General features: G+C 41.4%; 2 protein-coding genes across 4 annotated transcripts; one reads left to right on the top strand and one right to left on the bottom strand.

Annotated features, from left to right (window-relative positions):
* Positions 1-17,860: 17,860 nt before the first annotated feature.
* On the bottom strand, positions 17,861-22,183 carry LOC308622637 (ADP-ribosylation factor 1-like). 3 transcript variants are annotated; one of them, XM_081244185.1, is made up of 2 exons: positions 22,071-22,177; positions 17,861-19,258 (listed from the first exon to the last, which is right to left on the bottom strand). In XM_081244185.1, the coding sequence occupies exons 1-2, from the start codon at positions 22,073-22,075 to the stop codon at positions 18,622-18,624; spliced, it is 642 nt and encodes a 213-aa protein (XP_081100311.1). In that variant the 5' UTR covers positions 22,076-22,177; the 3' UTR covers positions 17,861-18,621. The 3 variants fall into 3 exon arrangements, 2 of the variants coding, with proteins under 2 accessions (XP_081100311.1, XP_081100312.1); XM_081244186.1 differs by lacking the exon at positions 22,071-22,177 and adding an exon at positions 22,025-22,042; XR_014016667.1 differs by lacking the exon at positions 17,861-19,258 and adding an exon at positions 19,298-19,595 and having other exon boundaries at positions 22,025-22,183.
* Positions 22,184-22,452: 269 nt separating this feature from the next.
* BPGM (bisphosphoglycerate mutase) lies at positions 22,453-59,368 on the top strand. The gene is made up of 3 exons (XM_081244033.1): positions 22,453-22,544; positions 34,581-35,242; positions 52,472-59,368. Exons 2-3 carry the CDS (start codon positions 34,642-34,644, stop codon positions 52,648-52,650), a joined length of 780 nt encoding a protein of 259 aa, XP_081100159.1. The 5' UTR covers positions 22,453-22,544; positions 34,581-34,641; the 3' UTR covers positions 52,651-59,368.
* Positions 59,369-72,089: the final 12,721 nt, after the last annotated feature.

Here is a 72,089-nt window from a genome sequence, read left to right on the forward strand (position 1 = left end):
CAAAGCGAGTGAGGTTAGAGAGAAAAGGGGTCCAAAGCTCTATAGCATTCCAACATTTAGAGGTCAAGGAAATGAGAAGAAATCAGGAAAGGAGACTGAGGAGAGGCTGGTGAAAAAGAGAGTGGAGTCGTGGAAGGCAAGTTTAAAAAGTGCTCCTAGGGCTTCCCTGGTGGCGCAGTGGTTGAGAGTCCGCCTGCCGATGCAGGGGACGCGGGGTCGTGACCCGGTCTGGGAAGATCCCGCGTGCCGTGGAGCGGCTGGGCCCGTGAACCATGGCCGCTGAGCCTGTGCGTCCGGAGCCTGTGCTCCGCAACGGGAGAGGCCACGACAGTGAGAGGCCCGCGTACTGCCAAAAAAAAAAAAAAAAAAAAAAAAAGTGCTCCTAGTAGGAGGAAGAGAGTAACTGTGTCACATGCTGCAGAAGGGCCAACTAAGGTGAGGACTGAGGACTGATGGTTGGATTTAGCAATGTGCAGACCATGGTGACCTAGGCAGGATCAATTTTAGAGGTGTGGTTCAGGATAGGGAGTGAGTTCCAAAGAGAAATCGGCGACAGCCTGTATAGACAACTTTTTCGAACAGTTTTGCTGTGGAGAAACTGAACAGTGGCTGGAGGGAGATGTGGGGCTCAAAAGAGAGGGGTGAGAGAGAGAGAGAGAGAGAGAGAGAGAGAGAGAGTGTGTGTGTGTGTGTGTGTGTGTGTGTGTGTGTGTAAAATGGGAAATGTTGCAGCACATTTGCATGTTGATGGGACTAATCCAGTCAAGAGGGAAAAACTGATGAGGCAGGAAAAAGAGGGAAAACTACAGAAGTGATATCCTTAGTAAATGAGAGGGAATGGGGTCAGTGCACAACTGGAGGGGGCTTCCTTAGGAGCACACGTTCATCGAGGGTAAGAGAGAGAAGGCAGAAGCCACGGCCACGTAGAGTGGGGTAGTGTGTACAAATTCTCTTCTGAATTGCAATATTTTTCACAGAAGCAAGGAAGTCAGCTGCTATTTGAGAACTGTGGAGGAAGAGTTGTTGGAGGATTGAGGAGGGAGAAGAAGGTATGGAATAGTCATTCAGGATTGGGAATAGATGACGGAAATGGAGAGAGATAGATGGCCAAGTAGCACCAAAGGCCCACTTGAGCTTAGTGATCATAGTTTAAAGTGAGAGCAGTCAGCAAGGTTGGGTCTTTCTCCAGCCACGTTCAGCTGTTGCATGCAGGCATGGAGTAGGGGAAATTAGATTTGGCCAAGGTTGAGCAGGCTTTATTTATGACCCCCAACCTGTAATTTTACTCCAGGAAGACATTAGATAGTAATTAGCTAAGAAATAAAATTTTCTGGGCCAAGTCATCCTGAATTCCAAGATTCTTGGGAAGATGCTATAAGCAAAGGGAGAAAAGTGATTTGTGGGAAAGTAAGGCAGAAGTAGCTTTACTCAATCCATTTTGAAAGTTTGAAATTTTGTTGCTCTCCAAAAACTGATCTGGGATTTTGCAGGAAGCAATTGGCTAACCCTTCTACCCTCAATAAATGTTGTGAACTAGCCTTCCTCCCTGAGCCTCTTGGCTCCAGTGGACCCTGCAGCTACCTATTAGCTAAGGGATCAGAACCCAACATTCCATTTAACCGTTAGTGTTGTAAATAATCTGTTCCCATTCACAAGAGGATGAACATATGACAACCACAGACTGTAAAAAGCAAAAAAGGTGCGTTTTAAGTAGCCCCACCTTTCTCTAGAAAAAATTTGTACTCTGGACACTTGGCAGGTAGAGCTCACATCTTTGATGAGCCTCTGGTCGAAGATTCTAGTAAGAAAACTCTGGACAATCTGGACCTTTGTTTTACTTCTCGCCAATGGGAGCTACGGTATTGTGTCTTTCCATCCCAGTATCCAGTTTCTGGACAAGGTCTAACAGCCCAGCTACAAGTGCTCAGAATCCACCGGATGTGGGCAATGAAAGGGGGGACATAGTGAGTTGAATACTGCTCCCCCAAAAGGTATGTCCAAGTTCTAATTCCTGGAACCTGTGAATATGACCTTGCTTGAAAATAGGATCTTTGCAGATGTAATTAAGAATCTTGGGATGAGATCATCCAGGATTTAGGACGGGCCCCAAATCTAATGACTAGTATCCATATAAAGAGAGGGGAGAGGGAGCTTTAAGACACACAGAGACACAGGGAAGGAGGCATTTTGAAGATGGAGGCAGAGGCTGGAGTGCTGCATCTATAAGGGCCAAGGATTGCTGGTAATTACCAGAAGCTAGGGGAGAGGCATGGAACAGATTCTCCCTCAGCGTCTTCAGAAGGAATCAATCCTGCTGACACCTTGATTTTCAGACTTCTGGCGTCCTGAACTGTGAGAGAATAAATTTCTGTTGTTTTAAGCCACACCTATGGTAACTTGTTATGGTAGCCCTAGGAAAACAATACAGGGAGTGAACTCATAGTCTAGTAAAGTGAAGAATACATGGTCAGGAAAACCACAAGGAAGCATTCCTGGGACCATAGAAGGAGGCTGGGATCACCTGAAGTTCTTAAAACCTTGTGGCATTTCCCTTAGATTCCTTCTAGAAGAGTATGGCTCCTCCTCCAGAAATCATGTTTCCGGACAGTCTGGAAAACCTGCAGTTATTTTGAGTCCATTGTCCCATTTCCATGAAAGTGTTTGCAAATATTTTGCTTCCCAGGAAGTCCTACCCTTATGATTTAATCAGCCTGATTCTGCAGTCCTGAAATTTCTGCTTGCAGCAGGGCTGAGCTGAGAAGACCATCCTTGAGGAGGGCAGCCTCCCAGACACTTGTCTCTCCCTGGATTCCTGACTTGTGTCATCTGGAATGAAAAGAAATAACAGCCAGCACTGCACTTTGATGTACTGGTGCTTTTATTCATTCTCTTCTCTGCCTTAAGTGCTCTTACTCCACTTGGGGAGGCCCTGCTCACCCTTTGAGACTTGCCCAAATGCCTTCTGCTCTGTGAAGGCCACCCTGGAACCACGGAATTGTTTTCTTCAACATTCCCACAGAACTTGTGCACTTCTGTTGAAGGACTTATTAAATTTTATTATAGCTTATGTATTTGTCTTACCTGAAACACTCCAGAGGGAGTGTTATTCATGTCTGAATCACCAGCACTTAGTCTAGAAGCTAGCTCAATAGATGTTTTTGGTATAAACTAAGGAAAGCAATATCTTAGAAAACGTACAGTAACCAAACTCAGGAGTTTCCTGAAAACATACAACTGCTTTTATTTAACTTCATCTATTTTGGATTTCAAGCCATTGGAATTTGGCAAAAGGAACAAAGTAACATAGAAATTAGTGTGTCCTCTATGAGTAAAGAGTTCAGTATTTGCTGTTATGGTCAGAGGAGAACTTCTCTCCAGGAGATGAAAAGGGCAATGTCACCCCCAGCACTGCAAGCTTCTTGAACACGAGGGAGGGAGAGTCTTCCTATTTTGGATTAAAATTTAGCAAAGGCCTTCCAGAATTAGCCACCGAAGAAGCACTCTGAGCCATCTTTCCTTTATCTGGTCACTGAAGAAAGCTAAAATGTTTACCACAGATGGTGTTCAAAGTGATGTTATCACTCCATGGTCTATCCAAATGCCTTCTCCCATCGTATTTGGTTTGGAGTTTTACCTGGAGTTTTATATATTTGAAAATATTCAGAATGAATCCTCAGTTGCAAAAGAAAAATGGGCTGTGCTCTAAGCTTATATGTGAATATGCTCCATAGAAAAGATGAAAACATCCAAGTGAACAGAAGCTGAGGGCATAAATAAAAGAGAAGGTTTGGATAGGTAAGTATGTGTGTTCCCATGGGAACATACAGCTGCTGCCAACAAAAACCATGGGAAAAGGCTACAGACTCTTCCTATGATTCAGGCTAAAAACAAATTTGTAAAGAAGTTAAAATACATGTGAATCATTTCCTTTTTCATCCACCACAGTCATTACTATCAAGTCAAAAGCTGTCCTAGCATCATAAGGAAAACCAGCCTGTTGTGACAACTGGAGATGTTTGCACTAAATAATCTCCCCATCAAGAAATCCAACAGCTTCTAATATCCACCACATAACATCGAAATGGCCTTCACCTATTAAGACCCACATGGTCTGGCAGTGCAATCTCTAACCCACTTAAGTCATGACTGCTTCCCCATTTTTTTTTTGTAAGTATTAGCTATTACTGTTTTTCTATCCCAGGCTGACCCCAAAGCAAGGCACTTGAACACTAAGCTATACTGGCTTTCTCCACTGCTCCTTTTACCTAAATACTTCATTCATTCAACAAATAATTTTTTTTTTTTTTTAGTGTTTATTTTTACTTGTTGACAGTTTTTTGCTTTATTTATTTATTTATTTTTGGCTGTGTTGGGTCTTCGTTTCTGTGCGAGGGCTTTCTCTAGTTGTGGCGAGCGGGGGCCACTCTTCATCGCGGTGCGCGGCCTCTCTTGTTGCGGAGCACAGGCTCCAGACGCGCAGGCTCAGTAATTTTGGCTCACGGGCCCAGTCGCTCCGCGGCATGTGGGATCTTCCCAGACCGGGGCACGAACCCGTGTCCCCTGCATCGGCAGGCAGACTCTCAACCACTGCGCCACCAGGGAAGCCCTGCTTCCCCATTTTGATATAGACTACTATAGACTATAGACTACTGCATGTATGATGTTTATTCATAACTCCAAACTTTACTCATACTGTCTCCCAGTGCATTTTCCTTTTTCTTTATTCAAACCAACTTATTCAAGTCCAGTCCCAGTATCATCTGATCTACATGGTTTGTCATGACTGCAAACTATATTGGTATCTCTCTACTCTGAATTTCTATACTGTCCCTTGACAGCTAGAATCCCAAGCTAATGTTTCGTTTGAAATTAACTTATTTATAAACACTCACTGGCTTCACACACTGTGCTGGGAGCATAATGGAGATTTCTTGCAGATCTTCTAGCTGTTTTCTTTGCTGGGCTCCCCATTTTAAACAATTCTTTCCTTCCCAAAGATGACCAAGATAACTAAGGACTTTTTGCTCCTTTTCAATCCTATGCAAGGGAAGCACTTTTTCCCCCTCTCCTTGGGCTAAGAAAGATTAGCAGATACTAAACTGGTGAGAGCTGTTAGAATCTTCAACTTTAACCCCTTCCAAATTGAATAAACCTCAGTTAAAGTACAAATTAGTCACTAATTAAGGAAAGCCTGTGTAGATAAGAAAGTATTCATTTTGGATCCTTTGACCTCTTTTTGGCTCTCCAGATTGTGGAATCACAAACAGGGATATTCAGTGGGATGTGCTGATTCTCAGCCCAGGATTCAGAATGAGAGTTAATTCTTCTGGGATCTGAACCTTGCAAGAAAAAAAAAAAATGGACAAGGCTAGATTCAGGTCTCAAGTCTGGCAATCCCAGTTTAGTCATGAACAGATAATGGAACCTCCATAACAATAACATTTACTTAATATCTGAAACCTCCAAATGCCTCTACTTCTAGGGCAATATCATCTCTGTAATAAGAAACTTTCTAGATGCCAAGAAATTTAGCCTATTTTGAAAAGTCAGTAGTTCACCTGTGATGAATGAGAGGAAAACTGAGACCAAAATTCTCCCTTTAACTGAACAAATTGTAGCCTGCCTTTGAGTGACTTTCCTGTGGTTTACCTGCTGTGGTAGATTATTGTCAAAAATATTTACACCTTCTCCCTTTCACCCCTTGACCTTGGGCTTGGCTGTATGACTTGCTTTGGCAGATGTGACATAAACAGGGGCTTGAAATGTGCTTGAGTGGTTGGGCTTGCCTTTTGTACCTCTGTCTTCACCATAAGAAGAGCATGTCTTAATTAGTCATCCATCTACGGAGGGTGAAGAGCCACTGCCCAGCTGACCTGCAGCTTTGTGAGATTGATTATTATTCTAAGGTACTGAGCTTTGGGATGGTTTGTCACACAGAATTTGGGGGGCCATAGCTAACTGATATACATACCAATAGCTACACAAATGACCAGATTTTCCCCAATTCTGTTTCAGTTCCCAGAAAATACCATTCTTGACCCTAAAAGATGCAAGTATATTTTTCTGTGAGCTTCTAGATCAAATGGCACAGTGTGCTTCAGACAAACATGTCTATTTTTCTTCTTTTTTTTTTTTTCTAAATTTCTGACATCGTTTCCCTCTGAGCATTGGGAGTGCTCAGAGGGAGATGTGATGTCTCTGTTTGCACAGGTACTTATTTGATTCCAGGGTCAGAGAAATGATTGTGATCCCTAAATCTGTCACTGTGTGACAGTCCCTAAATCTGTCAGATTAGGGACAGATCCCTAAATCTGTCAGACTGCTGAAAACGTGAAGGTCGGAGGCTACGTTAGCCAGGGGCTCAACAAGAAATAGAGAGCATACCCAACTTTATTGTGTAGAGGCTCTTCAATAAAGGAACTATTTATAGAGATATAGGCAGAGTTAGAGAAGCCAGCGAGGGTTGTTGAGACTCCCCCAGAGACTAGGGACAGAGGGGGCTGTTGTAATCCCCAGCCTGAACAGCAAGGGAAGTCAACCCTATTTCCAGAGCCTGGTTGACAGCTGGAGTCAAGAGGGGACTGCCCAACCCAACCACAGCTGTAGCTCTGGTGATGAGGCCTCTGATAGAACCACACTGAGGCAGTGAGTGAGTGGGAGGGAATAAACACCCTGGCATCTCTCTCCTCCCACAGTCTGGTCTACTGCTGGTGCCTCGAACTGCTCAGAGGGTGACACAGTTCACAGAGGCCAGCCGCCCAGTACAAAGAACAGAGGAGAACAGAGAATGGATCTGGGGAGGATCAAAGAATAACCAGAATAGATGTTTATTAACGCCTGCCCCAGTTTCCTCTGGAAAGAAAACATGGGTGGGGAAGGGAGGATGAGAAGGTGTTATGTTTACAAGGATACTAGTTACAGAAAGCTTACAAAGTCTTTCATTGTGAACTGATGAGCAAAGAGATGGAGAATTAGAAAATCTGGGACTGGACCAGTAGGTATCTTTGCACTGCACTATGTTGACTCAAGGATTTCTTTGAAAGTATCATGACACAAACCTGTGGCACTAGGAGTATTTTTTCCTTCTTCTTCATACAAACCATAGAGTATATTTAATTCAATTAAACATGAAATTAGAATAAGGTTCAGTCCTTATCAGGTAGCAATTACACTGTTAAAAAAAACAGTGAAATTAATATTAAATTACCTGGAAGACAATTATTTGAAGCAGGCTACGGAACTAAGCTTCAGGCCTGAATCTCTGGATTTGGGATTGGGTTTGAAGAAGAAATATTTTAATGGCTGGGAAGTAAAATTTATCTAGGTGCTAGAAGATTTCTAGCATCTTGGGCCATGGGCCCCTGATGTTGTTTCAATTTTGTGATACTCTTACGATTCTTGACCTATAAAAATATTAAGTGGAGCTGTTTACCAAACTTAACTCATGGCACATCCATAAACCTAAACTTGCCAGAATATTTTAGTTGTCGTTGTGTTCATGTTTTTGAAGGAAGAGTGTGTGGAGGGCAAAGAATGCTGAGGACTCCTGGGTCCACACATACATACATGCGTCAGCCATATCTCTTCCTTCAGCAAAATTATCCTCACTTTCCATTTTTGTTTCCCAAAATGGGCAAAGGTGAGTAAAACCAAAACACCAATACGTTAAGAATGTCTTTTATTATACACAGAAGTATCTTAATATGCTGGGAAATAATATACATTATACGAATTTGCTTTGAGAAAGCAAGTAGCTAACTATCCATCTGAACTCAAATATGTGGGACAGACTTCCTTGGTTTGGGGGTTATTCCTTAAACTCCATCTTTACCTGAGAAGAATTCTCTAACAATAATACTTCAGGGATAACACCAGGTAAACTCGAAGCGAATTCTAGGTCTTTAGGATTGCTGGATGTGAAGTGAAGCATTTAAACTGTTAGAAGATTTATTAACAGTATGTTCATTCTTTATTTATTTGGCTGTGTTGGGTCCTCGTTGCTGCGCGCGGGCTTTCGCTAGTTGCGGCGAGCAGGGGCTACTCTTTCATTGCGGTGCGTGGGCTTCTCATTGCGGTGGCTTCTCTTGATGCAGAGCACGGGCTCTAGGGCACGCGGGCTTCAGTAGTTATGGCTCGCGGGCTCTAGAGTGCAGGCTCAGTAGTTGTGGCGCACGGGCTTAGTTGCTCCGTGGCATGTGGAATCTTCCCGGACCAGGGCTCGAACCCGTGTCTCCTGAATTGGCAGGCAGATTCTTAATCACTGCGTCACCAGGGAAGTCCCAATATGTTCATTCTAATATTATTTTATTAGTTTGCTTGATATTAAACTAGCCTAGAATAGGTTTCTCCAGAACAGACCCTGAGACTAGGATTGAGGCTAGTTTATTTGGAAGATGATCTCCAGAAGCATTGGTAGGGGAGGGGGCAGTGAGCCAGGGAAGGGAAGGTAGCCAGAGAAGGATGTATTCACAAGTATGTTACTACCATGGGGAACTGGGGCTCATTTCTATTGTGCAACCCTGGGAGGTGGTGGAGAGCACACCTGAGAATTGTCCCACCCCAAGGATGAGAAAGATGGAGAATTTAGCTACTAACTCCCATCTGTCAGGGGACTTCCCTAGTGGTCCAGTGGCTAAGACTCTGCACTCCCAATGCAGGGGGCCCGGGTTCTATCCCTGGTCGGGGAACTAGATCCCACATGCCTTAACTAAAAGATCCCACATTCTGCAACTAAGACCCGACACAGCCAAATAAATTATTTTTTTAAAAAAAAGAAAAAACATTCAGAGTGCAGGTAATATCTATGATATTCACATTATTCCAAAGCATCAGAAAAGAAGGCATTTTCCCAATTCATCTTACAGGGTTAGAATAACCTCGGGACCAAAAATCTTGCCAAGAGTCATTCAAAACTGTAGAACAGCCTCTTAAAAAATATAAACTAAAAATTATAAATAAAATATATAACAGGGCCTCCCTGGTGGCGCAGTGGTTGGGAGTCTGCCTGCCGATGCAGGGGACACGGGTTCGTGCCCCGGTCCGGGAGGATCCCATATGCCGCGGAGCGGCTGGGCCCGTGAGCCATGGCCGCTGAGCCTGCGCGTCCGGAGCCTGTGCTCCGCAACGGGAGAGGCCACAACAGTGAGAGGCCCGCGTACCGCAAAAAAAAAAAAAAAAACTGATTCTAATGGCATATTTGTAAACCACAGTGCATCCAAATATGCTTTACTTCAGAAATTAAAAGATAGTTAAATACTAGAATATCTATAAAGTAATCAACCAATGAATTTTATTAATAGAATAGAAGATTAAAAAAAGCAGAAGGTCAGGAGCCAGTCATTATAGCAGAAATCAGAGGCTGAAGAAGCAGCCAGGGGGGTCCAGTCAAAATAGGTGAAGAGGGTTATTCCAAGCAAACAACAGGGACAGTGAGAAAACTAAAGTATACGGATTGAGTCGGTAAATTAGACATTTGGTGATCTTTCCTGTTTTTTTTCTTTTTCCCTTAGGGGTCCTTCAACTACAACAGGAAGATCCTTCCTAGCACAAATAATTCAAGCTGTTTAGTATTCCCCATGAGGCTCCCATTGGTGTGCTACCCATACAGCTGGGATTTTAAAAAAATTAGTAATATCTAATAAAATCACAGATTTCTTTGTGAAGTTGGCTGGTGATGAGAAGTCATATTAGCCCAGAGATTATACCCGTGAGATGTTAAGATCTCTAAGGAGAACTCAGTCGATCAACAGACATTTGGGTTAGATGTCGAGAGTGGGCTTTGGCTACAGGTGGCCCTGAGGAGGAAATCTGCCCTCGTCACTCACTCGGTGACCTTCAGTCATTTACTTCAACTCTCGGAGTCTATATTCCCATCTGTAAAATGGAGATAATGTGATGTATCTCTCAGGGTGGTTATGAGAATTAAATGAGATAATGAAAATGAAGAGGTTAGAACAAAGTCTGGCCCATAGTAAGGCATAGTAGCCCTTATCTTATATTGATTATTATTGTATTTGTTGAAACTGAGGCCAATCGCCAACCCCTTCATTGCACGTGCTTTCTCCTCTGATCACTGGAGAGCACATCAACATTGCCCTTCCCAAGTGAGAAATGCCCTTAAGTTCTGCAGCCTGAGACCTCAGAAATGCTCTGGTTAAGCCACTCTTCGTGAATTTTGTCAGAAGAGCAAACCAACCTTCTTGAAAGGCATTAGCAAAATATCTGCTTTCCTCCTGATATGTTAGTTCAGCAAGGAGTGGGCAGGATATAAGTTAGTGATTGAATATAAAATTATATATAAATATCGATATACACTAGGTTTCTGGCATTAGGAAGCAAGGTAATTTGAGGTATTAACTTTCTTTTATATTTTAGAATAGTACTTCTTTGAAGTACTATTCTATACATATTTTCATTTTTTCCTCAAAATAACACTCTGAAGTACACAGGACAAAGTACATTTTACCTATTTAACTGGTGTGAAAATTGAGGCTCTGGAAAGTTTAGTGACTCATTCAAAGCCAAAGAGATATTTGGTGTCAGAATCTGAACTACCACCCAGATCTTAAGACATCACGTACAGGAATGCTATTTTGTTTCTTTCTTTCCCTCCCTCCGTCCTTCCCTTTTTATTTCCTTCCCTCCCTTCTTTTCTTCCTTTCTTCTTTTCTCTTCTTTCCCTTCCTCCAGCTCCTCCCCCTTTTTCTTCATCATGCAATATTTCACATATACATATGTCTGATCTAAATAAAATGAATGCCCATTGACCTACCATTCAGCTTAAAAAATATGATACTACCAATACTTCTGAAGCCCCATGCATTCCACCCCCTACTGTAATCACTATCCTGGATTTTGTAGTTATCGTTACCTTTTCTTTCCAGTTTTATCATCTTATCACTTACGCATCCCTACAAATATCTATATTGCTTTATTCTGCATATTGAAGAACTTTCTGTAAATGGAATCATACTGTCTGTATTCTTTTTGGCTAATATGCATCTGAGATTCATTCCTGTTGATGTGTATAGCTGTAGCTCATTTTCACTGCTTTAGAATATTCCATTGTATGAATATACTGCACTTTATTCATCTGTTCTCCTACTGATGGGCGTTTGGGTTGTTTTCAGTTATGTGTTATTCTAAACAAAACTGCAAACAACTCCAGTTGCACATGGGCAAGAGTTCTTCCAGTGAAATTACTGACTCATGGAATGTACCTACCTACGCTTTAGTGGCTAATGCCAAATTGTTTTCCAAACTGATTGTACCAATTCCCATAAGCATATGAATTCCAATTAGTCCCCATTTTCATCAACCTGGAATTGTGAGAAATCTTAGCCCATTTCACACTTTGTGCTCAGATCTTGGATTCTAAACACCACTCTCCAATAAAAGGAACCAGAGTTCCTCGGGGAAATAGTTGATTCCAGGGCCAAGGCAGGTAATATATTAGATAAGCCTAGAACATCTTTTGCCAGAAAGTAAGAACATGCTCCAAAAACAAAACAAAACACAGGGGCAAAAGTAACTCCTAAGTGCCAGAGCTGGAACAATTTGAGCAGCAAAACATATAATTATAGTATTAGATTATAATCCATAAATAAATGAGTCCACACTGATAAAAATAATAAATGAAATAAATGGTAGAGATGGGACAACTCTTCCTTATGGTAGAACTTGAATTAATACATGTAAAAGGAAAGAGAAAAATATAAAATCACCATGAAATACCATAATAATAACGGTTGTAGACAAATTGCATCAATAGATGATAAAATTAGTGGGTAAAAGTTTGAGGAGAAATAAAGTTTTATGACTTCAAAAGATCTCCCCCAACATACTTATTAATTACAAAGGGAAAGATGTAATTTTATGGTGGAGAAACTTGGCAGAAACCACGTTAACCAAGTGATCAGGGTTAATACCACCAATAATAAAACATATCAACATCATGAACCCTGTGATATGATGCAGTGAAGAGAACACAATATTTCATGGTGTTCTCACCTAAACCGCAGAACCTGAGTTCAATCATGAAAAAACATTAGGCAAACTCAAATTGAGAGACATTTGGCAAAATCATCTACACTCTTCAAGAATATCAAGGTCATTAGAGTCTGTCATACAGAGTGAAGTTAGTCAGAAAGAGAAAGACAAATACCGTATGCTAACACATATATACGGAATTTAAAAAAAAAATGTCATGAAGAACCTAGGGGCAAAACGGGAATGAAGACGCAGACCTACTTGAGAATGGACTTGAGGATATGGGGAGGGGGAAGGGTGGGCTGTGACAAGGCGAAAGAGAGGCATGGACGTGTATACACTACCAAACGTAAGGTAGATAGATAGTGGGAAGCAGCCGCAGAGCACAGGGAGATCAGCTCGGTGCTTTGTGACCGCCTGGAGGGGTGGGATGGGGAGGGTGGGAGGGAGGGAGATGCATGAGGGAAGGGATGTGGGAACAGATGTATATGTATGACTGATTCACTTTGTTATAAAGCAGAAACTAATTAAAAAAATAAATAAATAAACTTAAAAAAAATGGAAAAAAAAAAAAAAAGAATATCAAGGTCATGAAGCACAAGGAAAGACTGAGGAGCTATTGCAGACCTCAGGGCACCAAGGATAACTAACAACTAAATGCAATGTGAGATCCTAGATAAGATCCTGGAATAGAAAAGGGACATTAGTGGGAGATTAGTGGCAAAATTTGTATAAGGTCTTCAGTCTAGCTAGTAGTACTGTACCAATGTTAATTTCCTGATTCTGATGATTGTAGTATGCTTATGCCAGATGTTAACATTAGGGGAAGCTGGGTGAAGGATACATGAAACTCTGTACTATTCCGGCAACTTTTCTATCAGTCTAAATTTAGTTCAACATAAATTTTTCACCAGTCCAAAGTTGTAAAATTGGTAACTAAGTATGGAAAGAAATAGGTGTCATAAAGGTAGGAAGTAGAATATCAGCAGTATGCCTGATAAAGTTGTTGGATAATGTGGCTCAAGTATGAGGCAAGAATAAGCTTCTTAATACCATCCCCAGACCTAGACAGACTGACTATCCACCCAGATAGGCAGCACTAGACCCTGAGGTCTATCGGGCAAAGGCGGTGGCTTTACCGATAAGATCATTCATGCACTTTCTCTCTGAAACAAGCCAACTGCAGGAATCTGTCCACATGTGTGTTTCTAAAGCCAGTGTTCTTAAGAAAAAAAAAACCAGTTTGAGATATAATTTATATATCATAAAATTTACCCATTTTTAGCATATAATCCAAATGAGTTTCAGCGAGTTTAATACAATTGTGCAACTATCACCACAATCCAGTTTTGGATTCTGGCTGGAAGTCTACTCATTTCTTAACATTGCTCAGACTTTACCTCTTCCATTATGTATCTATAATTCTCACATCCCTGCCAACTCTTCTCACCCCCAGCCCCTCCCCGCCCCACTTAAGAACTCCCCCTCCCCCATCCAACCAAAACACCCTGTGAGTCCTCAATGATTGCACTTGCACATGTATTTGTTGGACCGTGATTCATAGTTCATGAGTTGGTTTCTCTCTTACTGGGCCATGCTCCTGGAGGACAAAGTTCATGTTTCATTTATCTTAATATCTCTTGCTCCTGGCACAGCTTATGGTAGGCATTAATAATATTGTTAATTCTCTTCCTTAATTCAATGAATAACTGGTTACTTTTTGGATTGATTTGCTGGTTGGGACCAGACCTGTGCATTTCTGAAGGTTTTACTTATTTTCTCCTTCTTCCTTTTCCTTTTTTTGTCCTCCTTTCTCACCCACTTTAGAGAAGGCAGAGAACCAACAAAGCATAAAGAAATATATGTGTTTAGGCAAAGAGGAATATATATATATATATATATATATATATATATATAAAAATATAAATATATATTGGATAAAAAATGAAATATTTACCATAATATTTTGTTAAAAGTTGGTCCGTTATTAATATTTTGCCTAATATAACTGACTTTGAATCTGAGAACATAGGTTCTTTCCTAATGGTCCTAAAAATAATTTTCAACAGTAGGGAAGTTTTAGCAAGCTATAGATGCTTGGCCTTTATATAATTGCTTCAAGTTTCGAAGGTGAAGAAATGTAGGTCATTTGGCATTGCAGTTCTCTGTTTCAGCTGTCACTGAATAATCATGGATCACAGCAACCCGAGTTTCAGCCCATCATCTCTCCAAGAACCATCAGGTGTTAGAGCCTCTGCCATTACTCGTAAGTCTAATAATAGTCTACAGAACACCACGTATGAGAATAGCCTTTCTTGCTAATTTTTATATCCTGTGGCTACCGACAGGAGACTTACCTGTTCCTCTTATCTGACCTCACAGAGAGATGATGGCAGAGACTAGTTAGGAGACTCAACTGGCATAAAGAGACCAACACTCCAGTGGCCGGAAGTCACCGATGGTTACCAAACTGGTAACAAATTCTGTATTCTCATTATTCTTTACTTGAAAACTCACTAATAAGTGAAGGCAAACTATTTTCTAAATTTATTTAATAAGGATTCTGTAAGGATTTAAATGGGGAATATAAAGAACTTTGTCTCACTCAAGCTGGATTAACAGTCTATAGGTAAAGTAGCTTCTCTCTTCTAGGTACAAAATAGTACCTAGAAGTAGCTAGAAATGACAGATCTCAAAGCTACCAAAGAACAGTCTGGTAAAAAAATTCTGGGACCTCAGGTAGCCTCCAAAATGTTTATTATACATGGAAAAGATATTTTATATGACAGGGCTTAGTTTAGAAGCTGAAAATGATTTCATCTGTAAACAGATTATCTTTTGTCCGCTGTTGTGATTTTTTTATACTATTTTAGATTTCTTTAATTTATTTTTCCTTCTGTATTTTTTAAACCCCTTAGGCTTCATGTTATCTCAGCTCACTAGCACTTGTGGCCTGGCACCTGTTTTGACTACGTAATCATATGTCTTTCCCTACATAGTGCAGACCCTGAAGCCTTATCTGCTAGGACCAGCCTTGCGCTGCCCTAGGAGGGCCTCCCAGTTGCTTGCTGTATCTGTTTTTCCCAAGAAGAAAACAAGAGAAAATTAACAAGGTTGATTTTACTCTCTACATAAGAAATTATATTGGGCCCTTAATCTATTGTTGAGACTATTGTTAAAGTTAAAATTTACTGAGCTCTTTCCATGTGTTAACTTATTTAAACAATATAGCTCTATGAGGTAGATAACCTTACCATGGCCCATTATACAACAGAAGAAATAAGGCAAGGGTATTAAAAAAAAATTTGCCCAAGATCATATGGTTAGTACTGGACTGGAACCCAGGTGGACTGGCCCTAAAGCCCACACTATTATCCCCTGTGCTACTGAATTTCCTTTGAACCTCCAAATCATGTTTTCCCCCTGCTGGACAACTAATCCCCAGGAACACACTTACATTAGAGATTCAGCCTGGGAATTAGGAAAATTGGGTTTTTATTCTGCGCTTTAACTACCTGGAAAGGAAGAGCATTCTAGGTAGGGAAAATGCTCGTGCCAAGGTCTAATGGCCATAGGGAAGAGGAAAGAAGGCCAGTCCCAGGGGCGGTGGGAAGCTACTGCAGTGTTTCAAGCTGGGGGAAGGAGGGGATTAGCTGTACCATGATCACAAAGATCACCCTGCCTGGCTAAAAGAGAGCAAAAGTGGATTCAGGAAGATTTGTTAGGAAGCTACTGAGAAAATCCATGCAAGAGGTGATGATAGTTTGGGCTAGGGTGCTGGTATAGTATGGGGGGTGGGGCAGGGAAAAAAGGTATCTTCTTGGGACTTCCCTGGTGGTCCAGTGGTTAAGAATCTGCCTTCCAGTGTAGGGGACATGGGTTCGATCCCTGGTTGGGGAACTAAGATCCCACATGCCCGGGACAACTAACTATTGAGACTTTATGCTCTGGAGCCCCTGTGCCACAACTAGAGAGAAGCCTGCGCGCCACAACAAAGATCCCGTGTGCTGCAACTAAGACCCAGCACAGCCAAATAAATAAATAAATAAATACTAAAAAAAAAAAAGAGACAAGGTATCTTCTTGACTGAAACTGATCCTGATTAGATTATATAGAGAGCCTTTAACAAAACATTCCAGAAATTACACTTCCAAATATGTGTTACTGCCTTCAAAGTGTCACATTGGTAGGTTATATACCCATTTTAATGATGCTGCATGGCTCTAAACAATTTTGTAAAGCCTCTTTTAGAAATTCCTTTAGAACCAGGTTATAACCAAACCAGAAAAACAGACTTATTGCTCTCTATATAGTCATACTTTATAAATCCCAAAAGCTAAGGAACTACGTGTAACATTGTTAACTTTATGCAGGCTTTATGAGAACTTCCTTTTATGAGTTTGACCTTCCAAGGCATATAGTGAGGACACTTTAGTAAGAAAACTAGCAAATGTGTGTGTGTGGGGGGAACAAAAGCTAAGTTGTCTGATTATCAAAGAATGAGGATACATTCTTTTGGCAAAGAGGGAGCCAACTTGGGAAATCCAGAGGCAGAAGAAATCCTTGGACAGTCAGGAGGGAATTTTTTTTTTAAGGGAGCAGATAACCAATAAATCTTAGGAGACCGACAACAAATTTCTCACAGAAAAAATAAAAAAGAATGAAGTTATAGCCAGTGGTTTTTAGAAGAAGTAGGAAGCATGGTGGGGAGAGTGCAAATTTCAGAACGAAGTCAAACTCAGACTCTCTAATTAGCTGTGCAGGTTTGCACAGATTGTCTCTGTGCCTTACTTTCCTCATCTGTAAATTGGAGACACATATGCCAGGAGTTTTGTGAGGTTTTATTAATTGAGCCCTGATTTCCAAACCCTCCCTCAATTTCTTTCACCTCAATACCTTTTCTTCAGGTTGAAGAGCAGGAAACTCTGGGGGCAGCAGGGGTGAAGGGGCTACCCTACAGGAGCTTTCAGGCTTCCCTGGCTTCAGCTTTCTTAGCTCTGCAATTCCAGGGCACAGAGAAAAGAATGCCTGGCGACTTTATCAGCCTCTCTGTGGAGAAGGCCAGCAGCCAGTACCTTTGGTTCAACAGACATTCCCAGAGCACCCTGTCATTTAAGGAAAGCAGCAGCCCATTTACGTCCCTGAATCTTTGAAAGAAATGGAAACAACTCAGTGCCCAAGAGTAGGAAACCGGTTGAATTGTGAGACATAATACCCAAAGGCACAGTCACCTGATGGAATTTTAATCGAAGAAGAATATTAAATGATATGAGGAGATGTTCATAATGAATTAAGTATATATTGCCATGAACCAGTATATATACTACAGATTCCTGTCTTTTTAAGATAATTGATTTATAGGAAAAAAAATAGAAGGAAATAAAAATTAACAATAAATTCTAAGTGGTAGGAATGTGGGTGTTTAAAAGTTTTTCTTTTCTAAGCCTTATGCAATAAACATAATATTTTTTAATAGTTAAAAAGAGATTTTATTCTAATAGCTGTAATTACAGTGCTTGTTTGTCGAAATGAAAACTGAAAACAAGTATACAAAACAGTTGATTACTAATTATGTATTGAAAGCAGTAAGAGGTTCCACGACACCAAATAAACCAGTTCTGAGGTTTTCCCCAAGATAAAGTTTAACAGCTCGAGCTTCTTCAGTGTTTATCAAAATACAAAAGAAAAAAGTAGAGGTTATCATTTTTCGATGGCAAATCTGACCCTTGCAGGCTGAGGGAGTGAAAGCACACGTAGACAGGGGCTCCGAGGGGCTGGGGCTCAAGGATGACCACCGCGCTCCTGCTGGTGAGACCCCAGAGAGCCCGGAGCAGACAAGCAAGGGGACTGCAGGGCTCCCGCTCAAACCAGAGTATCCCAACCAAAGTGCCCATGCTGACCCCAGAAAAGGCTGGGGTTCCTCCAAGGGGTCTGAGAGCAGTGGATGCAGCCTCCAGCCCATCTCCTGGGCAGCCATGTAAGCACAGATACAAGCACAAACGCTATGGGGTGTGGGATGACCCAAGACAGAGCAAATCACAGGGACCCTATTGTGACCATGCAAAATGGATCATAGCTGGTTCTGCCCCGTTTCACGTTCCCAACGGGAAACAGACCACTGGTGGACTGGACTCAGGCCATTACTGCAGAACCTACACTAGGCACATTTCTCCCTTCTGTGTGTTCAAGTGTTCTCCTTATCTTGTATTTGTAACTATTTTAAAAAATGCACTGAATTTGGGTTAAAAACCAACCACCAAAATGGATCTCAACACAGATGTAAAGCCCAGAAGAGGAACATCAGGCTTTTCTGACACAGTGACTCCTGGATGACCCGTGTGCCTAAAATCCCTTCTCAGTACTAAACAGTGGGTCGATTTTCTTTTTACAATAAAAAAAGCTGAGTAATATTGCATAGGAGTACCAGAAACTGCCTCATTGGAAACAAAAACTATTTACATTAGATAAAAACCCAGTTGCAGGCTGTGTCTGTACATTTAGAGCATGGTGAAGCACACTGTGACCGACCATGGAGACAGCTTCTAGCACTCACACCCCAGGGGCACGTTTGCCACATGAGAGTAAAGAGAGGGTAGAAAGAGGGAGTGAGAGGGGAGGAGAGAGGAGTACAGCTCACTTCTGGTTCCGGAGCTGATTGGACAGCCAGTCCAGTCCCTCATAGAGCCCGTCCCCGCTGGTGGCACAGGGGGCCTGAATGTACCAGTTCCTGTGGCGCAGAGAGCGCAGACCCAGCTTGTCCGTGATCTCAGCTGCATTCATGGCATTGGGGAGGTCCTGTTTGTTAGCAAACACGAGCAGAACGGCGTCCCTGAGCTCGTCTTCTGCCAGCAGTCTCCTAAACTCCGCTCGAGCCTCATTCACACGCTCTCTGTCATTGCTGTCAACCACGAAGATGAGACCTTGTGTGTTCTGGAAGTAGTGGCGCCACAGAGGCCGGATCTTGTCCTGGCCGCCCACGTCCCACACAGTGAAGCTGATGTTCTTGTATTCCACTGTTTCCACGTTGAAGCCTATAGTGGGAATGGTGGTCACAATTTCACCCAGCTTCAGTTTGTACAGGATGGTGGTCTTTCCCGCAGCATCTAGGCCCACCATGAGAATGCGCATTTCTTTTTTGCCAAAAAGGCCCTTGAAGAGGTTTGCAAAGATATTCCCCATGCTGTAGACTGGTGGGAGCAACACTGGCCAGAGAAACCCTCGGCAGCCGCGGCGCAGCTGCTGCTCGGAGGCAGGCGTTGGTTTCGCTCCCCTAATATTTTTAATATAAAGTATAATACATAAATCTGATATAGCATTTGAAAAACAACTCCACAGGGAGAAATTGACAACTTTGTTCACCCCATGATGCTCCACGTTGTACAGTAGGGAAATTTCATATAGTTCAGACTTCCCAATACCAGAGGCTCCCAGCCCCGCAGTGCATCTGTACTCTCTTTGGCATTCACATCTTGACAGTCACCTCTCTGGGTGGCAGCAAGATAACTAAGGAAATTCCTGTCCTATAATCTCTGCAGGAGGCCAGGTCTCCATTTGAGTAGAGAGCAGGGAAAGGGGAGGAAAGAACAAGGCCCAGACTTTCTTGAGTTCTTAAAACAAGAGTACGTGTAAGTAGTTAAAACACTTTACATTTATCATTACTGTAATTGTTAAGAATAACTACCATTTACTGAACACTTTCCTTGTGCCAGGTACATCCTGCATTATCTCATTTAATTTTCATAATGGCCACTTAGGTATTATCCCTATTTCACAGATAAAGACACAGGCTGAGGTCAGACAACGTGCCTAAGTTCCCAGTGCAAGGAAGTAGCAGACGTAAGGTGCTTCACAGATTGCAAAACTATTTCAAAATGGCCTCAGTTACTCTTTGCACTACTCTGTGAGATGAATATTCTGTTTTAACTTGTAAAACGAAGGGACAGGTGGCTTCAAAGTCTCTTCTAAGGTTCTACATGGCTGATCCCAAAGGGCGTTTCCAGTTTTGGGTTTCAGTAGAGGGGTCGTGTACTGAATAGGTCAATGGTGGGAGCCAAACACTTCGGGCCTGTTACACTAGATTACGGGGAGCAGATTTTAATCTGACCCTGAAAGAAGGTAGCGTGTGGTGGGAGACTAGATACTAGCAGCAAACAACCAGATCATGACGATAAGATTGTCAAGGAGACAATCTGTAAAGGGGATATAGGATCAACTACTTTCTGGAGTTTGCTGGAGGGAAGGAGAGAGCCAAGGCAGAATAGCCTAGGTCTCTGGATGATGTTTTGATGCATGGTGGACCAGCTCAACCCCACCTGCAAAGGCCCTGTGTAAATAGCTGTGAAATTTAGGCCCAGTACGTAGGCTTTCATAAAATTGTATTTTATTCAGGTCCTGAATAAGACAATCTGCTATTAATCCTTAAAGTACTCTATGTGTTAATATTGACTTTTTGAAACACTCACATAACAGAAAGAAAGACAACATGGCTATAATACTTTACTGCATTTTCATTTCTTATTTGGATGAAAGTGGGACTACACCAAAAGTTGTTTGAAGTAGTGAACTGGGACCCTGAGTTATTTTCATGCTATCTATACTGTTTGCTACATCAGAAGTAAATTTTCATGACTGGTCTCAATGGAAATAAATTTTCAAATTAGTAATCTTGACTTAAAAACATATTGCTTTTGTGTGTGTGTGTTAGGGGGGAGCAAGAGGCAGCAGGAGAGGAAGCATTTTCCCCAGAATAATGAATTAGCAACCTTGGATCCTTGCCCAGGCTCTGTCCCCAACCAGCTAAGTAATTCTGAATAAACTTCTTAAATTTCAGATTCCTCACCTGTACAAGGAGATTCTAAAAGGCAGGTGATGTTTGATGTTGTTAATGTTCTATGTGACAAACCAGCATTCCACAGGTATACATAACAGTAAAACAAAATCCAGTGAGCCCCTAAGTCCAGATAAGTATCCCTAAATGCTATAAGACTGACACTTGTCTTTATCCTGTCTTTATCCTCCAGAGTATGGATGGTGGGCACTCTAAGTAGGAAGCTTTGATGTTACACTAGCAGAAAAGGTTTCCCCTCACTTTGTCCTCACCTGGTACAGAGAAAAGGAAGAAGAAGTGGGTAAGAGTATAGGATTTGGAATCTGCGTTCTTGGGAGTCAAGACCGGAAGCCGCCTCCTCCAGTTGCTCTGACCTGACCTCTAGTTAATCCCGTACAAGTTTAATTTGACTGTCCCTAGATGGTACCCATCACCTGCTGGGATCTGTCAGGCCTTGCATTTGTGCTCTCCCAGAAGTAAGGGTCTGTTCTTTGACATCCTAGGAGGAATTGTTATGCTCTAAGAAGGATAAAGGAGATACAGAACTAACTACCAATGCTTGCATCTTAACGAATTCAATACATAATGTATCACAGGGTTAAAAATGTGGAAATTAGCTTTTCAAATTTATGTTTAATTATTCTGAGGACCTGCTTGGCCATCACGTATCTACTGGACTTGTTATGAGGATGAAATAAGAAAAACTCAAAAGAGGATACTAAACACTAGGTAGGACAGCTTTTAGAAATCGAGAAGCAGAATTTCTCATGTGGTCAGGCAAACAAACCAATCCTTATTATTTTCACGCCCACCCAAAGTTTCTGACATTTTATGCTTCAAAGGCTTGTGTGGTAGTTCAATCCTACTTGAAGAAGCTTACAAGGCCCTGTGCCGAGCTTCGAGTATTTTCATAGATTTCTCTTGTTCAGTAACTGTGGCCCCCCAATTTATCATTCTCATTTCACTCCATCCTCTCTACGTCTGTCCTATAAGCTTTTAGTGCCTTCCATGTTCACTGTTCTTCCCCCAACCAAAATAATCTCAGGGGATTGCCTACGGGGAAATCCCTATAAAAGTATCAACACTAGGAGAGAGTGAGGACGAATTACTGCCCATAAATCGGGCACTTTAAAGGCTTTTGCTTTAATCATCGTTCAGGACTTAAAACCATGAGGAAAGCAGGAGCTTTCCTCCGCGAGGAGTGCCCACCTTCATCCGCAGCCTGCAGTTTCCCAAGAGTAAAGGAAGGCATCACCTCATCACTTCCAAGATCCTGTCTACCCTTCTCTACGTTGGCAGGTATTTCCTTCACGACGCCAAACACTTTCTAACACCTCGACCGCTTAAGAGCTCCTGAAGTTTTCCAATTGCCTTGGCGACGCTCCCGGCTTTGTTTTTCTACTTCCCTAGGCAGAAGCCCGCCCACTAGCGTCAAAGCTAGCTCCTCACTGGCCCGAAAGTGTGCTCGTCTCCTCAGCGAGCCATTCAGAGCCTTACTTTCTACGCCGGGGATTTGAAAAACGGAAAAGACCTCGACCTGTTCCTGGGAGTAGGGTGGGGCTGTGAATGAGTGACAGCTTGACCCTCCAATAGTAAGAGCCATAGGACCTGCCCCTTCTGGCTCCGGGGCTAGAAAAGAGAGTCGATGCCGGCAGCAGTGATGAGTCTTGCGAAGTACTGGCTGCTTGGCGGTTCTGAGGAGCGGCTGCTGCTGGTGGCCTTTTCGCAGGTGAGTGGTTTTGTTTTGGAATATTGCTGTTGCGAACGTTTCCATTTCTCAGTGATGTGGTGGTTTATTTTGGCGTGCGGGAGGGCCAGTTCCTTTCCTCCCCGGGTTCAGTCTTTGATGGGAGTCTGGCACTCGCGCGTCCACCCCTCAGGCTCCGACCCTCACTTATCCCCCAGGTCCCGCTCAGCTGTCCCTTTGTCAGAATAAGCCTCTCTGGTCTGACAGCCGAAAGGAGGATTCCGCTTGGTAGAGGTACCTTGACGGCAAGAATAAACAGGAGTTGAAGGGAGTGATGAACTCAACTCCCCTGGACGTCTGAGGCACGGGGTGACAGAGCTCCGTCAATAGTAGGGCTCCGACTGGAAGGGAGCTCGGTGTGTTTTCAGGGCTGTGCCAGTATATTGAGGGCCATGACAGACCTGGCCCTAAAAGTCTCAGTAGACAGAAAAAACTTGAACGTCATGAAAGGAGAAAGGTGAATATCTGCAATGGTTTCATGGAGGGTTCTAGTCTGGAGCTAAATCACAGGTTCTTCGAACCACTACAAATGAAAAAATAAGTGTATTTCTTCTCCTTTTGAAGGGATGGGGGCCGTATTACTGGAGAAGGACAGTAGAAATGTGTAATGGAAGTGAAGTTCACAGTTACGTTTTAAGGATAATTGGTTGTTAGTTAACTTGTAACTCTCATTCCCCTACCACCTCCCTTCCAAATTATGGAGGCTTTATAGCTTGTGAGTGGTACCAGAATGTTAACTGACTGAATGCACACTTTTGGGGAAAAAAATCAAATGCTATCTTTCACCAGTAGCTACTAGAGTTTTCTATAGTGAAAGCAGAACACATGTCATTTTGTCTTTTATTTTAAAACTGTCTTCCCTGAGGCCAGGGGACTAGGTTTGATCCATCCTTGTGTGCCTGTAGCACCTCACACACCACAGATGCTACTCAATTGTGGTGGGGTTGAGAGAAGCATAATTCAAACAAATGGTGTCGTGGAAGGAGCTCTGAGTTGGCAGTCAAGACACCTGGGTTTTAGTCTTGAAGCTATTTGTGTGATCTTGAATCATTTCAGTTTTCTGGCTCTTCATTTTCGCATCTTTAAAAAGTGGATGTCGCATTGGATTATTTCCAAGGTCCATGCCTGTGTTCAAAGTCTGTTTTAAACTAAAGATCCTTAGACGTTTTCCACCACAAGTACATCCGCAAAATCTCATTGCAGTAAATTCCTAACCAGTCTGTTAGCAAATAAAAGTTCCCAGCTACAAGAGTAGTACCTGTTCTTTTGTGTCCATATTTAAACCAAACCAAGTGGATCATTGTAGAAAATGTGGCCGCTGTCCAGAATGAACATTGTACAGAAGTATAATGTGGCGGAAAACGTCATCCTCTATTCCACCACTCAGAGGCAACCCCTGTTGGTGTCCGGGTAGATCTTTCAGTCTCTCTTCCTCTTTTGCCTCCTATGGTTGGTTGAAATTAAGTGGCACGTTTCATTTTAAGTAATGACATCTAAATTCAGCCATGCCTTCATCTTTGTGTGTCTGGTGCCTAGAGCACAGAGGACACGCCAGTGTCTGAACTGTTAGGTCACTTGAACACCCTTGGAATGAAATCTGGTGTGAAGGGATATTTATATGGGGAAATAGGACTAAAAGTATCACTTAATAACAAAACTCTTTAACTGAAACTTGGCCACAAATATGGATAAAATATAGTTTATAAAATGTAAAATAAATGTTAGTCACTGCACTAAAGCATTTGGATTGTAGAATATTGCTTAGTATTTGGTATGCTTCTAGGACTGTATCTTACTGGCAACGCCTCTTTCCTGAAACACACACACAACATTTGGTTGCATTCCTACTTCCACTGTCTAATTTAACCTTTACTCCTTACTGCCACCCTCATTTTGCTTTATTCCCAGCTTTCGCTTCTGCTCATACCATCAGCAAGGCAGGATCACTCTCAAGGGCCTGAGGTCTGTGTCAGTCTTCATGTGTTAGTCAAAGTCGGCTCCATTCAACCCAGAATACCTCACACTCTTTGGTAGACCGCTTCACCATAATCTCATTTAGTCTTCTTCATAGCCCCTTGAGAATAGTAATTAGATAGGAAGGAGGTGTCATGAGTGGGTGTTGTGCACATCGGTGATGCCACGCAGGCTGGAACAGGCCACATGCCCCAGGCACACACATATGTTATTACACATGTGTGTCCCTTTCCTGTGAAGAGGGGTCTACCTGCTATGGTTTGTTACCTTTGTAACAAGTGGTTAATAGGTATAAAGTTGGAGAATGACAGGGTAATAGTGTCTGGAAAACACCTGTAAGTAATAGCGTTTGCTCCTGGTAAAGAGTTGTTCTTATGATGCAAACACAAATGGAACAGTTACCATAAAGCTTTAGGAAAAGTAATAGATTATGGAACAATAGGTACTTTTGGATATAGTCATGTTTGAACTTTTCGTATTGAGCTGGGCTTGGGGAAAGGTATATTTTAAGACCCTAAGGAACTGAGCTCCAGATTTCATTTCCCTTAAGAACTGTTGCTTTTTAATCTATCAGAAACACAGTTAACCTCTCTTTTTCCTATCCTCACATCTAGCCAGCCTATCTTTATAGAGTTAGATCCCTAATGCAGTGGAGGTTAAGAGTTGTTCAAAGGTATGTAGTGAGGATTTGGACCAGGGAAAACATCCAAGTGGTCTAGGGTAGGATTTGAATATTTAATATTTAAGGGTAAGCTTTGGCTCAAAGCAACTCTGGCTCTGCATGCCTTATTTTATATTACTTCAACATTATATCATTGATCACATTTCTTACTCAATTTTGGAAACAGAAAACAAACTAAGTGTTTAGACTGGACTTTATCCTATAATTTTCCCCACCTGTTCATGAGTTGCCATGCTAGAGTCTTAGACATTATTATTTTTCAAACACCTAGGAAAGAAGGAAGCACTGTCCCAGGAGCATTGGTGTGGGAGAGAGGACGAGACTCAGTTACGGTGGGTGAGGGAGAGGTACATGAAATTATATGGTTTAATGAGGAGCAGCAGCAAGATTTTTAGCTCCATTTGTTGATACTACCTAGAGATTCTGGAAGTATTGTGGAAGTAACCTCAGTAAATGCAATGGCCTGATATGTACCAGTCTCCTACCTACCTACCCACCCTCTCCATCCCTACCTTGCCAAAAGGATGCTAATCTTGAAACATAACTCGATTTTACGGTGACATTTATGGAAAGGATATTTTTTACCCTGTCGCCAATTTAGGTGGGAAAAAATGCATATATGTATATATATTTCAAAAGGTCTTTGAAAATATGAGTCACCTGCAAATTGTGTTTTCTTCAAGTCGCCTATTTGTTTCTTTTTTGCCAAGGCAATTCCATAGCACCCATTCCTGAGCAGGTATACATTCACCTGAAGTGTGAAGCATTTATAAAGATGTCTAATAAAAGTAATGCATGTCAAAATGACAGATTATATTTTTGAAGTTGGTTAACAAGATGAATAATTTTTTCCCTCTTCTATCTTGAACCCATTATTAAATAATTCGATGAAGCAAAATAAACTACTCAGACTGATTTAAATGTGCTCAGTACTGTCTTCTGTGAGGGATAAAAACTGTTATGAATGGGATTCCATTATTCAAGGCACTTGCAGTTCTGGCCAAGAATGGAAGCAGGTGATTTAATAATGTTGGGATTATCCCATGACAGGATGCTTAAAGGTTCAAAATGCTGATGTGATTAGTAGATCTGGTAATCCCAGCTAGGCCAGGGTTTGGCAAACTAAGGCCTTCTGACCCACTACCTGATTTTGTACAGCCCACAAACTATGAATGGTTTTTAATGGTTGAAATAAATCAAAATATAACAATATTTCATGTGCATGAAAATTATATGAGATTCTAATTTCTTTGTCCATATGTAAAAGACAAAAAAAAGTTCCAATATGTTTATTGGAACACAGCCTTATTTGTTCATACATGCGTTGTTTATGGCTGCTTTCAGCAGAATTGAGTAATTGTAACAGAGACCACATAGCCCACAAAGCCTAAAAATTTTACTCTTTGGCCTTTTACAGAAAAAGTTGCCTCCACCTGAGCTAAGCTGGAGTGTCTTTCACATGATCGCCTTTACCCCTTTTCAAGAGCCATTATGCTTGTCCAGGTCTTCATTAAATGTTACCAGAATGGTTGCAAGAGCCTCACAAGTATTCAAATCCCTGGTTTTCCCATCTTTCTTACTTGTAGGTGCTGCCTGATCCTCCAAAAATACACATTATTAACCCTTTAATGATGTCCCAATACTTACAGAAGAACCTGCGTTCTTTGGCACAAGGCCCTTTTGGGGGCCACTATTCAGTCTTATCTTTCTAGACTAGTCTCCTCCTACTTCCTTGTTATACCCTATACTTAGTTTAAGGTGATCATATAATTTTCCAGATGGGACCTTCAAGTGTGAAAGGGGCCCTATAATAAGTATGTTGGGAAAACAGGCCTAAAGCAAGACTGTTCTAGGCAAACCAGTTTGAATGGCTCACCATTTCTCCATAAACACTTATTCCCCTCACTGTTCCCTTAGGCTGGAATTCCTTTTCTTTTTTCTATAAATCTGAATCTTAAACATCTTTTCAAATCCAGCTTAAATAGTGCCATGTCCATGAAGCATTATTCAAGAAAAAAATCTCTCCTTTTCCATCTCCCATATACATGAACTGCTTTCTCATGATGTGGGTTAATTTCTGCTTTAGTGATACATACATGTATCCTTTCCCCCATTAGTCGCTTGGAGACATCATTCATGTTGGATTCTATATTCCTCACAGGCCTAGCATTATGCCATGTTCAAAAGGAGTTTGTAACACGTTTGAAGAATGAGTTAATTGACCAGACTTGGTAGACTGATGAGTATTTGGGAATGTCAATGTATTCATCATCCATTTTAACGTAATTTAAGTAGTGAGAAAAGTTGGGTTTCCAAGGACTGAGGACAGAGCCTTGGGTGCCAATATGGCGGTGGAGAAGGGTGGTTCAAGGCATGTGTATAGGCTTTGGGGTCCAGCCTGCCTGAGATTGAAATCCAGCTCTGCCAGTTACAATCTTTGTCATCTTAGGCAAGTTAACCTCACCCCTCAGGTTTCTGCATCTGTAAAACAGGAGTAATAGTAAGTTCTCCGCAGAATGGTGGTTGAGGATTTAAATAGTCCCAAGCACACGATGAGCACTCTGAGAAAGGTAGCGGCTGTGGTGTCATATGCTGTCTTCATTGTCATAGTACTGTTGCTGGCGGGCAGAAAATACAGATTCAGTAAGAAAGAGAAAAAAACACATCGTATATTAACGCATATATATGAAATCTAGAAAAACGGTACAGATGAACTGTTTTGCAAGGCAGAAATAGAGACACAGATGTACAGAACAAACGTATGGACACCAAGTGGGGAAAGTGGTGGGGCGGGGGGGTAGTTGTTGTTGGTGGTGGGATGAACTGGGAGATTGGGATTGACATATATACACTAATATGTATAAAATAGACAACTAATAAGAGCCTGCTGGGGCTTCCCTGATGGTGCAGTGGTTGGGAATCCACCTGCCAATGCAGGAGACATGGGTTTGAGCCCTGGTCTGGGAAGATCCCACATGCCGCGGAGCAACCTAGGCCTGTGCACCACCACTACTGAGCCTGCGCCCTGGAGCCCGTGAGCCACAACTACTGAGGCCCGTGCGCCTAGAGCCCGTGTTCCACAACGGGAGAAGCCACCGCAATGAGAAGCCTGCGCACCACAACAAAGAGTAGCCCCAGCACGCCCCAACTAGGGAAAAGCCCATGTGCAGCAACGAAGACCCAATGCAGCCAAAAATAAATAAATAAATAAATAAAAAAAACAGAAAAGAACCTGCTGTATAAAAAAATAAATTAAATTAAATTTTAAAAAAAGAAAATATAGATTCAACACTGGGACATAACAATAGAAGAGCTGGGAGAAATGCAGCACCAAAATCTTAGAAGATGTTTTCTTCCCTTGATAGAAGTAGTCAGCTTCAGAGGGGTCAAAGCAGTGTAAGTCCTGAGTGAAGATGGCCTTCACTTAGTAAGAAGTAACTAATCAGCAGTCTTTTGAGAGAGCATTTCAGTAGAGTGGGCAAGGTATAAGTTCGGTGTCAGAGGACTAAAAAAGTAATGGCCAGAAGGAAGGGAAAAACAGCCAAGAGGAAGCGGCAGGAAGATGAGATGCAGAGTCATGTAAAAGATACGTTTGTTTACTAAATTTTTTTCTTTGAGCCACACCATACTTTAAAAAGGAAGGAACCCTGGGGTATGGTAATTTAGTGACCCGTGTGGCCCTTTGGGGGTATGAAGTAAATCATTGACTAAAATTAGTGCTTAATTCAAGTGCCAGTAACCCTTGCCAACGGATAAATGAGGACCCTTAAGAACCAACTCCAGCGTGGTGAGCTTTACCAAAAGCAGCACAAAAAAACAAAGCTTGATTTTTAAAAAGGATAATTTTTCATTCTTAGCATGGCACCTTATTATATAAGTTGGGGGTGACTATTGCCTGACTTGACCTTGTGATTTGAGGTTCTTCTCAAGAGCAGTCATACGCCGAGCCCTCCTTTGTACTCACCTTGTTTGTGTGCATTTCATGAAATGCCTGGGTTGGGGAGACAAGCTGTGACTGGAGCTTCTCCTGTGAAGGGAAGCCTAGTGAGCCTAGATGCTCACACCCAGACTCACAAATCTTCCGTGGTGAGGTAGAAAGAGTGCGGGTGTCAGGGGCACAGACCTGGATCGCAGCTCCAATTCCATTTAGTGGCTCTGCGTTTTTGGACAAGTCAATCAGTGTCTCTCTTTTCTCTGTGGAGATTATTATGGCCTTTCATGTTTAGTTGTTGTTATATTAAACTGTAACAAAAGAAAAATATAATGGATGATTATTCTTGGCTCTGCCTTTGCCATCAAATACACTGGAATTCTTGAGTTAAAGCTTCCTAACGTCTCGGGCCTGACTATTTTTGCTTTGGTAGTTACCACTAAAAATGTCAGGCCTTAGCCTTATTGGCACAAGCTAATCCTTTTTGCCTAACTTTGATTCAATCAACACACCTACTAAGTACCTAGGATGTGTCAAGTGTCATGCTGGGTTCTAGAGATGGGGCAGTGAGTGAGACCAACCTTGATGCAGCTTACAGTCTAACAGGGCACACAGACGTGGAACAAGTGATCTGTCACAAGTGACCCATCACAACGGCACCCTGTGTCCTAAAGCAGGGGTCTGTGGAGGCACCTCACCACTTCCCAGTGGGTGGGAAGGAAGGGCAGAGAAGTCTGCAGAGGCTGTAAAAGCATTTTGTCCTCAGACCAGCAGCCTCAGCATCACCTGGAAGCTTGTTAGAAATACAGACTCTCAGGCCTGCCCCAGACCTACTCCTTCAGGCTCTGGAAGTGGGGCCCAGCAGCCTGTTTGAACCAGTTCTCTTGGTGATTCTGATGCACATTAAAGTTTGAGGACTAGCCTAGAGGAAATAACCTTTAAGCTAAGCGCTAAAGCTACACCAGTCAATACAGTAGCCACTGGTCCTGTGTGGCTATGGAGCCCTGGAAATGTGGTTAGTCCAAATTGAGATGTGCTTTAAGTATAAAATGCACATCAGGTTTCAAAGACTTACTAAGAAAAAAAGAAAGTAAAATACCTCATTGAGAATTTTATATAGATCATATGTTAGAATGATAATCTTTTGAACCTAAAGGGTTAGATAAAATGTATTATTAAAATTTCACCTATTTTTGCTGCTTAGTACGGCTTTTAGAAAATTTTAAATTACCAATTTAAAAAAGCCAATTATATGTGGCTTGCATTACATTTTGATTGGACACAGCTGATCGAAAGGATAAGTAGCAGGCCCCCAAAGCAGGGAGGGACTGAAGTGGCAGTGGAGGGGAGGGGGTGTTGGGTGAGGGTTCTGTGTAGGAGACAGTGTGTGCGGAGGTCCTGAGGCCAGAAAGAACATGGCACGTTCAAGGAAATAAAAGAAAACCAAAGCCTTGCAGGTCACATTAAGGATTTTGAGCTTTGTCCTAAGATCAACAGGAAGTAATCTGAGGGTTTTAAATAGGGTACTCAGTTTTCAGGAAGTTTGTAGCTAATACATGAGGGCAAGAGAGCTACAGCTGAATATTGCAAGGCTCAGAATCAAAGCTCCCCCCACCTGCCCAAAAGATGGTGGGGATGGAGGCATTTGGACAGGAAGTACTATTGAGAGGGAGGGAGCGGGACCCTGCTCGTCAGCAGCCCCTGCCCCAGGATAGGAGGCACAAACACCCCTGCTGAAGAGAGAAGCAGACACCTGGGAATAGTTTGGTGTTCAGTTCATTTTCAGCTTGGTTAAAGTTGAGAGCTAGAGGAAACATTCCAGAAGAGTCCAAAGTTGAGTAGGAGTCTGATTACAGAGCTGGGACTCTGCAGGGCACTGGCAAAGTTTTGGTGAAGAGAGGGTCAGGGACAAGGAAGCCTGGCACATGTGGGGATTAGAGGGGCAGTCCTTTGAAAGAGTGCACTGGACAACCACAGAGGAAGGCTGGGGTTAGAGCCTGGAGGCTTGGGGTCTGACCAGCTCCAGGGGGCAGGAAGGCGGGGCTGGGGTTGGGGGCTGGTCCTCATTCACCTGTGGCCTGGAGGAGGTTTCTCTTCAGGTCACAGTCATACACTAGCAGACTCAATCTACCCTCAGAAATGTCTTGTTTAGCTCACATTTTTTTTTTTTTTTTTTGTGGTACGCGGGCCTCTCACTGCTGTGGCCTCTCCCGTTGCGGAGCACAGGCTCTGGACGCGCAGGCTCAGCGGCCATGGCTCACGGGCCCAGACGCTCTGTGGCATGTGGGATCCTCCCGGACCGGGGCACGAACCTGTGCCCCCTGCATTGGCAGGCGGACTCTCAACCACTGCGCCACCAGGGAAGCCCCCTCACATTTTTTTAATGTATTCAAATTAGTTGCTAGTATTTGTATTGGATCTCACATAAAATTCACATTTCCAGTTCTTTTGAGAATTGGAAGATTGAGGACCCCAGTTCCTCAGTCTCACAGAGAAATGGGCTGGAGCTAAGTAGCAGCTACTCCCTTCATTTTTCATTTGAGCTTCTAAGAGCTGAAATGATCACATTAAAAAAAAAGACATTTATTTACCCTAAAAACAAAACAGAACCCACAGGTTCTCTCTGGTCTGAGTCTTGCATTCTCTCCAGTCTTTGTTTTCAGCAGCCCCAGCTTCTCCTTGTTCTCCAGAAAAGTTCTAGAATGGTACTCTTAGCTCAGCGAGACCAGATTATACAAATGCTTTGTCCATGCACACGAGTTGCATCCATCAGAGAAGCGCGTGTGTTCCCTGCAGTTCAGCACTTTTCCTACCACCTTGCAGCCCCGCAGCACCGCTCCTCACAGATCTGCCTGAAACTTTAAATGAAACTGACTACAGTGTTGTGTTTGTTGACACTTGACATACCAGCTCCCACAATGATTAAATTGTAAAGAATGCAAACTGTAAACCTCAACAGCTCCTTTGTGAATATTCAGTAGTTAATTAAATGGCAAAGATCAGTTGATAGCAAGGAGGAGAGAGGGAAGGGACTTTCTGTTGACCTGAGGTAGATGCTCCAGTTTGGTACCTTATCCTGTATTCGCCCTCTGTACACCGGAGTAAGACGCATGTGTGTATTTGTAGAGTCCTTGTGGCTGTAGCACTATTTCTCTGCTCCAATATATATATTTTGAGGGGAAGAAACAGAAATCGTTTTATTTCTTTAAGTAAGCAAATAGAGCAGATTAAAATACTGCAGAGCTTAGTGATAGTTGCCTCAGTGTTCATGATATTATTGCTACATTTTTTTGTTCCCTCCATATAGTTTATAATCAAAAGATGATGGAGAAGTGCCTCTGCCTATAATATTTGTCCATCACACCTTCCTCATTTGAAGGGAAAGTAGCTTCATCAGCCTAAGGAGCTTCTTGTTTGACAAGACACAGTAAGGGCTGAGATAGAGAACAATTGATAACTTCTCTTTTCTCTATCCCCCTCCTCACCACCACCGAAAACATAACAGTAAATGTTGCGTGGGCATGGATCCAGTTTTTGATGGGCCTGAAACTTCTAGTACTTTGTGGATTAGGGTGGGCCCTTTAAAAAAAAAAAGCAATACAGAAGTGTCTTTCTTTTGCTGATTAAACACACACACACACACACACACACACATACACACACACATTCTCATCCATGTGAATTCATTATTTGGTCCCAGTGCCTTAGAAGGAGTTTGTTCAAGTGAGGGGCCCTGAAGCCTGAGCTTCATTAGTTTCATGATTATTCCTCTTCTGGCACCGGTAATCACCTAGCCAAACACTGCCCAGTTGTCTTTCTTCCCATTCTCTGTTCTTCTGCTACCTGATGCCCATCTGCGCTGAGAATAGAGACATTGCTTTCCCTCTGGAAAGTCTTAGCTCTGCAAGGTACTGTCACCTGAGTCCTTAGCCCAGGTTCTTCCAGTGACCTGATGCTTCCCCACTCCACATGAACTAAATAAAGCGTCAAATTTTATTGATACCTGATGAGAAAGGGAAGTCATAAACCTAACCATTGTAGCCTTTCAACCACTTGCAAATCACCTCAATCTGCTTCCTCCCTTGGGTCCTCTGTTGGCCCTCCACTGAAATTGGAAGCTTTGTTTTAAAGACATTTTCCCCCCTTGAGAATCTCTAGGAATTACTAAAGAAAGGAAGAAATTAGATCTAGATTCCAATTAACTTTGTCATTGATTGTTATATAACTGTGGGTGAATCACAGTTTAAGTGGGACAGAAAATCTCCAGTTAATGGAAGTTGCCAAGAATGGCAGAAGACCAGGCCCTGATGTTCATATAATCTCTACTCTCCAGTGTGGAAAGTGCTGAGCTAGAGGTGGAAAGCGCTGGGCAAGTAAACTGAGCAGCATTTGTCAGTGTAGATCTGTCCACTGCAAGGAGAGCGAGGCAGGCTGATGCAGCCAGCCCGAAGATTCTCCAGGGGACAGAGTGGGCCCAGCAGATCTTTGGGCCGGCAGCTTCACTTAGGAAGTTCAGAAACACTTTAGGGTTGCCTGTCCCTCTTTACTAGAGTCTTCGCCTGCTGAGATGTGGCTGGCATGTGGAGGACAGCTGAAGGGTTGGGAGAAGGAGAGGGGGGCCTCCTTATCAGTGTGCTTCCTCTACAGACCTGCTTCTGGTAATCTGTTTCTACAGGCAGCATCTCTCAGCTGCTTAATTTGATAGCTTGTTTTGCATCCGATTTATTCCTGCCAAAAACTCTATCTTGAGGCAGGTGAAAGATTATTTAGGTGAGTACCATATTGGGTGTTAATGTTGATTTAAATCATTTTAATGTTTAAATGTTGAACCTTAGATTTTCTTGTATGTGGTGTAGCCTGTGGCATTGAAGAGCTAGTTGCCACCAATCAATGATTTACATACCAGATGAACATGGTGGTTTATTGAATTAACATGTTTAATAACTTCGATAATAGGACAAGGCTGGTAAATTATTTCTCCACCAGAGGGGAAACAAAATGAGAAGGGTGCCTTTAATCTCGAGTCAGCTTCTCAGACCTGCGAGTTCCCAAATACGAGTCATCCTTTTAGACACCTACAACTCATTCTATTAAATCCTGTCTTCTGTAAGCAGAAACTGCCTTTTTATCTGGTGGAAATGTAGCATGCCAATAGAATGAAGCGTTCTGTTGTTTTATGTCATACAATTAACTTACTACCCAGCCATCAGAAAATTTGTCAACTAACTAGGTTCCCTGTAATTAATTATCTGTAGACTCTGCCTGTATGTGCCATGGTATGTATGAGTTGCCAGATGTCTGACGTCAAAACTGTTCAAGGAATCATTCCAGTGTGTTTTAGAAACTGGCTGTTGAAAAGTTGTGCTTCCACCCCCAGGTAGTTAGTTGAATGAAGAATATAACTTATACTTTTTGTTTCTTCTCTTTCTAGATGTATTGCTGTCACTGAACACTGGCCCATTGGAAAGCACTAGAGAAGCTCAGCCATCAGTATGTCCAAGTACAAACTGATTATGTTAAGACATGGAGAGGGCGCTTGGAATAAAGAGAACCGTTTTTGTAGCTGGGTGGATCAGAAACTTAACAGTGATGGACTGGAAGAAGCTCGGAACTGTGGGAAGCAACTCAAAGCGCTGAACTTCGAGTTTGATCTTGTGTTCACATCCATCCTGAACCGGTCCATCCACACAGCCTGGCTGATCTTGGAAGAGCTGGGGCAGGAGTGGGTTCCTGTGGAAAGCTCCTGGCGTCTCAATGAGCGTCACTATGGAGCCTTGATCGGTCTCAACAGGGAGCAAATGGCTTTGAATCACGGCGAGGAACAAGTGAGGCTGTGGAGAAGGAGCTACAGTGTGACCCCACCGCCCATAGAGGAGTCCCATCCTTACTACCACGAAATCTACAACGACCGGAGATATAAAGTGTGCGACACTCCTTTGGATCAGCTGCCACGATCCGAGAGCTTAAAGGATGTTCTGGAGAGACTCCTTCCTTATTGGAATGAAAGGATTGCTCCTGAAGTATTACGTGGTAAAACCATTCTGATATCTGCTCATGGAAATAGCAGCCGGGCACTTCTGAAACATCTGGAAGGTACCGTCTTTATGCTACTACTTACTGAAGGTTGCTACTGGGCCTTAATCTAGAAAGGAACTGGTTTCTAAGCTAATAATGCACAGTTTACGTAATAGACTTTCCTTCCCTATTACCTTTTGTCCTTTCAGTCTTTTCAGGATCCTTTCAGTCTTTTCAGGATCCTTTCGTTCTATCAGTCAAAAATCCTGGGCCTTTTACATTCGTGTTATCTGAAGCAGTGATTCTCTAACGTCAGCAAGCATCAGAATCACCTGGAGGGTGGGGGAGGGAGTGCTGGGACCACCACTGGTTTCTGGCCGCACCCTTGGAGTTTCTCAGTCTGTAGGCCTGGGGTGTGGCCCAGTAATTTGCATTTCTAAGGAATTTTCAGGTGGTGCTGATACTGATGCTTGGGCTTCTCCAAGTGCTTGAGAACCACTGATCTAAAAGATCCTGTGGCTTTTGTTGTAACAAGGTAAGAGGAGGCTAGGGAGGGAAGACATTCTTGTAGAAATGGTATGCAAGGTAAATTTTTTTTTCTTTTGAGTCTTTCAAGATACGTAAAATCATATAGACTTCAGTTTTGCTCCGGTTCTTCCAACTTTAAACAATCATTGCTGTGTTTTCAGACCTAGGTTTCCTGAATAATTGTTTTGTTCCAGTCTTCTCTTTCCAGACCAGGCTTAGTCATCGACTGGGAGAAAGTTCAGGAGAAGGAAAATAAAAAGATGGCTTATTGGAGATAATTAGCAGCCTTAATTTTATTTTAACTCCTTGATGTTATGTTCTAGAAAGTACTGTGTTGTTACCTTCCTCTTAAGTAACATGAACTAAATGAACTCCTCTGAGGACTTGAGCTCACCAGTTTTGGGCACCAGTGATTGCACAGGGACACCTTCAGGGGGGTTCTCCCTCCCCTCTCTCCCTTCTCTAAATAATCCCGGATGGTTGTGCATTTTGAATGATCTGTTCTGTCTGGTGTTTTCCTGTCTATGGTCACTGTCAGCAGTCAGCTCACTGGCATTAGAATGCATTTCTCCAACATTCCCTTTTCATTCTGCTTTACTTTTCTATACGAGGCTGTGAAAAATGAAAAAGTTGACCTTGTACATGAAATAAGTGAAAATAGGTTATTGTTAACAAAATGAACTGATCTTTATAAGATTTTAATGTAAATCTTTTAGCATGTGTTTTTTTCCCCCTAATTTTTATAACATGGCCAAGAGCCAAGTCATTACTCATATACCTGACCTCCATTCATTGTGCAGAGATCTAAAATCTACAGGCTTTATTGGCTATTTAAAACATCATTGGCCAGACATGGCACTTGATCTGTTTGTGTATGTGTATATAGCTTATTTACTCAACTGTATGATATTATCCTTCCTTGTTCAGAATAGTCATGTATTTGATTAAATATCTATATATAACGTCATCATTACTGGATTTATTATAGTACTTTATTGTTTGAAGAAGAGTTGAAGCTCCTCTTAGGACAACAACAAACTGAAATTCAGAATTTCAAAGTTTCTGCCAGAAGATGTATTCTCTGTCTCCATGCCATTTCCTTTTTTCCAGAGATGGGACTTAGATCTCTTTGTGGCCAGATTCCCTTCCCTTAAGAAAAGACCATCATCTCCTTCAGGATCCTCTTTTCTTCCCCATCTCAGCTAGGAAATCCTCCTTTTAAAGACAGTTTCCTGCTGGTTAGTACCATTTACCCATCTTCAGGTTTAGAGCACTAAGATTATTCTGCAGCCCCGACCATAGCATATTCTAGATACCCCCTTCCATTAGTGTGTTGATAACTTAACCATTTGTTACTGTTATTTTTGAAAGAAATAGGAAGGTTTAACAAATGGTGGTGAAGAAGACTGCCACCATTGTAGGGATGCAGGGAAAATTACCTGTCGAGGGCAAGGTAACACATAGAAAAGCTGACTGTCTATATTTGAGGGAGATTTTGAAACCATTAATAGTTTATTGAAAAACAATCAAATGGTATAGCTGCTTGGGAAAACAATCTGGCAGTTCCTTGATGGTGACACATAGAGGTACCATATGATCCAGCAGGTCCACTCCTAGGTACATACCTATATTCATTTCCTAGTGCTACTGTAACAAAGTACCCAAAACTGGGTGGCTTAGAAAAACAGATAATTGTCTAACAGTTCTGGGAGCTGGAAGTCCTAAATCAAAGTATTGGCAGGGTCCTGCTCTCTCTAATGACTCTAGGAGAGAATCCTTTCTTGCCTCTTGTAGTTTCTGGTGTTTGCTAGAAATCTTTTTTTTTTTTTTTTTGGCCGCGCTGTGCAGCACGTAGGATATTAATTCCCTAACTGGTGATTGAACCTGTGCCCCCTGCAGTAGAACCACTGGACCGTGCTTAACCACTGGACTGCGAGGGAAGCCCAGAAATCTGTAACGTTCCTTGGTTTGTAGATGCATCAGTGCAACCCTCCATCTTCACTTGCTGTTCTCCCTGTGTGTCTCTTCTTCTCGTCCAAATTTTCCCATTTATAAGGACACCAATAATATTGGACTAGGGCCTACCCCAATGACCTCATTTTAACTTGATTACCTCTCTAAAGACCTGTTTCCAAGAAAGGTCACGCTCTGAGGTACTGGAGGTTAACTTCAGTATATTTTTTTGGGGGGGGGAATGCAGTTCAACTCATAACAATACCTAAGAGAAGTGAAAACATATGTCCACACAAAAACTTGTACACAAACCTTCAAAGCAGTATTACTCATAATAGCCACAGTGTGGAAGCAACCCAAATGCCCATCAACAAGTGATTAGATAAGTTAAATGCGGTATGTCCATACAATTAAATATTCTGCATTAAAAAAAAATGAAGTACTGACACATGCTATAACATGGATGAATCTTGAAATCATGATTACATGAAAGAAGCCAGGACTTCCCTGGTGGCGCAGTGGTTAAGAATCTGCCTGCCAATGCAGAGGACACAGGTTCGATCCCTGGTCCGGGAAGATCCCACATGCTGTGGAGCACCTAAGCCCGTGCGCCACAACTGCTGAGCCTGCGCTCTAGAGCCCGCGAGCCATGACTACTGAGCCCATGAGCCACAACTATTGAAGCCCGCACGCCCAGAGCCCGTGCTCCACAACAAGAGAAGCCACCACAATGAGAAGCCTGCACACCGTAACGAAGAGTAGCCCCCGCTCACTGCAACTAGAGAAAGCCCTGCGCACAGCAACGAGGACGCAACGCAGCCAAAAATAAATAAATAAGTAAATAAATTTATTAAAAACAGAAAAAAAGGTCTGCCCTGTTTAAAAAAAAGAAAGAAAGAAAGAAGCCAGTCACAAAGGATCACGTAGGATTATATTTGTGTAAAATCTCCAGAATAGGCAAATCTATATAGACAGAAAACAGATGATTTGTTTCCTAGGACTGGTGTGGAGGGGAAGAGGGTGGATTGAAGAGTGACTGCTAATATGTGCAGGGTTTCTTACTGGGGTGGCGAAAATGTTCTAAAGTTGATTGTGGCGATGGTTGTACAACTCTGAACATGCTAAAAGCCATTGTATACATTAAGTGGGTGAATTGTATGCTATGTGAATTATTAAAGCTGCAAAATAATTTAACCAATAAGATTTAAAGATGAGAGGATTTGACATTGGCCTAGAAAGCAATAGTTTAGGGCAAATACGTGGAAGTGACAGATAACAAAGGAGATATGCATGGATGTGGAGTATAGAATAAAGAAAAGAATTAAAACACAGCTTTGACCACGGGGCAGAAATGTATTTACAGGGATTACTGAGAAATAAGCAGGCATTTGTCCTCAGGCTTCATTTAACTTTTCTTCTGAAGGTCTTTTTTTTTTTTTAATTTGGATGTACAGAACTAAATTAACTTTCAGAGATTAATGAAATAGAAGCAACCTTAAATTATAACTCCTATCCCTATCACTATAAATAGGCTATATAGAAAATGTTTTTATTTGGGGGATAATTGATTTAAAACAGTGGTGTTCATACTGGAAGAGGTAAATTGTACAAAGAGTAGGAAGTATGTGTAGAGAAAGGTGTGAGGCTGGCAGATGCCTGGAGGAGAGGAGAAGGGAGGTGAATGGGAGGGAGACAGGGAATAGAAATGGTAGGGCTGGTGGCCAGGGAGGATGGCAGACATTCAGGGAAAAAAACTGGCAGAAAAGCCAGAATATACCACTAGGCACAAGCCAATAACTGGGGAAGCAAATGAAGTGGAGTGAGGATTGCGGTTTGTCCATAGGAATACATAAGAGTGGTTTGTAGTCTCAGCTCAGCCATCCTGGGGAGAACAACTTTGTTCCCTTTTGGCCTATAGTACCCCCTGGTGGAACTGTTGTTAAGATTCATCAAATTCTTTGATGTTGCTAAGATTCCCTGTAGTAACTTCCATGCCTCACATGGAAGAATTACTTCATGTGCCTGAAATAGACTGGACTAGATTTTAGGATCACATCATACATTAGTTGTCATCTTTTGTTATAGGGGTCCTCTAAAGGCCCATCTCCACTAATAGAATTCTCTTGCAGTGTGTACTGAAAAATAAGATCCAACTATTCTATGTCACAGCTCTAAGAATTAAGCATAAGTCACTTTCCCAAAGATCAGAAGAAATAGTGTACGTTATTTCTCCCATCATTTCTGTTAATTTAGTGAGATTTCAGCCCTTTTAAAATTTATTGTAGACATATATGCTCACTGGAATAAGAATACTAGCATCTGTCCTCTTTTCTTGCATGTCTAACTTTTTCTTTTTTTAATGTTTATTTTTTGTTTATTTAGTTTCCTTATTAGTCATCAATTTTATACACATCAGTGTATACATGTCAATCCCAATCTCCCAATTCAGCACACTACCACCCCCCCCCCCGCCGCTTTCCCCCCTTGGTGTCCATACGTAGGTTCTCTACATCTGTGTCTCTATTTCTGCCCTGCAAACTGGTTCATCTGTACCATTTTTCTAGGTTCCACCTATATGCGTTAATATATGGTATTTGTTTTTCTCTTTCTGACTTACTTCACTCTGTATGACAGTCTCTAGATCCATCCACATCTCTACAAATGACCCAATTTCGTTCCTTTTTATGGCTGAGTAATATTCCATTGTATATATGTACCACATCTTCTTTATCCATTTGTCTGTTGATGGGCATTTAGGTTGCTTCCATGACCTGGCTATTGTAAATAGTGCTGCAGTGAACATTGGGGTGCATGTATCTTTTTGAATTATGGTTTTCTCTGGGTATATGCCCAGTAGTGGGATTGCTGGGTCATATGGTAATTCTATTTTTAGTTCTTTAAGGAACCTCCATACTGTTCTCCATAGTGGCTGTATCAATTTACATTCCCACCAACAGTGCAAGAGGGTTCCCTTTTCTCCACACCCTCTCCAGCATTTGTTGTTTGTAGATTTTCTGATGATGGCCATTCTAACCAGTGTGAGGTGGTACCTCATTGTAGTTTTGATTTGCATTTCTCTAATAATTAGTGATGTTGAGCAGCTTTTCATGTGCTTCTTGGCCATCTGTGTGTCTTCTTTGGAGAAATGTCTATTTAGGTCTTCTGCCCATTTTTGGATTGGGTTGTTTGTTTTTTTTAATATTGAGCTGCATGAGCTGTTTATATATTTTGGAGATTAATCCTTTGTCTGATGATTCATTTGCAAATATTTTCTCCCATTCTGAGGGTTGTCTTTTGGTCTTGTTTATGGTTTCCTTTGCTGTGCAAAAGCTTTGAAGTTTCATTAGGTCCCATTTGTTTATTTTTGTTTTTATTTCCATTACTCTAGGAGGTGGATCAAAAATGATCTTGCTGTGATTTATGTCAAAGAGTGTTCTTCCTATATTTTCCTCTAAGAGTTTTATAGTGTCTGGTCTTACATTTATTTGAGATATTTCTTGTTTCTTGAGGTAGGCTTGTATAGCTGTAAACTTCCCTCTTAGAACTGCTTTTGCTGCATCCCATAGGTTTTGGATCGTCGTGTTTTCATTGTCATTTGTCTCTAGGTATTTTTTGATTTCCTCTTTGATTTCTTCAGTGATCTCTTGGTTATTTAGTAATGTATTGTTTAGCCTCCATGTATTTGTGTATTTTATGTTTTTTTCCCTGTAATTGATTTCTAATCTCACAGCATTGTGGTCAGAAAAGATGCTTGATATGATTTCAATTTTCTTAAATTTACTGAGGCTTGATTTGTGACCCAAGATGTGATCTATCCTGGAAAATGTTCCGTGCACACTTGAGAAGAAAGTGTAATCTGCTGTTTTTGGATGGAATGTCCTATAAATATCAATTAAATCTATCTGGTCTATTGTGTCATTTAAAGGTTCTGTTTCCTTATTTATTTTCATTTTGGATGATCTGTCCATTGGTGTAAGTGAGGTGTTAAAGTCCCCCACTATTATTGTGTTACTGTCAATTTCCTCTTTTACAGCTGTTAGCAGTTGCCTTATGTATTGAGGTGCTCCTATGTTGGGTGCATATGTATTTATAATTGTTTTATATTCTTCTTGGATTGATCCCTTGATCATTATGTAGTGTCCTTCCTTGTCTCTTGTAACATTCTTTATTTTAAAATCTATTTTATCTGATATGAGTATTGCTACTCCAGCTTTCTTTTGATTTCCTTTTGCATGGAATATCTTTTTCCATCCCCTCACTTTCAGTCTGTATGTGTCCCTAGGTCTGAAGTGGGTCTCTTGTAGACAGCATATATATGGGTCTTGTTTTTGCATCCATTCAGCAAGCCTGTGTCTTTTGGTTGGAGCATTTAATCCATTCACGTTTAAGGTAATTATCGATATGTATGTTCCTATGACCATTTTCTTAATTGTTTTGGGTTTGTTTCTGTAGGTCCTTTTCTTCTCTTGTGTTTTCCACTTAGAGAAGTTCTTTAGCATTTGTTGTACAGCTGGTTTGGTGGTGCCGAATTCTCTTAGCTTTGCTTGTCTGTAAAGCTTTTGATTTCTCCATCGAATCTGAATGAGATCCTTGCCAGGTAGAGTAATCTTGGTTGTAGGTTCTTCCGTTTCATCACTTTAAGTATATCATGCCACTCCCTTCTGGCTTGTAGAGTTTCTGCTGAGAAATCAGCTGTTAACCTTATGGGGGTTCCCTTGTATGTTATTTGTTGTTTTTCCCTTGCTGCTTTCAATAATTTTTCTTTGTCTTTAATTTTTGCCAGTTTGATTACTATGTGTCTGGGCATGTTTCTCCTTGGGTTTATCCTATATGGGACTCTCTGCACTTCCTTGACTTAGGTTGCTATTTCCTTTCCCATGTTAGGGAACTTTTCAACTATAATTTCTTCAAATATTTTCTTGGGTCCTTTCTCTCTGTCTTCTCCTTCTGGGACCCCTATAATGCGAATGTTGTTGCATTTAATGTTGTCCCAGAGGTCTCTTAGGCTGTCTTCATTTCTTTTCATTCTTTTTTCTTTAGTCTGTTCCGCAGCAGTGAATTCCACCGTTCTGTCTTCCAGGTCATTTATCCGTTCTTCTGCCTCAGTTATTGTGCTATTGATTCCTTCTATTGTATTTTTCATTTCAGTTATTGTATTGTTCATCTCTGTTTGTTCTTTAATTCTTCTAGGTCTTTGTTAAACATTTCTTGCATCTTCTCGATCTTTGCCTCCATTCTTTTTCCAAGGTCCTGGATCATCTTCACTATCGCTATTCTGAATTCTTTTTCTGGAAGATTGCCTATCTCCATTTCATTTAGTTGTTTTTCTGGGGTTTTATATTGTTCCTTCATCTGGAACATAGCCCTCTGCCTTTTCATCTTGTCTATCTCTCTGTGAATGTGGTTTTTGTTCCACAGGCTGCAGGATTTTAGTTCTTCTTGCTTCTGCTCACATGTCTAACTTTCAAGAGTTCATGTATGAAGGCTTCCTGTGGTACTTGACAAATTCTCAACCTAAAAGAATACATCCTATTGAATTTGGATACTGACTTTCCAAGACTCCAAATATTAAGTGAATCTCCCTTACTTTAAGGGGAAAATATAGATTTTTGTCTTATAGGAAAGATTACTGGCTAATTTATTTGTGTGTATGTGTTTATTGTGTTTAAAAATGTCATAAAATGTAACATCTTAATTGCCAATTTATTTTTATAGCGAATTTATATGACTATACACCCCCCTATTTTCTGGTTAATACCTGTTATCCCATTGCAATTATTAACAGCATCTCCTTTCACTTTCAAAAGTGCCCAGCTTGGAGGATTATATGGTCACGTTATAAGAAAGTTAGCTTTCATCTGTATTAAGAATGAATCTTTGAAATGGGTGTGACCAGATTGCATATTCCCTATAAATATGAAAGTTGCTATATTCTTTGCATTGATCACAAAAGTAAAAATGCATGTGGTTGTGGACTGATCTGATCCCTAGTCATGTTTTCTAGATATGTTTATGTAAGATTCTCCCATATAAACAGGATCTTTCAAGGAAGTGGGCAGTTTTCCCCCATATTGTCCTTAAAATGCTTGATAGACTTCAAACATCTTACTTTCTGCTAGGGAGGAGTGTGGTAACTGATAGAATCAATGACAGCATACTGTCCTATCATAAAAATACTTTATTGTAACTTTGAAGTGGGAAGAATGATGACCCAGTCACATAGCTAATTAAGAAATTGGTCTACCCTGAAGTCTCCAAGTGCCTTAAGATCTTTGACTAAGAGTATACTAGTGTTACTCATTTACTCTAGATTGTATGTACCTCAACAGTGGAGAGTGTTGTTAGTTCCTTAAATGTTATTTTGTTTCTCAAATATTTGGTGCTATGATTTTACCCTATAGTCAGTCAAGTCCTGCCTGACACTTCTTCCATTTGTGGGAAAGAAGACAGATGCTGTTGAAGGAAAATGAAACCCAGACAGACCTCAGATGGCTTAGCCATGATCACGATAAATAGTTGGAGTCATGAACTCCACCTAAACCCAGTTCACTGAGTCTCCACACACAATTACCGCCTGGACTATTTTGTTTTAAATTTTTTCTAAAAAGTAGCCCTTCTGTTGATCTATTCTGTTTGGAATAGTATGTTGTGAGAAGCTGAGTCAAGAGTATCTTTGGCAAGTAAACCATAAAAAGGTAATTTCATGCAACTAATTGAGTCTTACATTATTATTGCTGTTACCTTAACATTGTGGTCTGTGAATGACACTCCCTAGTATAGCTATACCAGGTGGTCCTTTTTTGAGTGCACACTGTGTGCTAAATGCACTTCTAGGCATTTTACATATGTATCTTGTTTCTTGTAGGAACTAGAACAAGTTTCTGAACTCACTGGAAAGCTATGGTTCAATATTTTTACTTTGTTCAATAGTTTCTTTTACTCTGCTATTTAATGTAGCTAAGTCATGTTTTTAAAATTTCATTTGAGCAATTATTGACTGTTTGCATTTTATTTTGTTTGTTTTGTTTTTTAGATTCCACATATGAGATCGTACAGTATTTGCCTTTCTCTGATTTCACTTAGCATAATACCCTCTAGATCCATCCATGTTGTCACAAATGGCAAGCTTTCTTTTTTTTTTTTTTTTTGCTGTATGCAGGCCTCTCACTGTTGTGGCCTCTCCCGTTGCGGGGCACAGGCTCCGGACACGCAGGCTCAGCGGCCATGGCTCACGGGCCCAGCCGCTCCGCGGCATGTGGGATCTTCCCGGACCGGGGCACGAACCCGTGTCCCCTGCATCAGCAGGCAGACTCTCAACCACTGCGCCACCAGGGAAACCCAAGCTTTCTTTATTTTTAATGGCTGAGTAATATTGTATATATGCACCACATCTTCTTTATCCATTCATCAATGAACACTTAGGTTGCTTCCATATCTTGGCTATTATAAATAATGCTGCAATGAACATTGGTGTGTGTGTATCTTTTTGAAAAAAAAAATTTTTTTTTCTTGGCCGCGCCATATGGCTTGTGGGACCTTAGTTCCCTGACCAGGGACCGAACCTGCGCCCTCGACAGTGAAAGTGCAGAGTCCTAACCAGTGGACCACCAGGGAATTCCATGTATCTTTTTGAATTAGTGTTTTTGTTTTCTTTGGATAAATATCCAGAAGTGAAATTGCTAGATAATATGGTAGTTCTATTTTTAATTTTTTGAAGAACCTCCATACTGCTTTCTATAATGGCTGCACCAATTTACAATCCTACCAGCATTGCACAGGGTTCCCTTTTCTGCACATTCTTGCCAACAGTTGTTATTTGTTGTCTTTTTGATGGTAGCCATTCTGACAGGTGTGAGGTGATATATCATTGTGGTTTTAATTTGCATTTCCCTGATGATTAGTACTGTTGAGCATCTTTTCTATGCGTCTGTTGGCCATCTGTATTTCCTCTTTGGAAAATGTCTATTCAGGTCCTCTGCACAATTTTTAATCAGGTTGTTTGGTTTTTTGATGTTGAGGTATATTAGTTCCTTGTATAGTTTGTATATGAACCCCTTATTGGATATACCGTTTGCAAATATGTTCTCCTATCCAGAATGCTGCCTTTTGGTTTGTTGATAGCTTCCTTGTCTGTGCCAAAGCTTTTTAGTTTGGTGTAGTCCCATGGAATGCTTTACTTTTAACTTGATAGTAGTTCTTAATCCCTTCAGAAGAAAGAAGACTTAAAACAGACATATGAAATATTATATAGTGAGAAAATTCCAGCTTAAGGGACTGCTTTACTGATTTGTGGCAGCATAAACAATTGCCTAACAAGTCCAGATTACAGCAGGGCCCACCTCTCACCAAGCACCACCACGAACACTCCTAACCCAGGCTTAGTGTCTAACCAACACCCTGTTCCTTAGCACTCCAGACAGGAGTGTGTTTCTTTCTCTGCGGTTGGCGTAGTCACTTCCTGTTTGTTTCCTGCTGGCCCACATTGAAGGAGAAGCCAGGTACTGAACTGAAGCACTGGATGTAGTCTGCATCTTGCCAGGAGAAGTGGATTGTTTAGTCTGGGTTCAAGAAAGGACTAGGCAGGGCTTCCCTGGTGGCGCAGTGGTTGAGAGTCTGCCTGCCGATGCAGGGTACACAGGTTCGTGCCCCGGTCCGGGAAGATCCCACATGCCACAGAGCGGCTAGGCCCGTGAGCCATGGCCGCTGAGCCTGTGTGTCCGGAGCCTGTGCTCCGCAACGGGAGAGGCCACAACAGTGAGAGGCCCACGTACCGGAAAAAAAAGAAAGGACTAGGCAGTTTCAAGTTTGGAGTAAGAGTGGCATGCAAGACAGACTTGACCCCTGAAGAACTGTGTACAGCTGCACATATAACAAGGCAAGAAGTGACAAGGTGAAATTAGAGACTCGAGGGAAGGTCAGCTGGGACTTGCTGTGGGGCTGGGGACTGACCAGTCAGTCACCTTTGGCATTTTGTAGTGGGATATTTTCAGAAGTAGCAGTCAGGCCTCTCTTCTGTGAAGCAAATGCTTATCTAGTGGTGTGGCTAAGCATTCTCTTATAGAAACCTTCATTTTTAAAAGTTGTAGGCCACTTAACTATAAAATTAGATGTAGAATGGATTCTTCTCTCTGCCTTATTCTAAATTAGAGGCCGTTATACTGTCATCATGTTACATGATTCAAATAACCCATTTCCAGTTGTTCCCCAGCCAATCTTTAAGTTGTACATGGATAGCATTCAAACCTAAAAGAATTATAATTAAAAATAGGTAAGCCATATATGAAATTCAGAATCTCTTCTGTCAGCTCTTATTTTGGCAATAGAAGAATACGGTACTGTTATCACAGGTCACCCATCAGTGGGGTTTGGACTGTGACTAACTCAATTGGGAAAGGGAAGCGGGGCCTGGGTCGAACCTCACAGCTGAATGACTTGATGGGAGCTGTTTTCCTCTCTCTCTGTCATCCTCAACAATAAGCATTATGGAATTGGGGTTTCCTCTTGTCCTGTAACAGATGTCTCCCTGAACATCTTTCCTCCTGTTTCCTGATATTCAAAGATTTTGAGCACACAGTGTGGAGAAAACCAAATAAAATATATAGAAGACAAATTTAATATGACTTTTTTTCTTAAGAAGGTAATAAAAGGAAACACAATCTTTAACCAAGGCTTCAACAGTAAAGGACTAGATTTAATTTGAAAGCTCGGAGAGTTCAGATTCATTCATTACAGCTATGTGCCAAGGGTCCATTAAATCAGGTACTGTACTATTTTTGCAACAGGGATACAGCACCTAGAATTGGACATACAAAGTCCTTACTTTTGAGGAGCATACATCTCCCTTTTGATTTCCTTCTGAAACTTAGCCGGTACTGTACCTCCGAGAAAGTCCTCAGAGTGCTTTCACATACAGGCTTTAAGCATTAGAGTTTCTAGTTAACATTTTATTCCTAATAGCCTTTATTTGTAAGAAGTAGATTCATATAATACATATAGTTGTAATATTGGATCATAAAGCTAAATCATTTCGGGATCCTAGCAGCAACACATGATAGAATTCCTTACAGTGCAACAAACGTTTACTAAAGTCTTGCAGCATGTAAGGCACGGTTTGGAGAGCATGGGTGACACCAGGATGTATAAAACATGGTCCCTTATAATCCTGGTGGGAGAAGTGAGCATTTGCTCAGTGACTTCTAACAGAGGGCGAGTGGGAGTGCTGTATATATGTGCAGTGATCTTAATTACTGTCTGTGGTTCCTGTTCCTGCTACAGTGACTCAGGGGAGTCATCGAAGGTACAGATTTGACTTTCTGAAGTTAGTCCTGTATGCAGAAAATGAAGTTGTTTGAATTTCCTCCTATTTTGGCTTTGAGCTACTCCTTTGACTTACCACCAAACTTTCATTATTTCTTACTTAAAATATCCCAGTCATTTAAATGAATAGCAGTTAATTCCCAGCCGCTCCTACATGAAGATTCAAGAATTAAAGACAATGGTTGGGGGTTGGTGAAGGGGCAGTGATAGAGATGCGTTGATGCAGGATTAGATGTTTCCCTTCAGATCGTTCTTGGATGCCGTATAAAACAATCTAAGCCATTATTAGAGGATGTGATCTCTGGCCATGCGTTTTAACTTTCATATGATGTTCCAGTTAATGAATCTGTAATACGATATTACATAATATAGTATTGATTCAGTTTGGTTTAATCCAACGCAGATGCATTTTTCTAGCCTTAGGAGTTCTGCTTGCTTAACTCTCTTAGGACAAAGAATGTGGCTTATGCCAAAACTGAGTAATGAGTAATGGCTTCATTGTGGTTTTTCCTCATTTGCTATTTTAAAAAGCCAGTCACTTAAGTCTCATTGACTGATTATTAACCAGTCTAAGTATTTTAAATATTTGGAAGTAATTAGTCTGCTGTGTGAATGGCTTGAGTAGTCATTAAAGTGGAATGTCAACTTTATTTATTGGAAACATTTCTATTTTTGTTGAGCCCTCCTTTCTTTATAAGTGAAACATTATAGTTCTCGTGGCCTTTGTTAGTTAGCTCTTCCATTTGGTCCCACACAAAAGTGGGTTTTTATCTAAGCCATAGGCATGAGCTTGAGAGTGGTGCTCTTAAAGAAAGGGCTTGTTAGATCTGGTTAGATCTGAGGCCATGGTCAGATGAGTTCCATGTGTGCCCCTTGCCCCCTGCCAAAGACCCAGAACTTTTTTCTGCGGTCACAGACTGCAAACCCTCAACCTGGCCCATCATGATCCCAGTGTGTTAGCTATTTCAAGGGGATCAGACCAATCTGTTGATCCCTTTACTAGTCTTGAGAACATGAGAACACTTGGTGCTGGTGTCCAGTTAGCACCCAGCCCTTCACAAGGGCAGAGCATGAACACAAACATTCTCCTCTCTCCTTATGCTGTGGTGGAAATAGCCATAGACAAGTCAGATGGCCAGAGTTGAAGTCCTGGAATTTGGGAATTTTAAAAAAAGGTCCAATTTTACTACCTTAACAGTCTGGTGACTCGAAGAGTTTTATTTGACTTCTCTGGATCTGTTCAGTAGTTTTTTAAACAGCTTTCTTGAGGTATAATTCACATGACATACAGTTCACCCATTTAAAGTGTACAGTTCAGTGGCTTTTCACAGAGCTGTATTTTCACAGAGCTGTATATTCACAGAGTTACCCATCTATCACCACAGTCAATTTCAGAACATTTTCATTACCCTCAAAAGAAACTCCATACCTAGCTATTACTGCCCAGTCCTCCCATTCCCTCTGGCCCTAAGCAACCCCAGATCTATTTATGTCACTATAGATTTGCCTATTCTGGATATTTCATATAAATGGACTCATAAAATATGTACTCTGTGACTGGCTGCTTTCACTTAGCATAATGTTTTCAGGGGTTGTCAATGTTTAGGTTGCATCAGCACTTTCTCCTTTTTATTGCCAAATATTCCATTGCATGGATCTACCACATTTAATTTACCCATTCATCAGTTGATGGACATTTAGACTGTTTCCATCTTCTGTCTGTTATGAATAATGCTGCTGTGAGGGTTCGTGTACAGGTTTTTGTGTGGACGTGTGTTTTCATTTCTCTTGGGTATATATACCTAGGAGTGAAATTGCAGGGTCCCATGGTAATTCTGTGCTTACCTGTTTGAGGAATTGCCAGACAGTTACCCAAAGATTCCACAGGATTTTATACTCTTAATTTTACAGTGTATTAGGATTTCAGTTTCTCTATATCCTTAGCGGTCACCTGGCTCTAAACCACGTACTGTTGCATTCCGCTCTGGCTATCTCCAGTGGATGCGGGTGGCAGCTACTATGCGTTCAGCTGACAGATCTGACCTGAGAGAGCCTGAGGGCTTTTAGAATCCAAGGCAGTCATCTCCCAGCTAAACAGCTGGCTGTCTGGTCTGAATTTATCTGTTCTTGCCAGCTTTAGTTTGGGATGGTAATCTTGTGTAGGGTTGCAGTGTGGGGATGGGGGCTTGGCAGGGCAAAGTAGTGTTTTACTAGCCTACCCTTTAAATCTTCTACCTAGAAGAGAATTCGTAGTACAGAAAGAAGAAACACTTGTTGGGCTATACTTTCTCATGTATGTTCTCTTTTAAGTCCATTCCTCCTGCCCCACAGGGTTTGTAATAGTGGTAGAGAAGAGTGTGTGTTTCTTAGTTTAATTAGACAGAGGCAGTGGAGGCCCAGAGAGGTTACTCGCCTAAAGTTATATATTATACTAGTTAGTATTTGGAAGGGGACTAGCAAAGGAGGAGATGGGATGTGTACTTAGATTAGACCCTGACTTCCAAGTTACGATCCTTTCCATTGTTTCATAGCTGTTTGAGTGTACAGCTTGTGCATAAGAGTTCTTAGGCAGCTCTTCTGGACCTAGAAATGAAATTCTAATAAAGAACCACCCCAGCAGTTGAGATCCAGTGCTATGATTCTGTGACTGGTGCTCATAGTTAATGACCAAAGTTAAACTGACACAGTGCATTGATAACTAACTGCTACTCACTTATTCTGCCAGTCTCACCTTCCAAGATGGACCCTTGCACTCCCCTCAGAACTTGCTCTACCCTGGGTCCTTTCTATTAATAAAGAACAGAAGCATATGGTTAGAATTTAGAAGTCTATATAATAAAGGTGTGTTTTTAAAGTAGATAATTTGAATACTTTCAGTCACCTTTTAATTAGCTTAACTCCATCTTTTTAGGTCTCCTCTCCTCTTTGCCCATTTTGAACTCAGAGAGACTTGAAAGACATTGTGCACTAGTTACAGACACCTGGGTTTAAATCCAGGCTTTGCTGTTTACTGCCTGTGTGACCTTGAGTTGTTTGCTTAACCTCTCTGTGTCAGAAATTGTTACATGGAAAAATAATGGTGCATATTTTCCTAGGATTGCAACGGTGATTAAATAAGTTAAGACACATAAAGTGCTTAGAAGAGTACCTGGCATGTGGAATGTACTCAGTACATGTTAGCTGTTTAATGTTTTTTAAAAACAGTCATAATAATTGAAACCTTATCACGACCACTGCTGCTACCACCCTTGCTACAACTCCAGCTCTTCTGGTCAAAATTGAACAACCAATGATTCAGGTTATCTATTTATTAAAAAAAATTTTGTAGGAGCGCACTATATAGCATGTGGGATCTTAGCTCCCCGACCAGGGATCGAACCTGGGCCCTTGGCAGTGAGAGCGTGGAGTCCTAACCACTGGACCACCAGAGAATTCCCTGATTCAGGCTGTTTTAAAAAGAACTGAGGGAATTGCCTGGTGGTCCAGTGGTTAGGACTCCACGCTTTCACTGCCTCGGGCGTGGGTTCAATCCCTGGTCAGGGAACTAAGATCCCGCAGGACACGCAGCACGCTGAAAATAAATAAGTAAGTAAGTAAGTAAATAAATAAATAAATTTTTTTAAAAATAAGAAGAGAATTGAAGGTGATTTGTCAATTACACATATCTTGCTCTCCTAGCAGTTGGGCTGTTAAGGGACAGCAGGAGAACGAGACCTGTTTACAAGGCATGTCGATCAACCTTCTTTTGATTCCTCTTGATTGTGTTTCCTGAGCACCTAGGGGAGGGTTCCTCCTTGACTGGGTCTAGCCCAGGGCATCCCATGCTCACTCAGTGTTGGAAAACCAGCCACTTTCTAATCAATTGAACTAGATTTTGAGGTTAATTTTAGCCAGCCTGGGGACAACATATAAAAGGGAAAAAAGTGGAAAACCCCCCGAGTTCACTTTCAGATTTTTCAAGATTGATTTCTGTGGAAAACCAGTAACACACATGTGAGCATGGAGAGAATAATTTTCATTTCTTTAAGATTTAGATAGGAAACAACCAGGAACAATTTGCCCCAAAAGGTATTTACTGTCCCAAGATTTAATGTAATTTGAATTTCTGTCTTAGGTTTTTTTTTTTTAAAAAAAAACAAAACTTCCGAGGGACTTCCTTGGTGGTGCAGTGTATAAGACTCTGTGCTCCCAATGCGGGGGGCCCAGGGTTTGATCCCTGGTCAGGGAACTAGATCCCACATGCTGCAACTAAGAGTTCGCATGCCGCAACTAAGGAGCCCGCCTGCTGCAACTGAGACCTGGCACAACCAAATAAATAAGTAAGTAAATAAATAAAACTTGTGGGACGCCCTTGGCTTCCAGCAACTATAGCTGGAATCCTCACAGTACCTGGTGTGGTTCCAAACATGCACTTAATATGGGACTAAGTGAATGTGTAGTTAAGTAAGTAAACACAGCTCCCTCCTGGGTTGTCTTTAACGCCTTGCTCCTCCCTCTCTTAATCTCCAGGTATCTCAGATGAAGACATTATCAACATTACTCTTCCTACTGGAGTCCCCATTCTCCTGGAACTGGATGAGAACCTGCATGCCGTTGGACCTCACCAGTTCCTGGGCGACCAAGAGGCTATCCAAGCAGCCATTAAGAAAGTAGAGGATCAAGGAAAAGTGAAACGCGCTGACAAATAAAATCTTTCCCACGTGCTAGCTAGGGATAGCTGCAGAAGGAGTGGTATGCGGTGTGTCATGGGTGCTGATCTCGCTTTTTTTTTTTTTTTTTCTCCCCCGCTGATTTTTCCTGATTTTCCCAGATCTAGGCTGTGGGGTAGAGTTTGTATAAGTAACTAGGTAACTTATGTTGGCCCAGATAAAGGCTTTAGGATGCCTGAGTGCTAATGTCATAAGCCTTATGCGTTAGCCCCTGCCGGCCCCATTTGAATTAGTCACTAAGTTAGTCACCAGTGGGGCTTAATCAATGTCATAAGTTTCCGAGATGGGGGAGCAACAAGTGGAGGTCAAGTTCAAGGTATTCCTCATTCAGTAAATCAGTATAGAGTGACCACTGACAGGTACTACTTACTCCAATAAGTAGTTCACATTTATATTTACTGAGACTTTCTAGGATAATAAAGGGTGTTAGATAACACACTATACTTAAGTATTTATTATTAGTCTTTTCCTCTAGGGAGAGGGATGCTTTGCTAGGTTAAGACCAGAGGCCCATTAAATGGGAGAGTCACAGATGGATTCCTCCAAGACAGCCAACAACAAACACCAAGGCCCTTTGCCTCATGACATTTGGTGGAATTCCTCTCTGGCTGCTAGAATTAGCAGCATATAGACAGCTATAGCTGTTTGTGTTCTCTTTTTGTTTTATTTTTGTTTTTTAAACTTTAATTTTGGGGTCTTTAAAATTAATTTAAAAATAAGTCCTGTGACTGAAAATGGTACCATCCCAAGAATTTCCATATGACTCATAAATAGTAAGTATAGGCTGCTGAATTATTCTCTGCTCTTCCTATAACACAAAGAGTTGTACTTATTTCAACACATAGACATGCCAAATTCTCTAAAAATTGAAGGTCGGGTCGGGGGAAGGTAGAATATAGTGGGTGTAATTTTATTCACTTGAACAGGGGAAATGGTATATTTGCACTTGTCACATACATTTGTTCTTTATCTGCTGAGGGCAAAACATTATGGTACGTAGTCTATAGTGTTCAGGGTAGGCCACAGACAGAATTGACTGCTTATCGATCTTAATGATATAGGATGTTTTTAGATGCTAGAGATAGGTAAGTGATCATTTCTTTAAGCTACGGCCTTATTTCAGAGCAAGTGACATGTATTTCAGCGATAAAGTCATGTAAACAATTTACAACTATAAAAGCTGTTACAGATATCACCAGTATTCCATGGTTTTCCATTGGTGGGTTGGTTTATTTGTATCCATTTTATAGTAAAACTGTCATTAGAAGGAAACTAATTCTAAAACCCTTGCTACTGCTTGGTCTCTACTGATCCTTAGATCAAGACTTAGAGCATCAGCTGATGAAGATGGCTGAAAAGAAGAAATGAACCTGGTTTGCTCACAGCTGGCTGCATCTGTGATGCATAAGGACATGGAATGTGGATGCTTGACGTTCCTGACCAACTACTGGCTTTTCTGCCGTAGTCCTTCTTTTCACAGTTCTGCTGCCTAACTAAATAACACTGTTTATAAGTCAGAGATCAGGGCCAAGAATACAACTACCACATCTTCCCAGAACTCCAAACCTATGGCTAAGCTTCAACTCAGACCATTTTTGAACAGCTTCATCTCTGGAATTGGTGTCTGAATTTTCCAGCCCAAGAAGTGACCATGTCTTAACACACCCCAAGAGCCTGGAGTTGGATTCTTCCCTTGTCCTACGTCTAGATATCCACCTCCAGTGGACACCTGGCAGCACGATGTGCTCCTGCACACACAGCTGTGCTCACACCCAGTCACTTTGGAATCTTAAAAGACTTCCTAAGAGAGGGATAATTTTTGTTGACACTTTCTGGTACAGTTTGGTTTTTGAGATCTTGGCTGAAATAAGAGATATTTATGAAAACTTGATGTAAAATTATTTTTAACGACTCCAGCACTTCAACCTTGAGACCACCTAGTGAATCTGTTTTCTTTGCATGGCTTACAAGGGATCCAGAATTTTTGATGTAGGTATCTTGAAATCGGCCTAACCTGCATCCTCATCTTGGCATCCTTCTGTACCACGCTGAGGTGGGATAAAAAATGGGGATTTTTTTAAATTCAAAAAATGCTAGGCAGCTTATCCAGAAATTTGGTCCTTGGAGAGGGCAGCCCATCCTGCTACCATGTTGGGCTTGCCCTGGAGCCAGTTAGACACGTCTCTTTTGCCCAGGCTGTAATGATTGTTTCATGCAGGTCCAGTGTGGTAAGATAAGAGCCATAGCAAGATGCTACTCCTAGAGTTTTAATTTTTAAATATCTCAGATGAGTAGTGTATCCCAGTACACTCAGACTTTGTTTTTCTGAAAGAACAGAAATTCTGCCTCAGAAAATGGAAGTTCTTGCATCATCCAGTGCTAATTTGAGCACTGAATTAACAAAGCATCCTCGGTTAGAGTACATAATGTCATGTATGTTTCCTTGATAAGATGTACGAGGCAAATTTCTTAACGTGATCTGGCTAATTCCAAGCTCAGCCAGATTCTTTTGCTCCAGATTTGCAGACTATTTCTCATCTTGGGTCATGACCACTTTTATTAAAATGCAGTTCCTCCATGTGCACATTAATGGCAGTGGTTATTTGTCTTCTGGCCTGGGAAGCCTCCCCAGGCTCTATAGGTTTGTTGTGAAAATGCTTTTTTTTTGGTCAGTGTGTGAGCTGGTTAAAGCCAATCCCCAGCGGACAGCAGTTGGCCAACTTGGTGGCCAGAAGCAGAAATCCTCCTGATCATGATGACAGTCTCAGGAAAGAGAAGTCAGAGGTCATGTACATTTCCCCCCATTCCTACTATGTAGTTACAGTTTTTTATTTTTCTAGCTCCTTTGTGTTTATGACAAAATGAGGTAGGGGAACCAGCTTGACTAGACAGAAGGTTCATCATCCCCAGCATCGTTTTTTAAATTTATTTTTATGCTTTTACATGAATTGGCAAGCCTCTTTTCAAAGTTCAACTTTCCTCTTACCTGGAAAGTCTTTCATATGTTCAGATTGCCTCAACATTGCAGACCCTGATTGTTTCTCTTGTTTTTGTCTTCTGCATGGTTGGATTTTGCAAGTTTGGGGCTCACTTACGTACCACTATTCGTTGTATTAAATCATGCCTGGCCTCTCAAAAGATCTGGCTGTGGCAGATGCCATGTTATGCTGTAGCCTGATGGTTTCCACATCGGTCTGTGAGGGGCCTTTGATCCCAAGGGGAATATGAAACATCCATACTATAAAAATATTTTAATCATACAATCTCCCTCTAGTGACAAAGCTATTTGGCAAAATGATAGGCAGAATTTAAGTCAATCTTTTTCCACAATTGGTGAAGTTTTATTTATTGGAGGATAATCTAGCTATGTAGACTAGCCTTTAAAGACATGATTCTTAAGTCCAAAAAAAAAATGAAAGTTCCTTCGAGAACTTTTTAAAGATAAGCTAGACTGTCATCAATACTTCCTATTTTCACGTAATAGAGCCACATCTTATTTGCCGTTTATTTGAGTTGGGGCTAGCCGTTTACGCTTAACGCTTGCTCTGATTTGACAGGAGTATATTTTTTTAAATCTTTTTATTTATAAACAATTTTAAGCATCCACAAAAGCTGAGAGTATAAATAGCACAGCGAGCGCTCACCCATCAGCCACTATCACCTCATTAACCATTATGTGTATCTTCTCACACTGTCCACTGGTTGCTTTGAAACAAATGCCAAACATCGAACAGGATAGATTTTGAAAAGGAAAACACCTCAAATAGTCTTCAACCGATTAAAGCAGAAGCCACAGCAATCTGTTCTAAATTTGTCCTCGTTGGTCCTCTCAAGAAACAGCCATCGCTAAGTTGTCCAATTCGAGTCCTATATATAGGTGCATTATCTCTTGTTGCTGTTTAGAGAGCCGTTAGTCTGTTCTGTGTGACTTCTGTGGGATAATTTGGGATGACATGGTACCGCTGATGTTAAATTCAAGTGTTTAAAGACGAAAATGTGCCTGAGACTGTTTGTAGGATGTAATTCTGAATCTCACAGATTTAAAAAATTGAACAAATTTGGTGATGTCATTGTAAATTAGGTTACAGTGGGAGAAGGGAGATAGAAAGTGGAGGAAGATAAAGATAGAAAGTGGAGGAAGATAAAGAAGACCCCCGTGTTACTAGTTTTGAGCTGGAGATACCTGTAGGAATGTGTGTGCATTTTCCTCTCTCTTCCCAACGCCACCCCACCTTTCCCCCACACCCCCCCCCCCAAACCCAGCTCTGGCTTTGTGCTCTGAAGGGGCCTAGAAGCCATAAGCTAGTAATAGTGAGCACACGTAGTTCCCTTGATCTTGTTTTCTAAATACTGTTCCACAGACCCAGGCATGTTTGGGAAAATCGTTGATTCCAGGTCGGAGGCAGATAAAGTATAAGGTGAGCTTAGAACATCTTGAGTCAGAAAAGAAAAAAATGCCCAAAGACTGGTGGGACACAAAAATTGGCTTCAAATGCCAAATCTGGGATTGAGATGAAAGAAAAGAATAACAATAATGGATTATAGAACATTTGTCTCAGTCTGGTCAGGCTGTTGTGACAAAACACCCCAGACTCGGTGGCTTAAATAACAAACATTTCTCACAGTTCTGGAGGCTGGGAAGTCCAAGATCCAGGCACTGGCAGATTTAGTGTCTGATAAGAACCCTCTTTCTGGTGCTCAGAAACATGCCTTCTCGCTGTGTCCTCACGTGGTAGAGAGGGAGGGGGCTCTGGTCTCATGCTCTTACAAGGACCCTGTTCTCATCATGAAGGATCCACCCTCACGACCTCATCTAAATCTGCTCGCCTCCCAAAGGCCCCACCTCCAAATACCATCACACCCGGGATTAGGCTTTTAACATTTGAACCTTAATTTGATATTTTAATTAAAAGTTACAAAGGATATTTTGGGGGCCTGAAAAATTTAAGGGTGAGGTGTCATTATGTCTGCAGCTCACATTAAAATGTTTGAGCCAACACAATTGCTCCTATATATTTAAAGAGACGCAGAAAGCAAGTATAGTAAATGTTATAATTGATGAGGAAAGAGTTAATAATTACTATTCTTCCAGCTTTTCTGTAGGTTTGACATTTTCCAGAATAAACCCCCCCCCCAAATAAAGTGACAGGAGAAAAAAAATTGACAAAGAAGCAACTAAAACAACCTTGTATTAAGTACAGTCACTAAAACATGTTTTGCTATATGCAGTGACTGGATAAAGGTGCCTGGTTTCTATACTTTTTATTCTTGAAATCTCAGTTTTTGTTAGTAAAGGAAAAACTTCTTTAGTCTGTATTGTCAAGAAACAAGTTGTACACTCATTTTTTTCTACTAGGTCTAGTGCTACAGTTATATATCAGACAATTAGCTTCTCTGCTAATACAAGTCAAAAATAGGATTATGATTGCCATCACCTTGTAGCTGAACAAATAGAATTTCTCCTGATACAAAACCTTCTACTTTAATCTTTTAGTACTTTAGGATGGCATCCCTTTTTAATGCCACCGTTTGGCTCCTAAACTCTACTTAATCTCTGGGCCTCCGTTTCCTTTGATTCTAGCTCCCTGCAGCGGCTACCTCCCGTGTCCCTTGTGTCACTCAGCTCAGTGTCATCGCCCAGCTTGAATCCATGTGACCTCAAAGCAGCCATGATTTCTACTGCTGCTCCATGCTTCCTTCTACTAAGACTGCTGAGGGTCAATAGCCTGTAATGAATGCTTCTCCTTGCCCAAAGCAGAAGTCACATAGGTTCTGTTGGCACTAAAGATTGGTCTTTTATTTATGTTGTGGTTGACCACTTAAGCCTGAAGTCTATTCTTACTTTAAAAACAACGTTCACGAAAACGATCCTGTTTTCATGAAGGAAACTCTACCTTTTCAAGACAGCTTCATTTAATTCTCTGCAAAGCCAAGTTCTCAAAAACTTCAGCATAGACCAGAATGTGACATAAGCTTGTCTCCAAACAGCCAGTGCCTCATTTCCAGTCTGCAAAAAACAGATGCCATTTGACAGCAACTGCAGCCGAAGGAGCTATTTTTTTTTCTTTTTATAAATTTATTTATTTATTTTGACTGTGTTGGGCCTTCGTTGCTGTGCGTGGGCTTTCTCTAGCTGCGGTGAGCGGGGGCTACACTTCGTTGCGGTGCGCGGGCTTCTCATTGCGGTGGCTTCTTTGTTGCAGAGCACAGTCTCTAGGCGTGCGGGCTTCAGTAGTTGTGGGCCATGGGCTCTGGAGTGCAGGCTCAGTAGTTGTGGTGCATGGGCTTAGTTGCTCCGTGGCATGTGGGATCTTCCCGGACCAGGGCTCAAACCCGTGTCCCCTGCATTGGCAGGCAGATTCTTAACCACTGCGCCACCAGGGAAGTCCAGAAGGAGCTATTTTGCTGCAGAGAGTTTACTCAAGAATTTCTCTTGAATTCACTCTAGCCACACAGATACTGAAAAGGGCACATCCACCAACCACACTGTCCTGCATCCACTCGAGGGGAATCTTCATTTGATGTAATGCTGACCTAGGTGGGGATTAAGACACAGCTGGAGTTTGTATCGGTCAAATTAATTGCATAAAAATCTACTCTTTTAGTGAGAAGACTCTTTGGAGTAGTTAAACCTGGACCTTGGAGCAGAGAGGGCCAAGACCATCAATCACATAGTTACACACCCATGATTGAGACCAAATCCATTCTGACACTTAGCTCTATAGAACATCCACTAGAGTTCTCCTGGCAGCCACTAGCCATCGGTATAGTAAAATACTAGTCAGTATTTCTGTTTCTGAAGCACCCCAGGATTCTGAATTGGATTGCAGGGAACATTACTTGTAGCTGGAATTCCAGGTACTCTCCTAAGAGTCTTGGTGTTTTACCTTTATTTTTAATCTTTATTTCCGCACCTAGACACTGGAGGTCAGTATTTATTCATAAATGCCTCTGGGTTTGACTGCAAACCTAGCTCTGGCTATTTATTTACAAAAGGTCATGTCTAAAGAGTCCTGGAATTGATTGTGGGATTTCCTTCTCTGATTATGTAACTACAGAGCTCAGCCTAGGTAAATATAAAGTGTAAATATAAACATCGCGGATCCCCATGGGGTTGTAACCTGGGAAAGATGCAGACAGTTTTCAATCTAAAATACAAACTAATACCAAGTCCTTGTTGGTTTCTGGAGATTTGTCTGGCCACGTTGTTCCCACCGATGCACTCAGATGTTTGGCAGGACTTGGCCATCACCCTTGACCTTCCTTCTTCTGATTACTTATTGAGTCCTGCTGGTTCTCCTCATACCTTTCAAATTCACCTTCTCTCTGTCCCCCATTGCTCAGGCCTTGAGTCACATCCTCATCTTTTCTCTCTTTAAACATTTCAACAGTCTTCTAGACGATCTTCCTGCCTCCACTTTTACTCTTCTCCGATCCTCTCCAAGATTTGTCAGGGTGACTTTTCACAAGGTCTACCACACAGAACTTCATGCAGACTTTCAGAGACACGAGCATTTTTTAAGGCTCTGCTTTTGCATTCATCTCCCCTCCATCGCCTGCCCCACTTTGCCTTCTTTTTATTTCCCGCCTAACATCTGCTTATCCCTCAGAGCTCTTAGCCTCCCATGGATGCCTGTGATTGACCTGTGCTGGATCTCACCTGTTCCTTTGTCTTTTCACTGGCAGAAGAATTGAATGAATTCAAGTTCTGTGCCTCATGAAGCTGGGTGCTAGACAAGGTCATGCAAACGTACTCTTCAGAATCATTCCCCAGGGACTTCCCTGGTGGCCCAGTGGTTAAGAATCTGCCTTCCAATGCAGGGGATGTAGGTTTGATCCCTGGTAGAGGAACTAATATCCCACATGCTGCGGGGCAACTAAGCCTGCGTGCCGCAGCTACTGAGCCTGTGCGCTCTGGAGCTCATGCACTACAACTAGAGAGAAGCCTGCCAGCGCGCTCTGGAGCCCACACGCCACAATGAAGATCCTGCGTGCCGCAACTAAGACCCAACACAGCTAAATAAATAAATTCTTTAAAAAATTTTTAAAAAAGAATCCCCCAAATTTATCCCGCTTGAGCATTCAACTGTCCATTTTTTTTGTAGATTTATTTAAAAATATTTCTTGTCTAGAGATATTTGATCTTAATCTGTACTGTGCTTTGTGGCTGTCTTCCCACTGTGTGAATCCATGGAAGCAAAGATGGAAACCCTGCTGCTGGTGGATAGGAAGGCAAGTGAGGCTGAGTAGTCCTTCATATCAGAGCATTTCTCCATAGGCAGCTGCTGTAATGGTGTGGAAACAGGTTATTTAATGAGTTGTGTTCTTCCTTGTATTCAAATTATAGAGTTAAATATAGTAATATAGATAATTTGAAAATAACTAGAGAAAACTCTTTAATCCTACAATCCTGAGAACTATTTCATTTTTTCTTTCTTATATGCATTTTCACATAGATATATTCTTAATTTATATTTGATTTTGTATGCTTTTCTTCATCATAAGCATTTCTCCATGATTCGTGGGCTTCAAACAATCTCATTATATGGATAAATACCATTCCATTATTTGGATAGAATTTAAATGTCCCAAAGGGAAACAATGAGATGCTTTCAATGTTCTGCTACAGTAACTAATTCTGTTCATATAACTTCTCTCCAGGCCCTTCCTGAATGTTTATGAGGCCCAATACTATTTGTCCAAATATTTTAAAATATCAATCAAGCTAACATTTTATGTACCTTTACAAATATATCTTCATAACAAAAATAAACCTTGAATGAGGTGTGTATGTGTGTGTGTGTACACAGGCATGTGTGTGTACACAGGCATGCATGAGTGGGTGCTGAGGCAGAAAAAGGTGTTTAAGAAACAGACAACAGATAATATCAGGATAGCTGAGAATAGTTATGAGCAATGAAGCATCATGATATGGGATTGGAGAAGTAGACAGAAGCCATACTGGGCCATGGTGGGATGTATGGAAGATATAGAAGGTCTTCTAAACAGAAGAGTGGTCCAGTGGCCCAAGCCCTCACTGCCACTGAAGAGCTTCAGCTACATGAACACACTTTCTCCCCAAGGCAACATTTACATTCCACTATTGAGAAATATGATCCCTATAAGAATCATAAATCCTATATTATTTAAAGAGAGATTAAGGCTCCCAAATGTATGAATCACTGACAGAACTGAAGGGAGAAATGGACAGCAACATAATAATAGTAGGAGACTTTAATCCCTCCTTTCAGCTATGGATAGAACAGCCAGACAGAAGATCAATAAGGAAACAGAGGGCTTGAACAACACAGTTAGACCAATTAGACTTAACAGATACATACAGAACACTCCACCCCAAACAGCAGAATACGTTCTTAACTGCACATGGAACATTCTCCATGATAGACCACAGGTTAATCCAAAAAACAAGTCTTAACAAATTTAAGAAGTTGAAATCATGTAAAATATCTTCTTTGACCGTATGGAACTGAACTAGAAATCAATAGCAGGAAGAAAACAGGAAAATCCATTAAAACGTGGAAATAAATAATTGACTCAAACAACCAGCAAGTCAAAGAAGAAATCACAAGGAAATTTAGAAGCTATCTGGAGATAAAATGAAAACACAACATACCAAAATGTATGGAATACAGTGAAAGCAGTAATAAGAAGAAAGTTTTAGTGGCAAATGCTTACTTTAAAAAGAAGAAATCTCAAATCAACAACCTAATTTTACATCTCAAGGAACTAGAAAAGAACAAACTAAACCAAAAGTTAGTAGAAAGAAGGGAATAAAAAAGATTAGAGCAGAGATAAATTGGGAATAGAAGACAAAAGAAAAATTCAAGAGCTTTTTGAAAAATTTTTATTGGAGTATACTTGATTTTAAATGTTGTGTTAGTTTCTGACAAACAGCAAAGTGAATCAGTTATACATACACATATATCCACTATTTTTACGATTCTTTTCCCATATAGGTCACTAAAGAGTATTGAGAAGAGTTCCCTGTGCTATACAGTAAGTCCTTATTAGTTATCTACTTTATATATATGGTAGAGTGTATATGTCAATCCCAGTCTCCCAATTTATCCCTCCCCCACTTCCCCCATAGTAACCATAAGTGTGTTTTCTACATCTGTGACTCTATTTCTGTTTTGTAAATAAATTCATTTGTACCATTTTTAGATTCCACATATAAGCGATATCATATGATATTTGTCTTTCTGTATCTGACTTACTTCACTCAGTATGACAATCTCTAGGTCCATCCATGTTGATGCAAATGACATTATTTCGTTCGTTTTTTATGGCTGAGTAATGTTCCATTATATATATGTGCCACTTCTTTATCCATTCCTCTGTTGATGGACATTTAGGTTGCTTCCATGTCCTGGCTGTTGTAAATAGTGCTGCAATGAATATTAGGGTGCATGTATCTTTTCAAATTATGTTTTTCTCTGGATATATAAGAGCTGTTTTGGGTTTTTTTGAAAAGACCAACAAAATTGAAAAACCCTTAGGTAGAATAACTAAGAAAAAAATGAGACTCAAATAACTAAAATTGGAAATGAAATGGGGGACATTGCAACTCAGAATGTCTCAGAAATAAAAAGGATTATAACAGAATACTGTGAACAATTATTTGCCAACAAATTGAATAACCTGGAAGAAAAGGATACATTCCTAGAAACATACAACTTACCAACACAGAATCATAAGAAATTAAAAAATCTGAAGAGACATATAACTAGTAAGGAGATTAAATCAATAATCGAAAACCTCCCAACAAAGAAAAGTCCAGGACCAGATGCCTTCACTGGAGAACTCTACCAGACATTTAAAGAAGAATTAATACCGGGATTCCCTGGTGGCGCAGTGGTTGAGAGTCCGCCTGCCGATGCAGGGGACACGGGTTCGTGCCCCGGTCTGGGAAGATCCCACATGCCATGGAGCGGCTGGGCCCGTGAGCCATGGCCACTGAGCCTGCGCGTCCGGAGCCTGTGCTCCACAACGGGAGAGGCCACAACAGGGAGAGGCCTGCGTACCACGAAGAAAAAAAAAAAAGAATTAACACCAATCCTTCTTAAACTCTTCCAAAGAATTTCAAATGAGGGAACACTCCAAATTCATTCTTTGGGGGCAGCATTACTCTGATATCAGAAAAGAAATAAAAGCCACCCAAATTGGAAAGGAAGAAGTAAAATTATCTCTGTTCACAGATGACATGATCTTATATGTGGAAAACCCTAAAGATTCCACAAAAAAAAAGGTTAAAATTAAGAAATTATTTCAACAAAGTTTCAGGATACAAAATCAACACAAAAATCACTCGTGTTTCTATACACTAATAATGACCAATCTGAAAAGGAAATTAAGAAAACAATCTCTGTTTACTGTAACATCAAAAACAATAAAATGCTTGGGAATAAATGTAACTAAGGAGAAGGAAGACTTGTGTACTGAATACTACAAAATATTGATAAAAGAAATCAAAGAAGATACAAATAAATGGAAAGTTATCAGTGCTCATGGATGGGAAGACTTAATGTTGCTAAAATGTTCATACTACCAAAAGAGATCTATAGGTTCAGTGAGATCTCTATCGAAATCCCAATGGCATTCTTTGCAGAAGTAGGAAAAAAGAATCTTAAAGCTGAATCTCATAGGACCCTCAATAGCTAAAACAATCTTGAAAAAGAAGAGCAAATTTGGAGGCCTTGCACTTCCTGATTTCAAAACATACTACAAAGCAACAGTAATCAAGACCGTTGGGACTGGCAAAGAGACAGATGTTGAGACCAATGGAACAGAATAGAGAGTCCAGAAATAAGCCTTTACACACATGGCCAAATGATTTTTGATAATGGTGCCAAGACTACACAGTGGGGAAAAGACAGTCTCTTCTCAAATGGCACTGGGAAAACTGGGTATCCACATGCAAAAGAATGAAGTCGGACACTTACACCATTTATAAAAATTAACTCAGAAATGGATTAAATAACCATAAGACATAAAACTATAAAGCTGGCCAAAGAATAAGGTTGTCCATCGAAGCTATTTTCATCCTTTTACAAACAAATATGGTGCCACATAAATTCATTGGGACACTGAGTGGAGCTAGTGAGCTTAGATTTTTTAAACAAAATTGAAGTGTTTGCTTTTCTAAATGGGAGAAAATGGAGTTTGCTTTCCTTCTTTTCTCAAACCATCTTCGATTTTTGGGGAGTCCAGAGCTGGTGTACGAACGCCTAATTGGATTATATGAATGCATACCTAGGAGTAGGCAAACTAAACATTTTATTTGCAAAAAAATAAAACATTGTGTCTTCTTCGGCATAGGGTATTTAAAGCCATAGAGCCCCAGCCTTAGAAAACGATCAGTGTCAGGATCCTCAGTTAGTTAGAAACAGTAGAAACCACTCTAGCTAGTCTAAACAAAAAAGGAATTTATTAAAGGAGATCAGATGCCTCACAGACTCTTTGGGAAGGCCAGAGAGTTAAGCTTGGAAGGCCACTCAGCTGAGAATAATACACAAAGCACAATGTGGGACGGCTCCAGCAAGGACTCCAATGCCCCTGCCACTTGGATTCAAATACTGCAGCTCCCACCGATGATATTGGAACAGTATAGAGATTCCTTAAAAAATTAAAAATAAAATTACCATCAATTCTGCTGTTGTAGTGTGAGAGAAGCCATATACTATATGAAAGTGAATGGGTGTGGCAGTGTTCCAGTAAAACTTCATTTACAATAAAAGGCAGTGGGCCTGATTTGATTCACAAACCAGAGTTTGCCAATCTCCGCTCTAGAGCAACGTCACTGGTGGTCTTATTAGGGTGTGAATGTTCACAGATATTAACACCATTTTTAAAAGGTGAGAAACTTGCATGTCTTCACTGGGTGCTAGAAATTCTGCTGCTGTTATCCCAATTGGCAATGGTCTGGTAGATGGCAAAAATGGCCATACATTCTTCTCCTCCCTTATCCATCCATCCATGCTTTCTTACCATGGAACTTTGAATGCCCTCCCACCTAATTCTGAGCTCAGCCAATGGGATGTCAGGAAATGTGACATAAGCAGAGACTTGAAAAACATGTGCACAATGGAGCTTGTCTTCTCTTAAAACCCTGAGGCTGCCCATGAAGAAGTCCAAACTGACCTCCTGGATGATGAGATACACATGGCCCAGTCACTCCTGTTACCCAGACCTACAGCTTGACAAACAGCAGCCATGTGATTGAGCCCATCCTAGATTGCCCATCCACTAGCCAATTTGCCAGCTCAGCGTGAACACATGAGTGAGCCCAGCAATGATCAACTAAGCTGACCCACCAGACTACACAGTCCAGCCAAGCCACAAAGTCATAAGCTAAATAAATGGTTATTATTATAAGCCACTGTGTTTTAGGGTATCAGCAGCAAAAGCTATGTGCTATACATTTTTTTCACTTACCTTATCTCACTTTACTCTGCTCACAATAACCCAGTAATGCAGGAGGGGCAGGTATGTAATCCCCATACTGCAAGGGGGAGGAAATTGAGCTCCACAGAAGCTTAATGACCTGCCAAACATCAGATTGCTAATAAATAAAAATCTGGGTCTAGAATGGAAGTTACCTTGACCCCCTAGTCAAAATGTACGTATTGACTATATTATTTTGTTTGGGGCAAAGCAAAAGAGAAATTATGGCTTCAGCTCAGCCAGTAGTTCTGCTAATATAGTCTTATCTCTTCCAATTACCATCTAAATTCTTAAAATTCAAAGGATGGTCCCTCTGTCAAAATCTGTTCTGTCATTTACAAGCAATTATCAAAGTATCCAGACTTGGGTAGAGATACTTTCAGGTGATTGTAGGGAATAAGCAGACAAACATCTCCTATGAAAAGCATAATTTGGAGGAAATCAGTATCTCAATCTCTACAAGTCTCTGCTATGCTTTCTTGCTTGCTGTTAACTCTTACAGATGTCAGTGTAGGTAAACGTGCTCAGCACATTATAAGCAAAGATCCTAGGATGGAATCTTGGCTCAGTGGTAATACCAAGGCAAGTTCTTGGTCCTCAAGAAGCCTACTCTCTGTTAAGGAGCTTAACTCAAGTTTGTCATTAGCTATGGTTCTAGGAGGAATATGCATAATGTCATGAAGCAGCAACAATAAAATGCTGTTGGTGCTCATTTGCAGGTTCACAAAATGTTCATGAGGGTGATATCATTGACACTGAGCTTTAAGGATCACAGCAGAAGGATGGGAAGCCAGAGGGGTGACTAAATTTCACAGGACTTGGAGACTGATTAGAAGGGATCTGAGTAAATGGGAAGACCCAGACAGACTAAGGCAGGTTTTAAACAGGAATGACCAGAATAACCTTAATTAATAAGGAACTGATTCATAAGTGTACCAATCTAGGATTTGCTAATGATAAGAAATCAATGAAATAGGTGTTAGTTTACAGTCTAAAGAAGAAGCGAAGGACTGGTTTAGGGAAACAGACAATCAGTTATTTTGAATATGTTGGGCTTAAGGTGTCAACAGATTATCTACATAGGCATGTCCTGTGACCAGTTAAAAACATAGCCCTGGACCACAAGAGAGAAGCCAAGGGGCTCAGCTTGGCTCAGCTTGGCTCAGCTGTGGTTCCTACGTTGTGGAGTTTTGTGAGAGTTAGATAGGATAACATATCTAAATGTCTAGCTTAGTGCTTAGCTGCAGAAGAAAGTTTAAATTATCATTCAGTCCCTAGAATAAACAGCTTCTTTACCTGACTTCTCCCTTGATGATGGGGGAGCCTAACTTTGGGTGTCTCCTTGGATCTGCCAAGACCACCTGAAAGGCCTTTACTAAGCACCCACCACCAAGAATGGTTTGTGAACTTCACAACTAAGAGTGCTTGTGAAGGTCTTGGCAAACATTCCCTGTGAAGGGCTAGCTGGTAAATGCGGCCATCCTTGTGGGCCGTACGAACTCCCTCAAAACTACTCAATTCTAAAAAAAAAAAAAACAAAAAAAAAACTACTCAATTCTGCTGTCGTAGTGTAAGAGCAGCCATGGACTATTTGAAAACGAAAGGGTGTGGCCGTGTTCCAATAACTTCTTTTTACAAAAACAGGCAGTGGGCCTGATTTGGTTCACTGGTCAGAGCTGGACAATCCCCACTTTGGAGCAATGTCTTTGGTGGCCTTATTAGGATGTGAATGTCCATAGATATTAATACCGTTTTTTAAAGATGAGAGACTTGCATATTTAGTGCACTCTAGTTTGAGGAGACTATCCCATACTCAGGCCCTGTTATTTAATGATTGCACCGGGAGGGAACACCTTATTAGACCGCTTTTGAGTGCGTGGACTGTCTTGTTGAAGAGCAAGCATCATCTCCTCCCACTAGCACCATGCCTAGCACATGACACGAGTGGCAGAAGCCACTAGATACCCACCTAAGACACAATCTCTCCTTGTATAATAAAACACTGCAGGTAGGGTCATAGCCAGCCAGCCAGAAACTACTTTTCCCAGCCTCCCTTGCAGCTTGAGTGGCCATGTTTCTAAGTTCTCACCAATGGAGTGTGAGCTAAAATGAAGAGTTCAGCTTCCCACCCTCACATCCTTAAAAGGAAATTGCTGCCCTGGACTTACTTTCTCTCCTCCCTTCCTTCAAGCTGGCACAAAAACATCCAGAGTCCTGGCTCTCACCATGTAAATGAGGACAGTGCTAGAGACCAGGGCTTCTCAAACCAAAGTGCATAAGCATCATCTGGATAGCTACCCACCAGCAAAAGAATGAAGTTAGACCTTTACCTAATACTATGTATAAAAATTAATTCAAAATGAATCAAAGACCTAAACATAAGACCTAAAACTATGAAACTCTTAGAAGAAAGCTTCATGACATTGAATTTGGCAATGATTTCTTCACATGACACCAAAGGCACAGTCAACAAAAGAAAAAAAATAGACAAATTAGACTTCATGAAAATTAAAATTAAATTTTTGTGTATCAAAACACAGTACCAGGGCCTCCCTGGTGGCGCAGTGGTTGAGAGTCCGCCTGCCGATGCAGGGGATACGGGTTCGTGCCCCGGTCTGGGAGGATCCCATATGCCGCGGAGCGGCTGGGCCCGTGAGCCATGGCCGCTGGGCCTGCGCATCCGGAGCCTGTGCTCCGCAACGGGAGAGGCCACAACAGTGAGAGGCCCGCATACCACAAAAAGAAAAAAAAAAAGAAAAAAAAAAAAAAAAAAAAAAAAAAAACACAGTACCAGCAGAGTAAAAAGACAACCCACAGAGTGTGAAATAGTATTTACAAATCACCTATCTGATAATATTAATATCCAGAATATATAGAGAACTCCTAAAACTCAACATAAAAAAACAACTCAATTCAAAAATAGACAAAGGACTTGAACAGACATTTCTCCAAAGATATACAAATGGCCAATAAGCACATGAAAAGATTCTCAACATCACTAATTATTAGGGAAATGCAAATCAAAGCTACAATGATATGCCACCTCACCCCCTTTAGGATGGCTACCATCAAAAACAAAAACAAAACAGAAAACTACATGCGTTAGTGAGGATGTAGGGAAACTGGAACTCTTGTACACTGTTGATGGGAATTTTACATTCAGCAGCTGTCGAAAATGTTTAGGGATACAGCAGCTGTGGAAAACAGTATGGTGGTTTCTAGAAATTAAAAATAGGATTACAATTTGATTCAGCAATTCTACTTCTAAGTATATATCCCAAATAACTGAAAATAAGCTCTTGAGATATTTGTACACTCATGTTCACAGAAGAATTATTTAAAATAGCTAAAACATGGAAGCAACCCAAGCGTTCAGAAGAATGGATAAGCAAAATATGATATATACATACAATGCAGTATTCAGCCTTAAAGAGGAAAGAAATTCTGACATATGCTACATGGATAAACTTTGAAGATATTATGCTAAGTGACATAAGCTAATCACAAAAAGACAAGTGCTGTATGATTCCACTTATGTAAGGTATTTAGAGTAGTCAATATCATAGAGACAGAAAGTAGAATGGTGCTTGCCAGGGGCTGGGGAAATGGGAAGTTATTGTTTAATGAGTACAGTTTCAATTTTACAAGATAAAAAGAATTCTGGAGGTGGCTGATGGTAATGGTAGTACGACATTATGAATGTATTTAATACCACTGAGCTATACACTTAAAAATGGCTAGAATCGTAAATCTATGTGTAATTTACCACAATAAAAAAATTTTTTTTAAAAGAAGTATTACCTAGAGAGTTTGGTAAAACACAGATTCCTGGGTGCAGCCACCAGACATACTGGTTCAAGAGCTCTGAATTGGGGCCTAAGAACTGAACTTTCTAACAGGCTCTCAGGTGATGCTGATGCTGACCATCCCGGGATCATACTTTTTTAAAAAAAATAAATTTATTTATTTTTTTATTTACTTTTATTTTTGGCTGCGTTGGATCTTTGTTGCTGAGCGAGGGTTTTCTCTAGTTGCAGCGAGCGTGGGCTACTCTTTGTGGCAGTGTGCAGGCTTCTGATTGCAGTGGCTTGTCTTGTTGTGGAGCACGGGCTCTAGGCACACGGGCTCTGGTAGTTGTGTCACGCAGGCTTCAGTAGTTGTGGTGCACGGACTTAGTGGCGCCGCGGCATGTGGGATCTTCCCGGACCAGGGCTCGAACCCATGTGGCCTGCATTGGCAGGCGGATTCTTAACCACTGCGCCACCAGGGGAGCTCTGGACCATACTTTGAATAGCACTGCGCTAGGGAAAAAGAGGTTAACCGTAGTTAAGGAATTTGGATCACTAAATGATCTTATGTAACAGGGAGGAGAAAGAGAGAGAGAGAGAGAGAGAGAGAGAGAGAGAGAGGGAGGGGGGAGGGAGGGAGGGAGGGAGAGAGAAACTTTCTTAAGCCAGTGTCAGTGTAGTGCGTGCCTCTCTGTCATAATAGCTTAGCTTCTTTTCTCATTCAGTTGGTACTCAATTGTTTGTTGGATGATTGAATAAGTGAACCATTGTGCTTATGGGAGCAAAACACACAGATTGGTATGGAGTGCTTGGTTCTTCTGGGTCTACTCTCCTCTATTCCTATGTGTTAGTCCGAGGCGGATCCTAGTTACTGAAAGGACTAAAGTCAATAGCTGGCTGTGGGCAAGGGCAGCGGTGCTGCTCTGCACAGAGAAACTCCCGCTGCTCCCCAGCGCCAGCGCTCAGCTCCCAGAGCCGCTGATAGCGCTGCACACACAGGTCCTCCGTGCAGGGCCAGACAGCGGCAGCTCCCCTACGCCTCCAGCCGCAGTTCACTCTTTACCAACCATTCCCATATAGAGTTAAAGGACGAATTATCTCACAGGGAATGCTGGGCGCACAGGCTTGCTGAGAGAGGTGGATTCCAAGTTCAGGAGACAAGAGACTGATGAGCAACGTTAGACCAGGGAGGTGCTGCCTTGGTGGGAAAGAATGCTGGTCGTGACCACTTCCTTCTCTTTATTCTGCATTGAAGTTAAATGCTGGCCTTGCCTAAATCTCACGCTGAGACCTGGACCTCAGTAACTCCAAAACACACACCCTTTTCAGAAATTTGTAATTTCATCATTTCTTGACCAAATGACTCCAACCACAGAAAGGCACACATTTTCCATTGGGATTTATTCTGCTGCTTCCTTTTGGTGGGTATATTCTTTCCTGCTTGCTTTTAAAACCCCATTCATTATATGAAGTATAGGTTTTTTGAAACTGATTTTAAAGTAAACTGGTTATTAAATATCTATATCTTGTCTTTCTGTCTTTCTCACTCCACTTTATGGATTTGAGAACCAAGACACAGAACAGTCTATGGTTTAGAAAAGCTAAGTTCACTTTTTATTTGGCCCATGGACCACGATCTGAGCTTTGAAGTCTAAAGATCTAGGATTACCCACCCTCAGTATAGCCAGACCCTGATGCAAAAAGCCAGGAACCTCATTCCACAAGTACGGGCAATCCAAGACTTCCAGTTTCTGGTTGCAATTGAAGGCCAGTAAATTCGGAGAACAGGATGGAACTGTTTCTTGTACAGGCAAAACAATTTGTAATCATTAAGAAGCATGAAGCTAATGAAAAGCAATTAATCCAATGGCAAACATTGCCATAAATTTTATTCCCAAAGCGAACACATGATACAGGCACGATTCTTGATTTCAGATAAAGAAAAAAAAGGTGGCGCTATTATTAAATACAAAGTAAAACAACATGAAAAAAATGCCAGAAGATAGAAAGAATGCAAGCAGGAGCCCTGGGGCTGAGGGAGGGGAAAGCTCAGTAAAGGCGGGATGTGTGGGGAAGACAAGGGAAAAGAGGGCACTGCTGTGAGGCTGTACCAAGGGGAGTCAGTCTCCAGGCTGGTGATGCTGAGCTGCAAGGGACAGAGCCTGT

This window comes from Mesoplodon bidens (genome assembly GCF_964165515.1).
Source record: "Mesoplodon bidens genome assembly, chromosome: 9".
NCBI classification, from domain to species: domain Eukaryota; kingdom Metazoa; phylum Chordata; class Mammalia; order Artiodactyla; family Ziphiidae; genus Mesoplodon; species Mesoplodon bidens.

Coding starts and splice junctions, on each gene's coding strand:
- BPGM (XM_081244033.1), top strand. CDS start 34,642: ATGTCCAAGTACAAACTGATTATGTTAAGACATGGAGAGGGCGCTTGG. Junction 35,243..52,471: donor ACTTCTGAAACATCTGGAAG/GTACCGTCTTTA, acceptor CTTAATCTCCAG/GTATCTCAGATGAAGACATT.